Source organism: Salvelinus alpinus, chromosome 32, assembly GCF_045679555.1.
Source record: "Salvelinus alpinus chromosome 32, SLU_Salpinus.1, whole genome shotgun sequence".
Classification (NCBI taxonomy): Eukaryota; Metazoa; Chordata; class Actinopteri; order Salmoniformes; family Salmonidae; genus Salvelinus; species Salvelinus alpinus.
The window spans coordinates 9,713,718-9,785,806 of NC_092117.1; the positions used below are offsets into that span (position 1 = coordinate 9,713,718).

General features: G+C 43.7%; 1 protein-coding gene across 1 annotated transcript; it reads left to right on the forward strand.

Annotated features, from left to right (window-relative positions):
- Positions 1–8,129: 8,129 nt before the first annotated feature.
- LOC139562112 (suppressor of cytokine signaling 5-like) lies at positions 8,130–39,675 on the forward strand. The gene is made up of 2 exons (XM_071379464.1): positions 8,130–8,692; positions 33,790–39,675. Exon 2 carries the CDS (start codon positions 33,807–33,809, stop codon positions 35,490–35,492), a length of 1,686 nt encoding a protein of 561 aa, XP_071235565.1. The 5' UTR covers positions 8,130–8,692; positions 33,790–33,806; the 3' UTR covers positions 35,493–39,675.
- Positions 39,676–72,089: the final 32,414 nt, after the last annotated feature.

Genomic DNA, 72,089 nt, shown 5'->3' on the forward strand with positions numbered 1-72,089 from the left:
TGCGCTCGCGTAGTAGGCCTTGCGCGCAGACAGACGCTCCTAACTCGGAAAGCTCCAACTACAGAAAGGTGTAGAAAAAAATAAAGGCCTCCGAAATCTTTGTACAAGTAAAATAGAGACTGAGATCTAAAAATAATAGTTGTTATATACAGCATCCACCTTAACATAACATATTTGCTTCTGTAAACAGGATCAGGGTCATTAAAACATTAAAAACTCTGATCTCAAGGATCACACATACAAACGGACAGACTAAATGGCTACCATCTTGGATTTGGGGACCTTCAAATGCTGCAGAAATGTACCCATTGGATGTATCCATACCCATTGGATGCAGTGATCACAATATAGTGGCTCTATCCAGGAAAGCCAAAGTTCCAACAGCTGGGCCTAAAATAGTGTATTGGAGATCATACAAAAGATTTTGCTGTGACTTATGTGGCTGATGTAAAAAAAAAAAAAGAAATTTTGGTCTGATGTGATTAATGAGGAGCATCCAGATGCTGCACTTGATGAATTTATGAAATTGCTTCTTCAAATTATTGATAAACATGCACCTGTTAAGAAACTGACTGTTAGAACTGTTAAGGCTCCATGAATTGATGAGGAATTGAAAAACTGTATGGTTGAAAGAGATGGGGCAAACGGAGTGGCTAATAAGTCTGGCTGCACATCTGACTGGCTGACTTACTGCAAATTGAGAAATGATGTGACTAAACTCAACAAAAAGAATTAGAAACTGTATTATGAATCCAAGATCAATGATGGAAAAAAACTTTGTACTACTTTAAATGAAATGATGTGCAGAAAGACAAGTTCAACTCCATCTTTCATCAAATCAGATGGCTTATTCATCACAAAACCATTTGATGTTGCCAATTATTTTAATGATTACTTCATTGGCAAAGTGGGCAAACTTAGGCAGGAAATACCAACAAACAGTGAGCCATTGTATTCATGTATAAAAAAAACTAATAATGAAAGAAAAACATTGCAAGTTTGAATTTTGTAAAGTTATTTTGGGAGAGGTGGGAAAATTATTGTTATCGATCAATAATGACATTGGCATTGACAACTTAGATGGAAAGCTACTGAGGATGGTAGCTGACTCTATAGCCACTCCTATCTGTCATATTTTGAATCTGAGCCAAGAGGAAAGTCTTTGTCCTCAGGCCTGGAGGGAAGCCAAAGTAATTCCGCTACCCAAGAGTGGTAAAGCGTCCTTTACTGGTTCTAACAGCAGAGTTATAAGCTTGCTGCCAGCTCTAAGCAAACTGTTGGGGAAAAAATGTGTTTGACCAAGTACAATGCTATTTCTCTGTAAACAAATGAACAACAGACTTTCAGTATGCTTATAGAGAAGGTCACTCAACATGTACAGTACTGCACGGACACAAATGACTGATGATTGGTTGAAAGAAATTGATAATAAGAAGATTGTGGGAGCGGTACTGTTAGATTTCAGTGCAGCCTTTGACATTATTGACCATAACCTGTTGTTGAAAAAAAGTATGTGTTATGGCTTGTCAACCTCTACCATATCGTGGATTCAGAGCTATCTATCTAATAGAACTCAAAGGGTTTTCTTTAATGGAAGCTTCTCTAATGTCAAACATGTAAAGTGTGGTGTACCGCAGGGCTGCTCTCTAGGCCCTCTACTCTTTTCTATTTTTACCAATGACCTGCCACTGGCATTAAACAAAGCATGTGTGTCCATGTATGCTGATGATTCAACCATATACGCATCAGCAACCACAGCTAATGAAGTCACTGAAACCCTTAACAAAGAGTAGCAGTCTGTTTTGGAATGAGTGGCCAGTAATAAACTGGTCCTGAACATCTCTAAAACTAAGAGCATTGTATTTGGTACAAATCATTCCTTAAGTTCTAGACCTCAGCTGAATCTGGTAATGAATGGTGTGGCTTTTGAACAAGTTGATGAGACTAAATGATTGCCGTTACCTTACATTGTAAACTGTCATGGTCAAAACATATAGATTCAATGGTTGTAAAGATGATGGGGAGAGGTCTGTCTGTAATATGCTCTGCTTTTTTGACACCACACTCCAAAAAGCAAGTTCTGCAGGCTCTAGTTTTGTCTAATCTTGATTAGTGTCCAGTCATGTGGTCCAGTGCTGCAAGGAAATAACTAGTTAAGCTGCAGCTGGCCCAGAACAGAGCGGCAAGTTTTGCTCTTCATTGTAATCAGAGGGCTGTTATAAATACTATGCATGCCAGTCTCTCTTGGCTACAAGTTGAGGAGAGACTGACTGCATCACTTCTTCTTTTTCTAAGAAACATTGTGTTGGAAATCCCAAATTGTTTGCATAGTCAACTTACACACAGCTCTGACACACACACTTTCCCCACCAGACATGCCAACAGGGGTCTTTTCACAGCCCTAAATCCAGAACAAATTCAAGAAAGCGTACAGTATTATATAGAGCCCTTATTGCATGGAAATTCCTTCCATCTCATATTGCTCAAATAAACAGCAAACCTGGTTTCAAAAACAGATAAAGCAACACCTCACGGCACAACAACTCTCCCCTATTTGACCTAGATAGTTTGTGTGTATGCATTGATATGTAGGCTACGTGTCCCTTTAATTTGTTTTAATGTAGTTCTGTCCTTGAGCTGTTGTTGTCTATTGATGTTCTGTATTTTGTCATGTTTCCTGTTTTGTGTGGACCCCAGGAAGTGTAGCCGCTGCTTTTGCAACAGTTAATGGGAATCCTAATAATATACCAAATACCAAATACATCCACAGTGCGATTTCAATTGATTTGTCATTTTTTGTCAAATTAACGAATTATTGTATTTTGTTGAATTTATATAAAAACATTCCAAACAGGTTAAACATTATCTAGTCGAAATAGACCATGATTCCACTATTTGTATCCGTTTGCATCAGTTTTAATGACGGACTTTTATTTTGAAGTCGAACCGCAAATTCCACTATTGTGGCTAAACGTTATTGTGGCTAGCTTCACATAGGTTACTCTGGCAGTGCTTTTCTGTGTGGACGCATGCATCGAAAACTTGGATTAGCTTGCTGCTACAGGGGACACATATATAGGTGAATTAATATATTTGCTAGCTATTCATCTGATTGATAAATAAAATGCCATTAACTTGCCAGCTATCTTGAAAATGCTGGGTTAAAGCTAGCTAACTCCCACCATCAGAGTTCATTTTAGCTGGCTGTGAAAAATAAAAATAAATTCTCTTTAGCTGGCTAAATGGACTGTAGAAAAGAACTAGCTATATTTTAAAAAGATTAGCTAGTTACTTACCTTTCAACAGTTTTTGTCAAACTACTTTGTTCACCTGCCTGTTTGATGTATTGGTGACTGTAAATTGGCAAGAATAATGTCCCTCTCAATTTCACTGCAAATAGGCTGTTTTCATATAATTTGGCTCATTAGGCTTGTGCACATTTAGCTAGTTAGCTAAATTACTGACATGTTAGCTAATTCTTCATGTTTTTATTGCATTTCAGGTGGAGTGGCATTATTGACGAGCCAGAATGCTGACAGGCCAGGGCCCATATTCACAAAGAATTTCAGAGGAGAGCTGATTTAAGGATAAATTGTGCCTTCAAAATCAAATCAAATTGTATTCGTCACTGCGCAGAATACAACAGGTGTAGACCTTAGTGAAATGCTTACTTACGAGCCCCTAACCAACAGTGCAGTACAAATAAGAAATAAAAATAACAAGTAATACTGTGGCTTTCACACAGAGTACAATTGCATTGACAAGGGGGAGGTTATTCTAGATCAATATCCTTACTCTGAGACGCTTTGTAAATATGGGCCCTGGAAGAAAACTGTTGCCCAATACATCGCACAGCAGTCGCTTTACCCCTGTTCTAAGGTCCTGTGGTGGACAACCCTGTTCCTGGAGTCCCGCAGGATTTTGTTCCAACTGGGCTCTAAACCAGGGGGTGTTTTCAGTTCGCTTGAACATTTGCTACGTTGCGGAACGGGTTTGTATTGAACGACATGTTTTCCCAAAACGTTTTTGAACAGACAGATGTGTTTGCTCCGTTCAGTGGGTGCGCCAGGGTGTGGCTTGAAGCAACAAGTGGCGTATTTAAAGGGCAGCGGTGGATTTTAAACCCACAACCTAACCCTTACCCGTTTTTCAACAGGTTGTTTAGTACAGCACCATTTCCGTTCAATTTAACGTTCTATCACATTTTTATGTACTGAACGCAGCCCTGACCAACACCTAAATTCAACACACCTGGTCTTCCAGGTCGGTTAAATCAAAAACATGTCGTGCCTGGGGCCCTCAAAGACCAGGGATGCCTACCCCTGCCCTAGAGGTATTAGTCAATGCTTATGAACTGAATATTGTTTATGAATTTCCATATATCGATGACACTAACAAAAAAATAGTTGAATTGTTCAGCAACATGTGCAGTAAATGTTATCATGGCTTTGGTGATGAAAGGTACATAATACATTGTCATCTCATCAAGTTGCCTGACTGAATACTGTGGCTTTCAGTGGTACTGGAAGCAAGGGCCTTACCTGGGAGTAGAGCAAGTCTCTCTCTCTCTCTCTCTCGCAGCAATTCTGTCAACATGTCTTGTATGTAACCATTCAAATTCATACAAACTGCAACTGATGCAATCACTGACTTATATGAAATGTGCCCCATTCTTCAATGTTGTCTAGGATATATTTTAGTTGACACATAACATGAATAAAAATGTATTCACTATAGCCACAAGACTTGCATTGACTTTAGACCTTTTTAATCATAAGCTAAGTGTTGTCTTTGTGTTTAAGTTACTGTAAAATTTAGTGTGAAGACCAATGTGAAACATGCTATGAAAGTCTTTTTTTTGTAATTAACAAAATGAAAATGAGTTTATACAAAACTTTATTACATTTGGTCATCCCCAAAGGGGATTAGCAACGTGTTAATGTTTTGTACACTGTATATTATGGCACCATGTCTCATCTCACTAACAATTGTTAAGGTGAAAAGAAAATTCCACTATTGTGGCTAATCTGTATTGTGGCTAGCTTCACATAGGTGATTGATGTCAAGTCAGCTCATATCTTTTCTACCTTAGCGGTTGTGCTAGCTAACATGCTACTGAACAGTGACACTATCATATTATAAGACATCAACGTATTCACCTAAAAAATAGAAAGTGTTTAGGCAAATAATTAGTTAGATAGCTAGTTATCACATTAATTGTGCAAAAAATATGATAGCGCTAGCCAGTTAGTGGCATTGACCGATTTGAAACTGGTATCAACAAAATGTGTTTCACTCTATCCCATAAAACATGACATTGCTAACTAGGCATCAATTAGCAAACACAATTGTTTAGTTTATTAGGACATGTAATTAATAAATTAGACACCTGACAACTTTGGTAGGTAGCAAGCTAACTTAGATAGCTTGGTTTCCATTTTCCAACAGATTTTTCTAATCCCCCTGATTGGTCGTCAACGGTTACTGGTCTTGGAACTCATGTATTCACCAGAAACGGCTTCTGGTAAACTGTTTGCCACTAGTGGTAATAAATATTGTTGCCACAGATTCACCACTAGTGGCAAACATTTGCAAAGTTCTGGCAACATTTTGTGGCACACTATTAAATTTGCAGCTAATTTGCCATAAACTTGTGGGAAATTTGTGACAACAAATTCATTTTTGTAAGGGTCATGGTCTGGCTGTAAAACGTTAGCTACTGTAGCTAGCCAACTTGACTTTATCAGTTGTAGCCAAGCTAGCTTGCTTGATATTCACTCAACAACTTTAGCATACCGTGATTTTCTGGGCAATCCCGGTCAATTTATAAATTCAAATCTACTATATATGGCTGCAGTCCGGTGTCTTATTGTCAAAAGTAACCCACTCGTAACAGAGCCAAGCAGTTAATGGTTGTGTTCTAAAACTGTTCACCTGTTTCTACGTCAAGCAAGGACAATGTTCGATTTGTTATTTTTGTGCGTTTTAATTGTGTGTGTGCGGCACAGCAGCATATAAATTGATTTTATCTCCAATCCCCCCCAAAAAGGTTACATATCATATTGATACATAGCTATATGCGCTAAACATTATTGTTTGGGGGGGTGCTAATGTGAAACATGGCCTTAAACACCATTGTGTCATCCTGAACGCAGCCCAGGCAAATGCAATCGAGCAACATGCGGTGGCATTGGTCAACCAATGTTGCGTTAGATACCACCCATACGTTTGCTTGACACCCCTTCATTATCATGTTGGAGGAAGAAATACATATGTAAATATATAAATGAATAAAATGAAATAAGGTGGGACTAATTATGTATCTACTTATGTGGGCATTTATTTATATATATGTACATGTATTTATTTATTCATGTATTCATCTATTTATGTGTGCATTTATTAATTAATTAATTTCTAATTACGGCAGATTTGGTCCTCCATAAGGTATACACTATTTTCTAATTAATGAGAAGGTTTTTGGGAAAGCCTTTCTCCATTTACCAGAATACCGTTATCATTAGCATCCCTAATGCCTACAGTGACACACACACACACACAAAAAACAGGCATTGCAGTGTCGTTGCCTCTACAGAAACCTGCAGGAAATACGAATCACTGTCTTCTGTTCATGTCTTATTATGAATTTGGGCAAATTAATAGATTTTCTAATGGGTTCAATACATTTAATTGATTTCCTATGAAGTTTAATAGGCTACTACTACCCAGTGAGGCCTAGCACACTCGCAGTAGCCAATGTGCAGCTTCAAAGCCATATCAGATACACTATATGTATATATACAAAAGTATGTGGACACCCCTTCAAATTAGTGGATTCGGCTATCATCAGGAGCTTCATGAAATGGGTTTCCATGGCCGAGCTGCCACACACAAGCCTAAGATCACCATGCGCAATGACAAGCGTCGTTTGGAGTGGTGTAAAGCTCACCGCCATTGTACTCTGGAGCAGTGAAAACGCGTTGTCTGGAGTGATGAATCATGCTTCACCATCTGGCAGTACGACGGACGAATCTGGGTTTGGCGGATGCCAGGAGAACGCTACCTGCCCCAATGTATAGTGCCAACTATAAAGTTTGGTGGAGGAGGAATAATGTCTGGGGCTGTTTTTCATGGTTCGGGTTAGGCCCCTTAGTTCCAGTGAAGGAAAATCTTAATTCTACAACATACATAACATTCTAGACGATTCTGTGCTTCCAATTTTATGGCAACTGTTTGGGGAAGGCACTTTCCTGTTTCAGCATGACAATGCCCCCTGTGCAAAAAGCAAGGTCCATACAGAAATGGTTTGTCGAGATCGGTGTGGAAGAACTTGATGGCCTGCACAGAGCCCTGACCTCAACTCCATCAAACACCTTTAGAACGAATTGGAACACCGACTGCAAGCCAAGCCTAATCGGACAACATCAGTGCCTGACCTCCCTAATGCTCGTTCGTGGCTGAATGGAATCAAGTCCCTGCAACAATGTTCCAACATCTAGTGGAAAGCCTTTCCAGAAGAGTAGAGGCTGTTATAGCAGCAAAGGGGGGACCAACTCCATATTAATGCCCATGATTTTGGAATGAGATGTTCGATGAGCAGGTGTCCACATACACTACATGGCCAAAATTATTGATTGTAAAACAGTGTGAAACAGGCACAGCAGCTGGGCAGACACTTTCATTACAGGAATCATTAGGATAATGCACATTACTGTTTGAACAAACCATGGTTTTATCTGCCGACAAAATAGGATTTGATTGAGGTGAGTAGGTATAATGTACAGATCGTACCATTACACAGCCAAGTGAAAAGGGTCGAAAAATGGTCGCATGGTCGCAGACTGGAGCCCTGAATCAGTCAACTAAAGTCACCAGTAATATAGGATGTAAGAATATAGCATTTCTAGAGGCCTTCATCAATCAAATCAAAGTTAAATAGCATAGCCCATTGTTGAATGCATTGGTACAAAGTAAATTAAATAATTCAGGATTTGGCAGGTGGAACTATCCCAACATAATAACCTTTAAGGCAGAGAGCAGCCCAGTCTCTCATTAGCTGCTAAATTATCACGAGGAACTTCTTCGACCCAGGCCCCTCTAATATAACCTGCTGTTTGTCTCGAGCAAATTGACACGAATCAACCGAGACACCCGGGGCTCACAGCAGCCTCTCCACGTTTCCAAGTAAATGCCAACAGGCCACTACTTGATTTTCTACTCCGCTGTCATTGGCGAGATGCAGTGCCTGTCATGCTGGGCCACAGGCATGGACTTTCCCTGCAGTATCCACCATCAGAAGCTCGCTCTCGTCCTGCTTCCCCCATTGGAGTTCCATGTTGCCATTCTCTACCCGCCTGCAATCAACACTGAACGCCCCTTCTTTTCTCGGCTTTGCTTAGCGACGGCATTGGCTGTCAGGAACAGGAACGACCACCACGGCCGAAGAGAAGTGTCGGCCAAGAGACCGAACGGGATTTCTGACTTTTATGTATAATTTGAGTTTTTAATTAACATATACATTGTCTTATGTATTAGAAAGACCATTCAGAATGACATTGAAAAGCGCCCGCGTACGTTTTTGTGTTTCGTTCGACACCGTGGAGCTCAAGGGGGATATGTGCCTGACTTATCTTGATAGCCATTTTTTGCAGACAAAGAGAACTGTTGAGTAGTGTTTATAAAAGACAAAAGGGTAAGTTGAGAATATTAATAACCATGATTAATTACGGGATACATGTCATTTAGCTACTTTATGTCGCTAAATAACTGTACTGTATACGTCTGTCTGTGTAATTTGGTAACAGATTTGTTCATCCTGCTAGCTAATTAGCTAGCAGACCAACTCGATGTTGAAGCTCACGTTAGCATCCAGCTAGTTGACGTTAGCATCCAGCTAGTTGACGTTAGCTAGACACCGTTATTTGTGAAATGCAGCCATTTTTTTGGAGGAAGGTGGTGATCTGTCGGTGAAGTTTTTTTGTTGCATAATGTTAACATTGATCTACGGAGGTATATTATCACAACTCCTACATCATGTCTAAAACATATCGCATTAGACAGATCCTTACTTACAGCCAGGTCATGATGCAATGCCAACTATTGTCAACGTCCAGTGGTAGCAGTAGCTAACTAGCTACTGTAGATAGTTAAACAGTTAACCAGTGCTGTCTGACCGATGATAGGCCTCGATTTGGCACATCGGTTTAAATGGCCCTATCTCATCTATCTCGCATGCAATGCTAAACTATTAGTTTATGATTGCCTAAATATTAGCATGTCAAATACTAATCTCACAACCTAGAAAATATTCAACAATTATGATGTTGTAAATTAGGCTAACGTTAGGTTGTTACGCTATAGCCTACCTAACCTATGCAGTGAATGATCCAAATTATAATAACGTTATAGCTGATGTCGTTCTGTGCAAGCACCATATCCTAATTAATGCTATTATGAAGTATTTCACTTCATGTTTATGTCAGAATAATTAATCCAGGAAAGTAGCCTACTGTAGTTGTGTCCATATCTGTGTCCCAGTATGTCTTCCACCGTTGGCATTGTCATGCAGTAACCTGAAACGTCTGATTTATTGTAGGGCTAGCCTATCCCAAGGCTTTGTAGGCATATTATTTAAGATAAGAGAACTTGATTGTCAGTCAAGTTTGCACAGAATGGAAATGTGTCTTAGGCGATCTGGCTTACAGTAAAAGGGTAAAAGCAGACATTAAACATACACATTACACACACACTAAACATGTACATGTCAGTCCATCAGTCTAATTTAGGATTGTCACTACATTTGGAAGGATGTGTGCAGTGGGTGGGTGTTGTCGAAGACCTGGAGGGCTTTCCTTGTGATGTTCTGTGTACACTTCTTGGAGTTGTGGCTCTTTCCTGCCCACTGTTTTGCTGGCCTGATTGACAAATTGTGTTAGTTTACTCCTGTTCCTGACTGAGAAATTCCAATTCCAGGAAGAGATGTTGAAAATGAGAACACTATCAGGTGTACACCATGATCAGTGTGTGTTTGCTTGCATTAACTTATTAGCTTCCTAAGTAGGAAGATACACTGACTTGCCTTTTTGTTAATGAGGTAATTTAAAATGTGACTTGTTCCACATCCCAGCCTTTCCATGATGATGTGCTCAAAAGAGGGACTTGCGTTGTTCCCCAGCTTACCCTCCAAGCCACAGTTCTTTAGTCTTGGTGACATTGAGGTCAAGGAAGCTATTGTCAATCCCCTTCACAAGGCAGTCAATTAACTGGGAGTAGCTTGAGCTAGACTTGCCCTCCAAGCAAGCAACCAGAGCCATGTCGTCCGCATATTTGATGAGGTCGCTGTTGTTGCATGCCATTTCATTAGTGTATATGGAGAACAGGAGAGGTGACATGACACAACCTTGTGGGACGCCTGTGTTCAGGACAAGGTGGTCAGATAGGGTGCCTTTAAAAATGAAATAAAACATGTTTTATTGTCGTCTTTAAAGATCAGCTGCCACTAAAAAAACAAATTAGAAAACAGCCTGTGTGGCATCCAGGATGGGAAATTACCAGCCAAATGCTGGTAGATGTTGGCATTGGCTGTCAGAATGGCTATTCTTACCAGAGACATTGGCAGGTGGTCATCACAGAGCATTTGGGAGTAGTTTTTCCCCCCCAAATGTGTTTGTGTCAGCTCTGGAAGAGAGAATCTCAATGCTACAGTGGTGAAAGTGGGGTGGGGTACAGCATAGGTTCAAACAAGAGAGAAAGATGTAGACCTTGCCTGCTGGAACAGGTATAGAACACACTCTGATATTCACTGTCTGTCCATGTTCTGTGTTGTTCTTTGAAATCACTTTCAATCAATTTCAAAACCATTCAATAAATGTCCTGTATGGTCCGATTCCCGGAGCCACCAATACGCAAAAATATATGCATGCAGGACTGTAACTCGCTTTGGATAAAAGCATCTGCTAAATGGCATATATTATTGTTTTAACATTACAATGCGTGCATGTGTTTTCTGTCATTTTATCCTCATAGTTTTTATTTGCGAGGGGGCTGGTAAAACATTTTAGTGGCTGGTAAAATTTGGGCATCCACCAGCCACTGTGTTAAGTTCATTTCCCACCCTGGTTGCGTCGATATGAGTCAGAAACATTTATTCTACTGTCAAAATTGACCACTAAGTGGATAGGATAATTTTGGTCATAGTCAATCTCGTCCATAAGAGTTTTGTGATACTTGTGGTCGTGACTGCATCACAACTTAAATGAAGGTTAGGTTTGTTTCAATCCAGCCCACAACTGGCAGCACACACATATTTGTTACACGCTTCATAGACAACAGGTGTATACTAACAGTGAAATGCTTACTTACGGGTCCTTTTCCAACAATGCAGAGTTAAAGATAAAACAAAAAAATTATAGAAATAGTGACACGGGGAATAAAGAGTAGTGACACGGGGAATAAAGAGGAATAAAAACATGACTTTATATAGGGAGTAGAAAATGTCATGGCTATATACAGGGAGTACTAGTACGAATCGATGTGCAGGGGTAGCTATGTACTGTACATTTACAGTTCCTTTAGAAAGTATTCATACCCCTTGACTTATTCCACATGGTGTTGTTACAGCCTGAATTCAAAATGGATTAAATGTGTTTTTTTCTTACCCATCTACACACAATAGCCCATAATGACAAAGTGAAGACATGTTTAAATTCACACTCCTGTGTCAATACTTTGTAGAATAATCTTTGGCGGCGATTACGGCTGTGAGTCTTTCTGGATAAGTCTGTTAAGAGATTCCACACCTGGATTGTGCAATATTTTGCCCATTTTTATATATACGTTTTTGTGTATGTAAATATGGCTGTCCTTGTTTGCCATCGGACGTCATTCAGCGATGTTCCTGTTTGCGGATTCATTAGTAAATATACAAGCAGGTCACACATTTGTCCTGTCTATGAAAGACTACAACTAGTGTTGAGCGGTGCTTTGTGCTCTGGCCCCCATCTCTCCCCCAAGGCAGACTTTTTTTTCTTCTTAAATTATTATTTTTTTGATTATTATTATTATTATTTTTTTACAAAGGAGGTGGAAACTAACAACAATCCTTTGGGCAAAACTGAAAGAACTGACCAGACGTAATTGCTTCAAGTAATTCCTCTCATCAACACGAATTTGACGATGGAGCTTCTATTAGCTACATGGTGACATTCAACCATACATGTTTCAACCGGAATATAGCGAAGAGGATTCAAAGCTAAATCCAACTCTTTGTTAATGTTTGAAGCTCCTCTACAGCCGATGCTAGCACCAAGAAGGCAGATGACAAATGCGGTGCCCAGTTAAGTTATTTTTCCTTTAGTTTATCTAGTTACTCAACTTTAGTTTATCTACTTAAATCCATATTGTGTATTGCTGGCTAATATACTACTGTGTTACAGTGGGGGGAAATACAATTATTTGCTAACTTGGCTAGCTATCGAGGTAGCTAGCTAGCTAAGCTAGCTTGCTAAACAACTACCGGGATCCATATCTATGACAAAAAATAGAGGTTTTACAATCGGCGATCTTTTGTATCTCGATATGTAAAACCTCTTCTCCTTTTAGTCGTAGATATGGCTAGCTACATAAACAGCAAGCTATAACGTTACAACCAGCCACCTAAAGCTAGGTTTACCAGCAAACGTTAGCGCATGACTGGAGTTGACTAGCTAGTTAGCCACGCGCCTGCTAACTTGTTATGCGCCACGCCTCCCATTTGTAACTTGTTAACAAACGTGTAACATCAGCAACTGTAAATAAATGACTAGCTAGCTAATTAACATGATTGACGAGGGTTGACATTGGTTATGACCTTTGATGCATTTCAATCTCACAAAAAGATAGGCGTGACGTAAGATATCATTACAAACGGATGTAAATAAGTATTGCATATATCATACATTTACTACCAAACAGTGAGGAGAAACAATAATACAACAATTTACTGTTGTAAATTTCTGAAACTGAAGCTTGTTTTACTATAAAGATATTTGCCTAAGCATGCCTGATGGACATGGCTGTAGGTAGATACTGTCTACCTACCTACTTACCTACCTACCTAGGCTCATTTATACGGTCTGGTCACTGGGCAAAGTTTGAGGGTTATGCCATATTTATTTCTATTAGGCTAGATATTGTTGTACATGTAATCTTTATGCCTGTGCACATGTATGCATGTACAACTAGTCTACCCTAATGTTGATGTAATGCTGGCATGGTTCAACTGTTGTTCAAACTGTACAATATAATATAGTTGTTCTTGTTCTTTGTCCAACAGACAAAACAGTGTAGTGCCTGGGTTTCTTCCTGTAGTGGATTCCTTTGCCTGCGTGTGTCATTGTAGCAGAACTGTATCCCTGTTGAGGGATTAGACATTATGCTGGATTTCAAGCAGATTACTCATGAGGTGCTGAATGGCAATTTAATTATTACAACACTCCTCCCACAGCTTTACAAGTATTCCCTGAATTTACTGTATGTTTCTTTGGAATGGCAATTTCATCGGGGCAACCTCTCCCATCATCTGCTTAGCACCAGTTCTCTTAGCTACAGATTGTTACACCAGATAATGTGAATTAACCAAATATATTTTTGGTATCCGTTACTGGGAGTTACAAGATAGGTACTGTTTGGTGTAGCACAGTGAATTTGAGACCTACCTTAGCGATGCTGTCTTTGGCCTCGATTCGTGGAAACTGGTGTGTGGTAGGGACACCAGACAATAACGGATTACAAATGGAAAACCAGCCACATCGCGGACACCGACGGCTTGTTTCCGGACAAGCTAAACACCTCCTTCACCGCTTTGAGAATAACACAGTGCCGAGGACAGTGGGCTCTCGTTCTCCGTGGCCAACATGGGTAAGACATTTAAGCGTGTTAACCCTTGCAAGGCAGACGGCATCCCTAGCCGTGTCCTCAGAGCATGCACAGACCAGCTGGCTGGAGTGTTTACGGACATATTCAATCTCTCCCTATCCCAGTCTGCTGTCCCCACTTGCTTCAAGTTGTCCACCATTGTTCCTGTACCCGAGAAAGCAAAAGGTAACTGAACTAAATGACTATCGCCCCCGTAGCACTCACTTTTGTCATCACAAAGTGCTTTGAGAGGCTAGTTAAGGATCGTACCACCTCTACCTTACCTGCCACCCTAGACGCACTTCAATTTGGATACCGCCCCAATAGATCCACAGACGATGAAATCGCCATCACACTGCACACTGCCCTATCCCATCTGGGCAAGAGGAATACCTTTTGTAAGAATGCTGTTCATTGACTACAGCTCAGCCTTCAACACCATAGTACCCTCCAAGCTCGGGTCTGAACCCCGCCCTGTGCAACTGGGTCCTGGACTTCCTCTCCCTCAATGTCATCAAAACGAAGGAGCTGATTGTGGACTTCAGCAGACAGAGCACGCCCCCATACACGTTGACGGGGCCGCAGTGGAGGTGAAAAGCTTCAAGTTCCTCAGCGTACACATCACTGACAATCTGAAATGTTTCACCCAAACAGACAGTGTGGTGAAGGCGCAATAGCGCCTCTTCAACCTCAGGAGGCTAGGAGACCTCAGCATCACTCTCCTTGGTCAAATACCTCAGGATCACTCGCCAAGGAGACCTCTGGATCACTCTCCTTGGTCAAATAATCCTTACACAGCCTGGAGGTGTGTTGGGTCATTTGTCCTGTTGAAAAACAAATGATAGTCCCACTAAGCGCAAACCAGATGGGATGGCATATCGCTGCAGAATGCTGTGGTAGCCATGCTGGTTAAGTGTGCCTTGAATTCTAAATAAATCACTGACAGTGTCACCAGCAAAGCACCATCACACCTCCTCATTCATGCTTCACAGTGGGAACCACACATGCGGATATCACCTACTCTGCATCTCACAAAGACACGGACGGCGGTTAGAACCAAATATCAATCATTTGGACTAATCACAGCAAAGGACAGATTTCCACTGGTCTAATGTCCATTGCTTGTGTTTCTTGGCCCAAGCAAGTCTCTTCTTATTAGTGTCCTTTTAGTAGTGGTTTATTTGCAACAATTTGACCATGAAGGCCTGATTTCAGGCAGTCTCCTCTGAACAGTTGATGTTGAGATGTGTCTGTTACTTGTACTCTAAAGCATTTATTTGGACTGTGATCTGAGGTGCAGTTAACTCAAATGAACTTATACTCTGCAATTCCGGGTCTTCCTTTCCGGTGGCAGTCCTCATGAGAGCCAGTTTCAATTTAGCTCTTGATGGTTTTTGCGACTGCACTTGAAGAAACGTTCAAAGTTCTTGAAATTTTCCGCATTGACTGACCTTCATGTTTCAAAGTAATGATGGACTGTCGTTTCTCTTTGCTTATTTAAGCTGTTCTTGCTATAATATGGACTTGGTCTTTTACCAAATAGGGCTATCTTCTGTATATCACCCCTACCTTGTCACAACACAACTGATTGGCTCAAATGCATTAACTTCTTACGGCTGAAATCCCGCTAACGGGATCGATATGACAACAGCCAGTGGAAGTGCAGGGCGCCAAATTCAAACAACAGAAATCTCATAATTAAAATTCCTCAAACATACAAGTATTTTACACCATTTTAAAGATAAACTTGTTGTTAATCCCACCACAGTGTCCGATTTCAAAAAGGCTTTACGACGAAAGCACACCAAACGATTATGTTAGGTCAGCAACTAGTCACAGAAAAACAGGAGTCACAAAAAGCAGAAAGAGATAAAATTAATCACTAACCTTTGATGATCTTCATCAGATGACACTCATAGGACTTCATGTTACACAATACATGTATGTTGTGTTCGATAAAGTTCATATTTATATCCAAAAATCTCAGTTTACATTGGCGCGTTATGTTCAGTAATGTTTTGCTTCCAAAACATCCTGTGATTTTGCAGAGAGCCACATCAATTTACAGAAATACTCATCATAAATGTTGATGAAAATACAAGTGTTATACATGGGATTATAGATACACTTCTCCTTAACTTCTTTGGGGTAGGGGGCAGTATTTTCACGTCCGGATGAAAAGCATGCCCAGAGTAAACGGCCTGCTACAAAGCCATAAAAGCTAGAATATGCATATTATTAGTATAATTGGATAGGAAACACTCTGAAGTTTCTAAAACTGTTTGAATGATGTCTGTGAGTATAACAGAAATCATATGGCAGGCAAAAACCTGAGAAAAAATCCAACCAGGAAGTGGGAAATCTGAGGTTGGTCGATTTTCAACTCAGCTCCTATTGAAGATACAGTGGGATATTGGTAATGTTGCACTTCCTAAGGCTTCCACTAGATGTCAACAGTCTTTAGAACCTTGTCTGATGCCTCTACTGTGAAGTGGGGCCGAATGAGAGGGGATTGAGTAAGGTCTACTATGACCTGAACATGCGCGTTCATGTGAGAGCGAGCTCTGTTCCATCGCACTTCTGAAGACAAAGGAATTCTCCGGTTGGAACATTATTGAAGAATTATGTTAAACATCCTAAAGATTGATTCAATACTTCATTTGTCATGTTTTTACGGACTGTAATATAACTTTTTAAACGTTTCGTTCGTACTTTCCGCTGAACTTGAACGCGCGTCGTGACTTTGGAAAGTGTACTGAACGCTAGAACAACAAGGATTAATTTGGACATAAATGATGGACATTATCGAACAAAACAAACATTTATTGTGGAACTGGGATTCCTGGGAGTGCATTCTGATGAAGATCATCAAAGATAAGTGAATGTTTATAATGTTATTTCTGACTTCTGTTGACTGCACAATATGGTGGATATATTTGTGTCTTGATTGGGCTCTTAGCGCCGACCTCAGATTATTGCATGGTTTGCTTTTTCTGTAAAGCTTTTGATGGCGCAAAAGCCATGACAAGGAGACATAGTGGAGTGGTAACGCATGTGCAAGCAGTTGCTCCCGACGCCACTTGGGTACACTGCAGCATCCACCGAGAGGCTCTTGCTGTCAAGGGAATGCCTGACAGCTTGAAAGACATTTTGGACACTACAGTGAAAAATGGTTAGCGTTGTTAAAGCAGGGCCCCTGAATTCTGGTATTTTCTGCATTATGCAATGATATGGGCAGCGACCATGTAACGCTTTTAAAACATACAGAAGTGCGCTGGTTATCAAGGGGCAAAGTATTGACACGTTTTTTTTTTAAATTGAGAGACGAGCTTAAAGTTCTCTTTACAGACCATTTTCACTTGTCTGACCGTGGTTTGGCTAGCGCAGTTTCTATTGCGCACGTGATGTAGTTTTCGAAATGAATGGCAACTGGATTGACACAGATAATCATAATTCTGTCAGGTAGGCATAGTCTACTTTGTCGTTAACTTTTAATTGCCATTCCATATACCCAAAAACAGTTAGGCTGTCATTAGCATCGCTATGGCTACACAGTGGTAAAGAGAGAGGCCCTATGCACACCGCACACAGCAGGACTAGACATTCAGGTAAATTTGCCAGTGGCACACCAGGCCAGTGCCAAATGAAAGCTACAGGCCCAAATGGAGGGGGGGAATACTGCCCCGGGTCAAGATCTGACAGGAAAGCGAATGATGTGTGCAAAATTTCAATAGCAGGAAATGTTGTCTTTCATTTGCGGGCTGAGCAAGTAGCTTATACAGGGTTCATACAGACATTGGCAAGTCAAATTTCAGGAGTTTAACAAGCACTTGTAATTTTCAAGGACCTACATTTTATATTGAATTGTTGTAATAGCCTATAGAACCCCCCCAAATGCATGCAGAAAAGTATGCATTATCACTTTACGAATAATGATTTTTTTTTATAGGCCTATTCAATGGTATTATGTGTTGACATTCACAATATTTTTACATTCTAAAATGTGTCCGAATAATGTGGGCATTGCTTGATTCAATGGACGGCATGTTCCTCACACAAACACACTGATGAAGTCTGTCCATGTGGTAGCTAGTAGGCATCCAGATTTTCATATCGTCATACTGTCCTACTATCATCCTGGGATTTACGGGTTTTACCAGCATAGCTAGTTAGTTTTACCAGCATTGCTAAAAACTCAAGAAAAGCCCATTGTGTTACTAAATTGTCACAAACAAATAGTGAACACATAGACGCTGTTAGCTAAATGCTAACGAGCGAGAGCGAACATAAATATTATTTATTTATTATTATTAAACTTTATTTAACTAGGCAAGTCAGTTAAGAATAAATACTTTTTTACAGTGACGGCCTAGCCAAACCCTAACCCGGATGACGCTGAGCCAATTGTGCGCCACCCTATAGAACTCCCAATCACGGCCAGTTGTGATACAGCCTGGAATTGAACCTGGGTCTGTAGTGACGCCTCTAGCACTGAAATGCAGTGCCTTAGACCGCTGCGCCACTTGGGAGCAAAGTCTGGCAAATCGAGCTCGTGAAGTTATACAAGCATAGCTAGTACCTACCGAATGTCATTTTCGGTGAGTGTGGACATTTTATGAGCGAAAGTGAATGAGAGAAATGAACAAAGTTGTGATGCATGCTTTTCTGAAGGAAGCGCAGCATTTGTACATGGAGCAGAGGGGAGTAAACTCATGGAAAACAGACAGAAAAACGCTGCATACTGCCGCTCATGCTCCCAGGTGATATTTATTTAACGGTTCGACCCTTAGGTCTTCATCAGGCATCCGTATCCCAGGTGGGGGTGGAAGGTCCTATATATAGGGGCACTTCCTGAAACAGGAGGTAAAAAATGTATAACATAGTTTCACAGTATTAACATTCAATGTATCAAAATATATGATCATACACAGAGAATGTGATCAATATTTATAGTAATATACATACAATATTCAATTAGGATAAAAACACAATTCAGACTTGTATAAAAACAGTTTCAAGTCAAACTCCTCGTTAAGGCCAAGAGGAGTCGTTGTTCAGCCTGTGGATCCAGAAAGATTCTCTTTGAAGAAGTTTCCTCTCAATGTCCCCTCCCCTGCGTGACATCTTGACCATTTCTATTCCAATGTATCTCAGAGAACCAATAGGATGTCCAGCTTGTACAAAATGAGCAGCCACCAGATTTTTTTGTATCATCTGTTTTGTATTTTGCTGCGGTGCTCACTGATCTGTGTCTTAAGGCTTCTATGGGTTTCCCCTATGTAAGACAGACCACAAGGACATTTCAACATGTAAATAACATTGGTGGACATGCAAGTAATCAAGCCCTTGATCTTAAATCTTTGTCCTTTGGGGGGTGGGTAAATGAGTTACATTTGTACGTAAAGCTTAATTGAGCACATTGGCCACATTTTGTAATTACCCTCTGGAACCTTTTTCAGATTTAACCACAATATCTCTCACGTTTGGAGATATTGTAAAAACCATACGTGGGGGATATTGAAAAATGTGTTTCAATTGTGGGTCAGTATCAATAATATACCAGTGCTTCCTGATAATGTCCTTAAATGCCTTCCCCAATGGTGTGTATTGGGTAAAGCATGATGGGACATGTTCTGCTTTTACTTTTGGTTATAGGCTTTCCAACTGTGTTAGTCCTTCAAAACGATCATTGGCATGTTTTACACAATTGTCTTTGTACCCCCTTTCCTTAAACTTTTGTTTGAGGTCCGTTGTCTGTTTCAGATAAGCAGCATCAGAGCTGCATATTCTTCTGATACGACTGAATTGACTTATAGGGAGACTTTTAGTAAGTGGACATGGATGAAAGCTGTCACCTCTAAGGAGGGTATTTCTGTCCTTATGTTACAGATAACTCATCCAGGTCTCTTTGACTTCTGGCAGAAAGCCATTATAAGACGGCCGATGGCAAACATTTAGTAGTGAATTGCATACAAGTGTAACTTCATCACCTCATGTGTGCCGCACAACAGAGACTCGCCAAAATATATAGAACGTTATGGACTCACCAGTTCCTGCTTTCTCCCGTTGTGCTATTTACAAACAAACACGTGACTGGCTCGACTGTTCCAGGGAACTACAGTAAGCTTCATAATGTGAAATGAACGCAATCTGCTTAATCTCCTAACGTATTGCATAAGTTGACTGCAGTTATTAACTTAAGTAGCTACAAATATTCAAATGTATTGAAAAACTTCAGAAGTACACTACTGTTCAAAAGTTTGGGGGCACTTAGAAATGTCCTTGTTTTCCATGAAAACATACATGAAATTAGTTGCAAAATGAATAGGAAATATAGTCAAGACGTTGACAAGGTTCTAAAAAATGATTTTGAATTTAAATAATAATTGTATCCTTCAAACTTTGCTTTCGTCTAAGAATCCTCCCTTTTTACCCTGTACAAATCTCCCACTTTATCACCACCAAAGCACCCCCAGACCATCACATTGCCTCCACCATGCTTGACAGATGGTGTCAAGCACTCCTCCAGCATATTTAAATTTTTTCTGCGTCTCACAAATGTTCTTCTTTGTGATCCGAACACCTCAAACTTCGTTTGTCCATAACACTTTTTTCCAATCTTCCTCTGTCCAGTGTCTGTGTTCTTTTGCCCCTCTTAATCTTTTATTTTTATTGGCCAGTCTGAGATATGGCCTTTTCTTTGCAACTCTGCCTAGAACGCCAGCATCCCGAAGTCGCCTCTTCACCGTTGACGTTGAGACTTGTGTTTTGCGGGTACTATTTAATGAAGCTGCCAATTGAGGCGTCTGTTTCTCAAACGAGACACTCTAATGTACTTGTCCTCTTGCTCAGTTGTGCACCGAGGCCTCCCACTCTTCTTTCAATTCTGGTTAGAGCCAGTTTGCGCTGTTCTGTGAAGGGAGTAGTACACAGCATTGCACGAGATCTTCAGTTTCTTGGCAATTTCTCACATGGAATAGCCTTAATTTCTCAGAACAAGAATAGACTGACGAGTTTCAGAAGAAAGGTCTTTGTTTCTGGCCATTTTCAGCCTGTAATCTAACCCACAGTTGCTGATGCTCCAGATACTCAACTAGTCTAAAGGCCAGTTTTATTGCTTCTTTAATCAGAACAACAGTTTTTAGCTGTGCTAACATAATTGCAAAAGGGTTTTCTAATGATCAATTAGCCTTTTAAAATGATCAACTTGGATTAGCTAACACAACGTGCCATTGGGACACAGGAGTGAAGGTTGCTGATAATGGGCCTCTGTATGACTACGTAGATATTCCATAACAAGTCTGCCATTTCCAGCTACAATAGTCATTTACAACATTAACAATGTCTACACTGCATTTCTGATCAATTTGACGTTATTTTAATGGACAAAAAAAAAAGCTTTTCTTTCAAAAATGAGAACATTCCTAAGTGACCTCAACGTTTGAACGGTAGTGTAGTTTTTTTTTAAATGTATTTTATTTGAGCCCCTTTTTCGATCTTGTCTCATCGCTGCAACTTCCCAACGGGCTCGGGTGGCGAAGGTCGAGTCATGCATTGTCTGAAACATGACCCGTCAAACCGCGCTTCTTAACACCCGCCTAACCCGGAAGCCAGCCGCACCAATGGGGAGGCAACATCGTTCAACTGACGACCAAGGTCAGCCTGCAGGCCCGCCACAAGGAGTTGCTAGAACGCGATGAGCTTTGCAATCCCCCCGTGTAAGAGTAGAATACCCTGGTCTAGTCAATGTTAGCTAGCTGCGCTTATGATGCTATTGTTGTAGAAAGCCCTTGTTGATACTAGGCAGATGGCCACAGCTATATAACTAGCTAGCAAGATGATTTTAAAAAACTATGCTAAACAAAAGTATAAATGCAACATGAAACAATTTCAAAGATTTTACTGAGTTTCAGTTCATAGAAGGAAATCTGTCAATTTAAATAAATTCATTAGGCCCTAATCTATGGATTTCACATGACTGGGCAGCCATGGGTGAGTCTGGGAGGGCATAGGCCCACACACTTGGGAGCCAGGTTCACCCACTGGGGAGCCAGGCCTAGACAATCAGAATGAGTTTTCCCCCACAAAAAGGCTTTATTACAGACAGAAATGCTCCTCAGCACCCCCACTCCCCCCTCAGACAATCCCGCAGGTGAAGAAGCCGGATGTGGAGGTCCTGGGCTGGCGTGGTAACACGTGTTCTGCGGTTGGAAGGCTGGTTGGATGTACTGCCAAATTCTCTAACAACATTGCTTACCAGGCTTATGGTAGAGAAATTAACATTAATTTCTCTGGAAAAAACTGCCAGTTGCACGATCCCTCAACTTGAGACATATGTGACATGGTGTTGTGTGAAAAAACTGCACATTTTAGAGTGGCCTTTTTTGGTCCCCAGCAAAAGGTGCACCTGTGTAATGTCCATGCTGTTTAATCAGCTGCATGATATGCCACACTTGTCAGGTGGATGGATTATCTTGGCAAAGGAGAAATTATCACTAAGAGGGATGTAAACACATTTGTGCACAACATTTTAGAGAAAAGCTTTTTGTGCATATGGAAAATTTCTGGGATCTTTTATTTCAGCTCATGAAATATAGGACCAACACTTTACATGTTATATTTAATTCACTCTTAATAATCACATACAGCCCATAGATACATTTTTATCTAGCTGACTAACATTAGCTAAATGGTCAGCATGATTCGCTAGCTAGGTAAAGTAAAGACACTGCATTGACTCTCGACAGCCAGCTATAGGCAGCTGCTTCATGAAAACGGATCCATTGTGATTTAATAATTATGTTACTAGCTACAGTGGCCAGATAGCTAGCTTGGTAAAGCATTTAGTGTTGTGTGCATTGCTGCACTTACCACCCCATTCGTTTCATATGAATTTTCTGACTGCCTTGCTCAGTTAGCAAGCAAGTAAATGTTAGCTAGTGTTACAACTAGCTAGCTAGCAAGCTGAAATTACAAGTAGAAACGGCAGGCTCCTCCGTATGCTCCAGGTACATATTTTGTACTAGCAAGAGAAGGAATGGCCTCCTGTGATAGACTGCAGATAAGCACTTATCAGCAGCCGGTGTGTTTCATGCTTTTAGATCAACATCAAATAAATAAATAAAATACATCTGATATTAAGCCTTTCTCATAACTCTGGTTAAACAAGTAGGCCTAACTAACCTAAAAGTTCTGTTCTGTGAGTGCCTTGAACAGAACAGACCCGCCATGGCTTTTGGCCATCCCACAGGACTTTCTAAAAGCAACGCACCAAAAATATCTAATTTACTCTGGTCTGGGCAGAGAGAAGGCTTCCTCCCATAATCTTGTCCACTCTCGAACCCTCCCTTAGATCACTGGGATCCCCAGAGAATGGGTGTGTTAAGCAGAAGTAGCCCAGTTCTGTTTCATTGCAGCCAGGGTTTTCTATGGGTAAGAGTTGCACTTATTGTCAGTTTAGGCTAGTTGATTGTACGTGCAGTGAATAGTAACCAGATAAGCACAGTGCACCAGCATCTAGTAGGCCTCACTTGCTAGATGCACTTTTGACTGTTTTCGATAATCTTCCAGATTTGTTTATTTATTCGATAGCATGCCTACACTAATTGTAGCAAGGTCAAGATGGGTCAGACATCCCTAAAATATAGTTTTGGCACATTATTCATTGGGAAGTTCTGGTCGTGGCTGCTGTTTACTGCTGGTAATTTCTATGTGAAAGGACCAATGAGCACCAACATGTCTAGTTCATAGGAGCATGTCAAATGAAAGCTAAGAGTCCAATTTTTTTACAGCCATTTTCCATCCTAAAAATTAGGAATAAGCAAAGGCTGTGATTTCTGGTCAAACAGATGGGTCTTAGAAAACATCTACCAGAAAAAGTCTTAACAGGTATTAGAAATACATCAAAACACAATGTTGAAGTAATATCAACACTTATATTTAGTTTGAGAGATTGTTCTGCCTTCTGTAAATTTAAACACCCACACCAGTAGAAATCCACCTTTTCGAGCTGAAAGACAGTGGCTAGAGCTTACCCTTGATGTTGCACAATGATGTAAGTGAATAAGTCATCGTCTTAGTCAAAGTATGATGTATTTGGGCTTTAAGTGCCAAATCCAAATGTGTGACTTCGGATGTTTCCGTGAGTCTTTACGTGTCTTTTCCTATGAGATGACGTGCAAATTCTTTTCAGCCTACGTTTCGTTTCAGGGCTGGGTTTTATTTAACTCTTACCATCCACCAGCATGGCAATCTTTATTAATCAGAAACACCTGCTGTAAAGTTCTTCCTATCCGCGAGTTGTCCGAGAACCAAACAGCTTTTCTTTGTAGCCTACACTTGTGCTTCCACTAGATAAAACAGCCTCTGAGTCAAAATTGGCTATATCGTACAAATTCATGAAAACAAAACATTTTCTTTTTGATCCTAATTTAAGGTTCGGGTTAGGCTAAGGTGCATTCATCTTAAGATAGCTAGGTGGGACAACCACATATTACAGGCATAGAAATATATTTTTTTCTCAATAATGTAGCTGTCAGTAGAGTCAGAGCTAGAAGGGGGGGTGGGTGGGGGGGGGTTGGGTTTCAAGTGTAAGTGTGGGTTAAGGGGTTCTATTTTTTTATTTAATTGTATAAAAAAAATTGTATTACATTTTGGGGTTTGGGGGGGTCGAGGTGAGGAGGAAGAATTTTTTTAAGATACTGTTTGAAGAGGTAGGGTTTCAGATGGTTTTGGAAGATGAGCAGGGACTCTGCTGTCCTAGTTAATCGTGCCCAAGAAATGCTAACCCATGTGGTATTTTACACAGAAATTAATATTGTGATTGTGCAACTTTAACGGTGGTTATGTTGGGCTGGTAACAAATCAGAATTTTGGTATCTGCACGCACTGCCCGCCACAACCTTTAAAATCACAATCAAATGTAGGCAAAGTTTTTCAAAACATCAGAAGGACATTAGCCTGTCCATTCATCCAACATAGCAGAGGTGTAACATGTAATGAGGAGTGTTTCAGAACGATATGAAGGCGGTGGGAACTAGGAAATAGGATGAGGCCTCGGCTACATACACTGCCACCATAATGTAATGTGGTCGAATAGTTTTAAAGGCCTAAAGAGTAGTATGACCTTTATCTGCTTAATGCTCCTAAACAGGGTAGCCTATATGCTGCTGTCGTTAGGCTAACACGGAGCGAGTGACCAGGTAAAAATGACGAGTGCTGCCAGTGTTTGGTATGGGGTCAGTTAGCTAATCTGCATCCATCCTGTGTATAAAAAGATCCCTAGTGGTAGGTCTATATGCACACCTCCCTGTCTACCGTGCCTGTGCCGCATCTCAGTGCAAATCAACGCAAAGCTAACAAGATACAAGCCTAAGTTCCGCAAGAGAGAGATGAGAAGGGGAGAGAGGGTTGCAGAGAGCAACCTATTGAGAGAGGTGACGACAAAGCACAATCAACGCCACAACAATCCCCCTCTTAACACAACTAAAACTGCAGCCATCTGCAATTCCAGCTTTGCCAAATGACTGAGCAATCCAATTTCACATAATACACACCAATAACAGCCCACAGAGCACCATTATGGATGGGTCATGCTACTTCAGAGAGCAGGGCAATTCCACGGTAAACGGAATTGTGCTGAGACTCAGATTCTTCACTTAACATGTGTGCCAAAAACACCTGATTGATTTCAGTTTAACAAACCATACAACTCTATGCACAATGTCAACTTTAAACAATTTACACTGAAAAATGTACAAAAATACATTTACTTGGAAGAACTGTGCAGTTGCAAAGTTTGGTAACAGAATTTCTGTAAAATCTCCCTCAGTTTATGTGTCCACGTTTTCCAAAAACTCTTAAATAACTGCACCGAATTAAGATTCTATGATGTCTGCTGAAAGAATGGGGTATCAGCTATAACATGACCCATTCAAATTCCTGTTAACGGGATCTCAGCCGTAAGAAGTTAAGGTTCCACCTCGAAGACTGACGCAGGCTGCTAATACATACAGGAATTGGGGGTGGGAATGTTGTGGTGATTTTCACGTGTAGCAGGGAAATAACAACAATTATAAACACGGATGCGTCAATACCTTCAGGCTATGCTCAAACCCTACACCCCAATCTGAGCAGTCCTCAGGTCTCTTGGCCCTCCCACCCCTATGGGAGGGCAGCTCCTGCTCAGCCAAGTCCAAGCTCTTCTCTGTCCTAGCACCCCAATGGTGGAACCAGCTTAAAGCCCAAATACATCATACTTTGACTAAGACGATGACTTATTCACTTACATTGATTTGCACTCGTCAACTTTTTTTTATGTTGGAATGTAAATCCTCAAATGACTCTTGTCTTGTAAACTAACCTTTGTTTTTTCATGGACGTGATTAGACTTCGTAAGGATAAAATCTGCCAACCCACATGGAAAAACATGGCCCCCCTTAGAAAGTTTGGATGTTGCTTCACATTACCAACCAGTCCATTTGGAGGGAAAGACAAAAGGAAAAGGAGGGTGTGCCCCTTTCTCCTATTAAGTGCATTTGCTGAAAGCTGCATTGTCCAGTAGACTGGGCAGTTCTTTTTTTTACCACAACCTTGTTTGTTTGTGAAAGGCCTAACCGTTCCCAATCAGTCTGTGTATGGAATTGAACTAGGCCCACACATGCAAACCCAGTACTCTGCACAGATTAGCTCACACAAAAGGTTACACATGCACGTATGTTCTTAGTTAGTCTTGCTTTGAGTGGGATGATTCTTACCTTTTTTGTAGATTGCTTTGCGTTGGACTGTTATAATGGTAGTAATAGAGGCCATATCTCTGATATTACTATGTGAGGGAATTTCTGTGCATATCTGAACCTAGCGTGTAAGTGAATGGCTTTGCTGTTTGAATCTTAGACTAAGTCCTTATATCAAGTCTGTCAAAGCTGGATTGTTTTTTTTAATGAATTGTACACTATAGGCTAGTGAGTTTTTCAGTAAATCTTGTGAGAACCGATGATGGATAGGTTGCCGTAATTGCAAATGCCTGTTAACTTAAGCTTTTGACCACTAAGTTATGATAACATGGTTGAGGGTGAATGGGGCCTCAAGGTCCATGTCTTGAAGGAGGGAAGGGAGATGCCGTGTAAAGTCCGTAAGTTCTTGTGGAGAGAGCGGAAGTGGCACCACCCCTTGAGAGAATAGAGGGAACACCTCCAACCCAACACACAATACACCCCCACTCGCACTCTTATCCACGAATTAGTCGGGACGGGAGACTGACTGTAACACTAGATCAATTACAAAGAAAGAATGAGGGATGTCACACCCAGGCCCCCTGCTCCAATCTTGGCTGTTTACAGCTACAGTTCAAGGAGGAATGTCCTGTTTGAAACTCCCTCGTCCCTCCCTCCCCCTCACTATTTAGCCTGCCATGAGCAACCTTATGAGTTAGGCCTATGATCATTACACACTGTTCACTGTTGATTCTCTCCCCCCACGTAGTGACGGGTGTGTATTTGTGTGATCATTGTTAGTAGTAGGGATGGGCATGAGTAATGGAGTACTCGAACGGACGTCAAAGCTCGATCTTTAACCAGAGATCATATTTTTTTGAAATACTGTGAAACTATTTGATGGAATGTGTTTTGTGGCTGCCCGGCAAGTAAAATTTTATCTTGACGACCACTTTTAATATGCTTTGACTCGAGTGTTCCATTTCTACATGTGTATTTCCGGGGCACAACAGAAAATAAACCAAGCCAAGCATCACACTGTTCTACTCTCTAAGGTCCCTTTCCTCTCTGTGTCTCATTCACTCAATTGCGTTCCGTCCGCTCCCTCCACACACATGTGCTGAGTGCGCACAAAAGCACCCCTTAGGCCTACAGAAATAAATGCCTATAAAAACGTATCTACTGGCCCTGCCGAGTGGCGCAGCGTTCTTAGGCACTGCATCGCATTGCTAGAGGCGTTGGTACAGACCCAGGTTCATTCCCGGGCTGGGCCACAACCTGCCGTGGAAGGGAGTCCCATAGGTGGTGCCCAATTTGCCCAGCGTTGTCCGGGTTAGGGCAGGGTGTGGCCGGTGGGGCTTTACTTGGCTCATTGCGCTCTAACGACTCCTTGTGGCGGGCCGGGTGCCTGCAGGCTGACCTCGGTCGCCAGTTGAACTGTGTTTCCTCCGACACATTGGTGCGGCTGGCTTCCGGGTTAAGCTGTTGGTTGTCAAGGAGCGCGGATAGGCGGGTCATGTTTCAGAGGACGCATGACTCCACCTTTGCCTCTCCCGAGCCCGTTGGGGAGTTGCAGCAATGAGACGATCGACTACAGTTTTATCACAAATGATTGAAATAGGAAAATATGTGTTCCAACAACGAGCTGCAGTTTTGGAATAATTGAGTCCCGTCTATTTTCCACTTAAGCTACTTTGCGAACTGCTAGTGCCATTTAGAATTGGTTAGGAGGGCTGTCCCCGACCCAACAAAAATATTGGTTGACCGACAGTCGTCTGTTCTTTTGACCAATCAATTTGTCAATTTTAAATTGTGTATTTTTCCATATACAGTACCAGTCAAAAGTTTGGACACACCTACTCATTCAAGGGTTTTTCTTTATTTTTGACTATTTTCTACATTGTAGAATAATAGTGAAGACATAACTATGAAATAACACATATGGAATCATGTAGTAACCCAAATCAAAATATATTTTAAGTAACCACCCTTTGTCTTGATGACAGCTTTGCACACTCTTGGCATTCTTTCAACCAGCTTCATTAGGTAGTCACCTGGAATACATTTCAATTAACAGGTGTCCCTTCTTAAAAGTTAATTTGTGGAATTTCTTTCCTCAATGCGTTTGAGCCAATCAGTTGTGTTGTGACAAGGTAGGGGTGGTATACAGAAGATAGCCCTATTTGGTCAAAGACCAAATTCATATTCTGGCAAGAGCAGCTCAAATTAGCAAAGAGAAACAACATCATTACTTTAAGACATGAAGGTCAGTCAATCCGGAAAATTTCAAGAACTTTGAACCTTTCAAGTGCAGTCGCAAAAACCATCGAGCCCTATGATGAACCTCTCATGAGGACCGCCACAGGAAAGGAAGACCCAGAGTTACCTCTGCTGCAGAGGATAAGTTCATTAGAGTTACCAGCCTCAGAAATTGCAGCCCAAATAAATGCTTCAGAGTTCAAGTGTGTTTTTAATCAAATCAACTATATGTATTGAGCTTGTCGTGTGCTTTAAGGACACTGCTTGATTAAATAAGACACATATGACCCGAGGGAGCCAGAGATCAAACAACCAGAAGGGGAAGAAACGTAACCTGACCCAGCCATCGTCCCACTCCTGCTAGCTTTTGCAGATTCTGCCATTACTCTCCTGAAGTGGCCAGTAATAGGCTACACGAGGAGTCTGCAAACTTTTTCATGTGGAATGCCAATTTATCTTACCATTTCTACCGCTCTGCGTGCCAGTTATGATTTTCAAATGCACTTTTTCGTGGAACATTTTAATTACATTTATAATAACGTCTTCGTATCTCATTGTCATGTGGTTAAATCAAAATTCTATCCAAATCTTAATGAAAATGATATAAACCTAAAAAGTAACTTCCATTGCCTACTATGTAAAAATAGCCTACATAAAGCCAACAAATAAAAACATTGCAGCCTGCAGGTAGAAAATATCCTTATTTAAAAACAAAAATCCTATAAATCACATTGGCTACGCATGGCCTGTCTGCAACCAACTTGAAATATTGTATCAACTATTAACTTGGGTCTGAACTCCAAGTTTCCCGGGCCAGTGAGCTCTGGACAGAAACAATTGTAGGCTATTTGTGCAAGGGATAAGAAGTAAACGGGTAGGCATATTTTATGAAGTTTCCACTGGATCAGAGCATGACATTTTTCCCTTTCACGCTGAGTGGTTATCAAAAAGGAGAGGGCTGTAAAGATATTTAGAATATCTAAAATACTACTACTTCTAGCAAATGCATATATCACGAGAGTTATGTTTGCTGCGTCTTCTACCAAACATGACATACTAGTCATATCTCGTGCCTCTCTGTATTTTAGAATACATGACGCTATGCAGTCATTTTGTCATGACCACCTCTGACCACTTGACTTAGGACAATTGGACACATCATTCCCCTAATTGTGCTCCATCTTGGTCCAGTCATTATTGTAAAAGAGCGTCTGTTGTCAGTGATTTACCTGGTTAAATTAAGGCAACATTTTAAGAAGAAAAAAGTCCTTGGTAAAAATAGATTTAAAAGATAGCCTAATGTTAAGAGAAATCATCTGGTTTTAGTTCTGGATGTCATGAGTGGCATTAGCAACAGTCATAGGCTGCTCTAGGCCAGGGGGGATAGGCCTTGGTAAATCGACGTAATCAGTCATGTGCTGAGTCTGGGCCTGATTCCTCTGGCATCTTCATGCCGTTGCAGCTGACTGCAAAATCCCTGTATCTCTATTGAAACAGAGGTTTTACTCTGTCTATGTGTTTCACTGCTGTAGGCCTAGTTGGTGACGCTAGTGCAGACTGTAGAGCCTGCTCTGCTTGGCTCATCTAGGCTAACTGGGGCAACTATGTTATGTAACTGGGGCAATAATATATAATAATAACATTTGCCATTTAGCAGACACTTTTATCCAAAGCGACATAGTCATGCGTGCATACATTTTACGTTTAGGTGGTCCCGGGAATCGAACCCACTACCCTGGCGTCACAAGCACTATGCTCTACCAACAGAGCTACACAGGACCGCAATGGTATCTCTGCAAATGTGAGAGGGTGGGAGGGAAACTGGGAGTACATCATGGCAGTTTGGAGATCAGATGAGATCTCCCACTACTAGAGGTCCTTTTGTAGCTAAGTTAGTAGAGCCTGACACTTGTAACGCCAGAATAGTGGGTTCAATTCCCGGGACCACCCATACAAAAAATGTATGCACACATGACTAAGTTAGGATAAAAGCGTCAGCTAAATGGAGTATATTACAGTATTATCAAATTGTATTTGTCACATGCGCCGAATACAACAGGTAGACCTTACAGTGAAATGCTTACTTACAAGCCCTTAACCAACAATGCAGTTTTAAGAAAATACACCCCCAAAAAAGTAAGAGAAAGAATAACAAATAATTAAAGAGCAGCAGTAAATATCAATAGTGGGGCTATATACAGGGGGTACCGGTACAGTCTGAATGTGCGGGGGCACCAATGTCGAGGTAATTGAGGTAATACGTACATGTAGGTAGAGTTATTATTTATTTATTTTTCTTTCTTTATTTATTTTTTTTTAATTTTATCCCCTTTTTCTCCCCAATTTTCGTGGTATCCAATCGCTAGTAATTACTATCTTGTCTCATCGCTACAACTCCCGTACGGGCTCGGGAGAGACGAAGGTCGAAAGTCATGCGTCCTCCGAAGCACAACCCAACCAAGCCGCACTGCTTCTTAACACAGCGCGGCTCCAACCCGGAAGCCAGCCGCACCAATGTGTCGGAGGAAACACCGTGCACCCGCCCCCCTCGGTTAGCGCGCACTGCGCCCGGCCCGCCACAGGAGTCGCTGGAGCGCGATGAGACAAGGATATCCCTACCGGCCAAACCCTCCCTAACCCGGACGACGCTAAGCCAATTGTGCGTCGCCCCACGGACCTCCCGGTCGCGGCCGGCTGCGACAGAGCCTGGGCGCGAACCCAGACTCTGGTGGCGCAGCATAGCACTGCGATGCAGTGCTCTAGACCACTGCGCCACCCGGGAGGCCAGGTAGAGTTATTAAAGTGACTATGCATAGAGGATAACAGAGAGTAGCAGCAGTGTAGAAGAGGGGGGGCAATGCAAATAGTCTGGCTAGCCATTTGATTAGGTGTTCAGGAGTTTTATGGCTTGGGGCTAGAAGCTGTTTAGAAGCCTCTTTAACCTAGACTTGGCGCTCAGGTACCGCTTGCCGTGCGGTAGCAGAGAGAACAGTCTATGACTAGGGTGGCTGGAGTCTTTGACAATTTTTAGGGCCTTCCTCTGACACCGCCTGGTATAGAGGTCCTGGATGGCAGGAAGCTTGGCCCCGGTGATGTACTGGGCCGTACGCACTACCCTCTGTAGTGCCTTGCGGTCGGAGGCCGAGCAGTTGCCATACCAGGCAGTGATGCAACTAGTCAGGATGCTCTCGATGGTGCAGCTGTAAAACCTTGTGAGGATCTGAGGACCATGCCAAATCTGTTCAGTCTCCTGAGGGGAATAGGTTTTGTCTTGGTGTACTTGGACCATGTTAGTTTGTTGGTGATGTGGACGCCAAGGAACTTGAAGCTCTCAACCTGCTCCACTACAGCCCCGTCGATGAGAATGGGGGTGTGCTCGGTCCTCCTTTTCCTGTAGTCCACAATCATCTCCCTTGTGTTGATCACGTTGAGGGAGAGGTTGTTGTCCTGTCACCACACGGCCAGGTCTCTGACCTCCTTATTATATTACTAAAGGTTTAAAGTCAATAGTCAATGCGTTCAATTGGAAGGAAATGCGGTGTTAAAGAGATCCATTACCTTTGGTAAGGAGGGAAGAGAGCTGGCTGCCACAAGTAGATTTTATTAGCCTAAACATGATCTTGGAGAGGCAAACCATTTTGAAGGCAGTTTGGGGTCACTGCGCTCAAGAACCTAGTATTGTCCATGCACACTGATGAATTTAGTGTTTGTGTGCGTGTTTGTGCTGGCTATCTACACTGTTGTGAAAGGGAAAGTTCTTGGTCAGGTCCAGACGGACGTTGTAATACGGTACATACCAGCAGGTCAGCTGGGTGCAGGCAGATCCCTGTGTTAGTTTACAGCCGTGGCCTTGTGTCCCTGCACGTCTGCCTGGCAACTCCTCACTCACTTTACTGCTCCAACTAGCCCTCTTTCTCTCTCACACACAAGAAATCCCTGTGCAAAAATCCCATGTGCAAAGAATCACCCAATTTCCGCCACACCCAAATGTTGTCTCTAGGATCACTACCATTGAATTTGCAGAATTGCTACGGTAACCACGTTTCCATCCACAGTTTTTATTCAAGTAAAGACATATAGTATGAAAAATTATCGTGACAGAAACATTACGTTTCCATGTAATTTTATAAATACCGACATAGTTTATTCGTTCGACATGGTGGGATCTTTTTGTGTCTAAAATTAATTATGCGGGAAATTGAGGTAGAAACGCCTTTATGCTCAAATATTGATAGAATAACCATCATATCGAAGTCAATTTGGAGTCATGTGGTGATATGGTGTTTGGTCCTCCCACTACGACTCGGGAAAGCATGCAGTTTATTTGGCTACATATGAAATAAGTTATGATGAACTTGACAGGGTGGTGAAAGTGCACGTTGATGAGCTTGATGCTGCTTTCCAATATATATCCAGGGTCTTATCCATTATCCATAATAATCTCATCATGTAGACTAGACAACCCACACAGTTTACACGCACTGTATCTGTGAGCTGTTGGCTAGAGCGCAGGTGCCAAGACCAGAGTAGGCACATTTGCTATTTAACGCAAACATTTTTGTGACAAATATTATTAGAGTTTTTAAACCGATGGAAACCGATTTGAAACCGATGTTTTGGTACATGGAAACTTAAGCATAAAAAAATTGTGTGCACTACGTCATCACGCACTGATTTTTTATCTGCAACAAGTCAATTTGGTGAAAACACATCACTGGTGTGAAATTTGCATATTTTCTTAATGCGGATTCCAGAATATTCGCATGGAAATCTGTTGCCAATTGGATGGAAATTGTTTAGGCCTAACAAAAATGTACTTTTTTTAGGTTAAATTCCGCAATTGTATAGTAATGTAGGTCATGGATTGTGTGAGATTCCTGTACCCTACAACTGGTCTAATCTGATGTGTCCATCTGTCTGGCAGGTCTTGGTCTCCTATCCATGGAGAAAGTGGGCAAGATGTGGAGCAACCTGAGGATCCGATGCCAGACCCTCTTCCACAGCGACGGTGCGGGACCCAGTACAGAGAACAGCGTGGTGGAGGTGGACGGTATGCACTGTGTGGTGGACCTGGGACGGGGAGACAATTCAGGCGAGGCCCAGGCTTCTCGGGCCTCTAGCCTGTCCCGAAGCCTCTTGCCGCTCCCCATGGTTACTGGAGGACGACGTCACAACTGTGTGTCGGAAATCCCCCAGATAGTGGAGATCACCATAGACAGCAAAGACAGTGAGGATGCGAGGGGGGGTCGTGGAGGAGTCCCTGTGGCACGGAGAGACTCGTACTCACGCCATGCACCTTGGGGGGGCAAGAAAAAACACTCATGTTCCACAAAGACTCAGAGCTCCATGGATACAGACAGGCGGTCAGGGCGCGCGCGCGGGGCCGCTGGCCGGAGGGAGCGTCGTTACGGGGTCAGCTCTATCCAGGAAATGGGGGACTCTGGGGGCGGGGGTTGCAGTCTGAGCGCCCGTTCCCTGCGCCAGCGGCTTAGCGATACAGTGGGCCTGTGTCTCCCCCTGCCCCGCCGCCGCTCGCGCTCTTCCAAGACCCCCACCATCTCGAAGCGCAAGATCCACCTAACAGAGCTGATGCTGGAGACCTGTCCCTTCCCCCAGGGCTCGGACTTGGCCAACAAGTGGCACCTGATCAAGCAGCACACAGCGCCCGTCAGCCCGCATTCCTCCACGGCTCTGCTTGACGCCTTCGACACCGCCCACCCCTCCCCCGAGGACGAGGAGGAGCGTCTGCGCGAACGCCGCAGGCTCAGCATTGAAGAGGGAGTGGACCCCCCACCCAACGCCCAGATCCACACCCTTGAGGCCTTGGCGCAGGGCTCCTCTCTGTACAAACTGGGACCAAAGATGGCCCCCGGCATTGCAGAGGCCTCTGGGGAGGCCCGGGGCGCCGCGGCCTGCTGCTCAGGAGGGGGGGTATCGGTGCAGGTGCTCGGGGGGGCTACAGCCCAGTTGGCTGACTGTGACTCGGAGGAGGACTCAACTACACTATGCCTGCAGGCCCTGAGGCCCAAGCAGCGGCACGCGTCCGGGGATGGCAATCTGAGCCGGAACCAGCCTGGGCCATGGAAGGTGCACACCCAGATCGACTATATCCATTGCCTGGTACCGGACCTGCTGCAGATCACTGCACTGCCCTGCTACTGGGGCGTGATGGACCGCTATGAGGCGGAGGCGCTGCTGGATGGACGCCCCGAGGGCACCTTCCTGCTGCGCGACTCGGCCCAGGAGGACTACCTGTTCTCGGTCAGCTTTCGCCGCTACAACCGCTCGCTGCATGCCCGCATCGAGCAGTGGAACCACAACTTCAGCTTCGACGCCCACGACCCCTGCGTGTTCCACTCATCCACCGTCACAGGCCTACTGGAGCACTACAAGGACCCCAGCGCCTGCATGTTCTTTGAGCCGCTGCTCACGGCGCCACTCCACCGGGCCTTCCCTTTCGGCTTGCAGCACCTGGCACGCGCCACCATCTGCCCCCGGACCACGTACGACGGCATCGGCGGCCTGCCACTGCCCCCGGCCCTGCAGGACTTCCTCAAGGAGTATCACTACAAACAGAAAGTGCGTGTGCGCTGGCTGGAGAGGGAGCCGCCACTCAAGATCAAATAGTGGCGGGGCTCTGGCGGCCTGTGCATGCAGCCGCGGGCTTAGTCAAAACAGGAAAAACTCCCATCCAATCAGGAGAGGTAATACTGAACATGGCACTTTTCAGTCAAGCGGGGAGGGGTAACTGGAGGGGAGGAGTTGGGTAAAGTGATCGATCCAAGATTCATTCTAATCTCTTTGTTTTACTTATTACTACTTACATCACATGGAATACATATCTATTATATTCAGTATAATGCTGTCTGGCAAGCACATTTTTACTATTGAATAGATTCTGAAAGGGAGAGCACAAGCCTTCATGCTTGGTCTCCCTCTCTCCTCTTTCATTCTGTCAAGTGTCTGCCTGATCCCACAGCATGAGCTGCCTGCATGGCCCCCCTCCCCCAGTCTCTATCTAGGCCCACATGGTTAGCTAGCTATGTTGTACAGTCACTCATACTTTCTATCCTTCCTTTTTTTTTCCTGTTGCTTGATTAAGCAACTAGAAGAATGCCTGGCGGGCATCGTGAGGCTTGAGGTGTGGAGTTGACAGTGGCTTTACTGGAGAGAGAGGGGGGTGGGGGGGGGGGGGGTTGCTGCAACTAAAACTCCTAGTGCAGTTCGTTAGGGCCCGCTTGGTGGACAGTGTCGTACAGACACACACCCAGCCATCATCAAGCATCTTTGAGTAGGCCTATGTCTGAAATAAAGTGCTGTTTAAGGGTGCTGTCCAGTAGGTCTTCGCCTCAAGGGCAATGTGGAACGCGGCCAGGTCCAAAGGTGCTGCTACAGCGTACTGCCTCCGTACACCTGTAGGGAGCGAGTGGCTCAAACTGGCTACAGAACAGGCACTTTAACTGTGCGTGCAGTTTTTGAAGACACACACACTGGTTATTGTCTCAGGGTCTGGTTTGTTTCTGGACCTGTGTCCTGCCTTCATGGTGTCCCTTATCTCTCTCTGTGGCATCCTCCATGCTGCTCAGGGTTAATATAATTCATGTCTGCACCCTCCATAGACCATTTACCTTTTACAGTTAACCTGACTCCGCTTTACACATTACAGCCACAGTCCCGCTTTATAGTATTAGTACCCGAAGGAGCTGCATTTGATATGCGCATTGTCACTGCTGCTAGCCATGCCCGTAATAACCCAGCATATTGTGAAAGCTTGCATCAGGAAGACGAATACAACAAAGCGTAACCTATGTGCCTTTCATAGAGCCTCCTGATCTACTTTAAACTCTTGAGCCTGGTGCATAGAATACTCCAGCAGCACTTCCCACTCATGTAGCCCTTAAATGGAGGATGAGGAGGAGGAGGAAAAGGAATGATGAGGAGCAGGGGATGAAGAGCTCTCTGTTCATTGGTGCACATTCAATATTTTTTATATATATATTTACATTTTTCACATTTCTATTTCATCAAGAAAATATTGTCAATGTTAGCTAGCTAGCTAGAAGTGAATACACTACTCCATTGTCTAGCTGTGGAGGCTGGTGGGAGGAGCTATAGGAGGACGGGTTCATTGTAATGGCTGGAATGGAGTCAGACATGGTTCCCGTATCGTTGAGGTGTTTGATACCGTTCCATTTATTCCATTCCAGCAATAACAATGAGCCCGTCCTCCTATAGCTCCTCCCAACAGCCGCCACTGCTGTCTAGAATCATTTATTGGCTTCACTTCCAAAAGTCATTGGGTTTTATTGGTGGCTGGATAGGTTGGGCAAGGCAGCGTCAGGTCCTGGAGGGAATCTACACTGGACATGTTTTAGAACGGCACACCTATAGCGACACATAGGCACGAGTCTGTAAAATCTATGGAACGCTCTGAAAAAGATAAGAAATGAGGAGTACCTGTATATGGAAATACTATCTGCAAATGTATACAAATATAATTCTTACAAATTATCGGTGTGATATCAGTGATTTTTATCCTGGTTGGATAGGTAACTCGAATCCCGTCTCTCTGAATGGCAGGGAAGATGTTTATTTTAACTACCCAACACGCTGTGTGTGTGTGTTTGTGTGTGTGTGTGTGTGTGTTATCAGAGGGGGAGGATCATGAATGAAAATGCAATGAATGCATATGATTAGCTTATTCATGACCATCTCTGAGTGTCTGTGACCAAAGCTCTGTTATTCAACGGTGGTGCACACAACCTGTATTGTTTTTAGTAGTATTGCTCACCACTTTGTCTCTATGGCTCTTTAAAATTACCATACTGAATTTGATTTCAACTGAACAGACATTTTAAGCCTACAGGTTAGGCGATGTTACCAGGTAGAAACAGAGACAAGCCCCCATCACCTTACACCTCAGTCTTGCAACTGCTCTGGCCTCTTCCAAGCCCTTTTGTGCTACTATCACAGTGTGCTAATGAAAGGCAGAAAGTGTGTCGTTGTCAAGGGTCAATGGTGTAATTGAGGCGTGTGGGTGATAGTTAAATCAACTAAATGCTCTTTTTCATATCCGACCCTCCCTCTCTCTTCTGTGTCCTTAACCCAATCAGACAGAACTTACTTTGTTTTCAGAAAGCTTGGAGATTGCATGTGAAAATCACCCATTTGTATGATCTATGAAGGGCTGTGGAGAACTTTTTGAAGAATGAAAAAAATAGGTTTGACATATAAGTCACTTGCATGTGCACTTGTATGTTCTATATCCGCATCCATATCTATCACCCTGACATCTTGTATGGGATAGCTGTTACAAATTCACTCTCCTGCGCACACACACAGGCTCTTACCCTCGCGCGCACACACACCTACTATTTGCCACCTGTTTATCATGCTATGGCCTACTGGCACTAATCGCTGGCTAAATGTACCTCGCCAGGATCTACATTTACCGTGCGCTAAAAGGGCCACTGTGTTTCCTAATGGGTGCCCCTCTCTTTCTCTGACCACATCCTCAACATGACCCTGCTGATGCTGCTGGGATATGTGGAGGAGACTTAGGGGCTATTGTTTGTGCTGGTGGCTGCTTCCCCCTCCACGTTCTGCGGCCGCCCCAGCCCTGTTTGGGAGCTAGGCTAAAGTTAGCATTAAAAGAGAGTAGCGCCTTAGTCACACAATGTACCATTGAAGGCCCGGTTTCCTGCTGTTGGAATGGGGTGCGGGGGGGATTGGGGTCTAGGGATTTGTTGAAGTAATGGCACTTTAATTGTCTGTGCGTGTGTTTGTTTATTTGTTCAAGGTGGAGATGTGGGTGTGAGTATGGAGTATTTCATTTGTGTTCATACATCACAAGCAATGTTGGAGGACAGATTTATGTTCTGTTGAGTTGCAGACGTGTGTTTGTGTGTGTGTGTGTGTGTGTGTGTGTATGGACCACATAGAGGGGGTCTGGTGGAGGGGATGTGGAGTCTGCTGTGAGGGGTACCCCCCCCCCCTATGAACAATGCCTCTTGTCCACCTATTCTCAGGCAGGCCCAATGTTAGGCGAGTTCCAGGATCTCTTCTCAACTTACTTGTTATAAATCTGAGACAGGCAGGTCATATCACCAGCCAACCCTGTTTGACCACATCACGACCCCTGGCCTGGATCAAGGTTTCAGCTCTTAGAGGAAAAATACAAGTTTTATTCTCATCTTTCCCCTATTTTTTGGGAAAGCTGGGTAAAAATGCTATATGCAAACGAGGGGGGGAAAATGAAAAGATGTATGACTAAAGAATTATTATTTTTCATTCTTCTTCTCCCTTATATGCAATGGAGTGTACTGTAACAATGGTCACAATCCTCTGTCACTTTAATGCTGTATGTGCACATTGGTTGCTGTGTGGATGTGGGTGCCGTGGCAACAGGACTTGACAATGATGGGGACTAATGGTTGTCATTCTACAGCACCATTGTGTTCCCAGACTGCCTTATTCATTCTGACCAATCACAAGAGCCCTTTCAAATCTGGGGCCGCAGGCACTGCCACAGACTTTAAAAACAAAAAACTCTGGTCAGACGAATATCGCCGTCCCATTATTATTAAACCATTTTTTTTACTGTTGTCAGGAAGGATTTGGAGAGTGTAAATGTTCACATTTCAGTGTCTTTGTTATTCTGTGTATCTGCTTCACCATTCAGACAGTTGTTTCTTTCCATTATAACCTGTTCATTTTAAAGAGCCGTTGATGCGACACTTGTAGCTGTCACTCTTGGTGCTTGGCTTATGCTTCATTGTCTTAATATTCCAAATAAAACTGTTAAGCGTAATCTACATTGGGCCGTGTTTGATTTCAGATCTCTCATTCTTCTCTCTTTCTCACTGTGCCGTATTTTCTTACCTTTCATCGTTCTCTCTACCATAAATGAAAGGGATAATTCACAAAAATTACAAAATGTGTTTTGTTTCCTAACCTTTTTAAAGTAGTTTAGTCAAGTTGACCTTCAAACTTAAATGAGGGTGACCACCCAGGCAGGATTTGGTTTGTGGAGTCGGTTGGATATGAGTTAGCCTAGTGACCTGGGGACAAAGTGATCAGTAGGAGTATCTGGAGACAGCCCACTTACTTAATACTGCATGTATTGCCCCCCTCTCTGCATTCTATCCTTGGTCCCACCCCTTCCTCCCAGCTCAGGTCTGGCTGCTGCTCTTGTCTGTTCCGGCCCACCTAGGGCAAGCCTCCCCACTCCTCATCCTCCCTTTCCCATCAGGGCCTACCAGTAGCTGACTGGAGACGCGAGCACGACCCTAGAGTTTAGTATTTGCTCCTTGAAATGAAGTATAAATAGCATGTGGGTTATCGGTTTCAAGTTAGCTAGCCGAGACGTATAAATAATTGAAGCTCGCCCAGAGGGAGAGAGGGGGACAAGCAAGCGCAGGATGTAGGCTTGCAGGGTTTGACTCAAAAGCTTGAACCTGTTGAAAAACCTCAGAGCTCAATACATAATAAATACCTGAACATGCACAAAGCTCACAATCCCTCTCAACACTCAGCATGTTTGAGGAGATGAGCCTGAGCAAGGTGCTACACAGATTTGCTCAGCTTGATCACATAATGAGTGGTTATTTGGCATGTAAGGTGAATTTTAGATCAGTGATTCTGAGCAGCACCTTTTTGCAGGCAGATCCCCAACAAATGTGCTGCACTACCAATGCCAACACTACCAATGCCAACATCAAGTTCACTTGTAACCCCGCCTCAGTCCCTTAAAAGCTTCAGCCTTCAGCCACAAATACCCCAAGGCGTTCAGGGAATTTCCAATAAGTTGTGGAATCCTGAGCTGGACCAAGACACCACTGGAACGAGGTGGGGATTCTAGCGGTGAGCTCTGGGCCAAACCCACAAGACCTGCTGGGCTCTGACTCGGTTCAACCCAAAACACCTCATCAGTAGAGAGTCTTAGTGTTAGCCTCCACAATATGCACACATATCTCTTGAGCACATTGAGCTGGAATAAGCAGTTATTGTTGGAAGCACCATCAATGAAAAGGTGCCTCGGTTCCAAAACACACGTTTTCTGGAGACTTGTGGGAGGAGTGCTGATGACGTCGCCCACTGTATGCACTTTTGGTAGCCTGATTGCGTCCAGACTGAGGAGAAATCCGCACACAATGCATCCCTGACCACCACCTGAAGTGGTCAGACAGATCTGAACACAATCAGACCACAAAGCAACTTTTGTGCGTCTAGACCCGTCCAGCTTCGCACAGGGCATTCGGAAAGTATTCAGACCCCTTGACTTTTTCAAAATGTTACATTACAGCCTTATTCTAAAATTGATTGAATTGTTTTTATCCCTCGTCAATCTACACACAATACCCCATAATGATAGATATATATATATATTTTTTTTTTTGCAAATGTATAAAAATAACTCACATTTACATAAGTATTCAGACACTTTACTCAGTACTTTGTCGAGGAACCTTTGGCAGCAATTACAGCCTTCTTGGGTATTACGCTACAAGCTTGGCACACCTGTATTTGGGGAGTTTCTCCCATTCTTCTCTGCAGATCCTCTTAAGCTCTGTCAGGTTGGATGGGGAGTGTCGCTGCACAGCTATCTTCAGGTCTCCAGAGATTTTCAATCGTAAGAGACCTGACTGGTCTCCAAGCCCTTGCCGCTGAAAAACATCCCCACAGCATGATGCTGCCACCACCATGCTTCACCAAAGAGCTGGTGCCAGGTTTCCTCCAGAAGTGACACTTGGTATTCAGGCCAAAGAGTTCTATCTTGGTTTCATCAGACCAGAGAAACTTGTTTTTCATGGTCTGGGAGTCCTTTAGGTGCCTTTTGGCAAACTCCAAGCGGTCTGTCATGCCTTTTAATGAGGAGTGGCTTCCGTCTGACCACTCTACCATAAAGGCCTGATTGTTGGAGTGCTGCAGAGATGGTTGTCCTTCTGGAAGGTTCTCTCATCACCACAGAGGAAGCTCTGTCAGAGTGACCATCGGGCTCTTGGTCAACTCCCTGACCAAGGACCTTCTCCCCCAATTACTCAGTTTGGCCGGGCGGCGAGCTCTAGGAAGAGTCTTTTTATTTAATTTTTATTTTTATTTTAGGGGGTGGATCAGCAACATTGTTGCTTCCGTCCATGTAATTGTCTGCATCATTTCCAATCCCCCATATTTTCGGGGTAAATATATACATACACATACCCACATATATACAGTTGAAGTTAACATGCACCTCCGAAAAATACATTTAAACTCAGTTTTTCACAAATCCTGACATTTAATTCTTGTAAAAATTCCCTGTCTTAGGTCAGTTAGGATCACCACTTTATTTTAAGAATGAAATGTCAGAATAATAGTAGAGAGGATGATTTATTTCAGCTTTTATTTCTTTCATCACATTCCCAGTGGGTCAGAAGTTTACATACACTCAATTAGTATTTGGTAGCATTGCCTTTAAATTGTTTAACTTGGGTCAAATGTTTCGGGTAGCCTTCCACAAGCTTCCCACAATAAGTTGGGTGAATGTTGGCCCATTCCTCCTGACAGAGCTGGTGTAACTGAGTCAGGTTTGTCGGCCTCCTTGCTCACACACGCTTTTTCAGTTCTGCCCACAACTTTTCTATGGGATTAAGTTCAGGGCTTCGTGATGGCCACTCCAATACCTTGACTTTGTTGTCCTTAAGCCATTTTGCCACAACTTTGGAAGTATACTTGGGGTGGGTCATTGTCCATTTGGAAGACCCATTTGCGACCAAGCTTTAACTTCCTGACCGATATCTTGAGATGTTGCTTCAAAATATCCAGATAATTTTCTTCCTTCATGATGCCATCTATTTTGTGAAGTGCACCAGTCCCTCCTGCAGCAAAGCACCCCCACAACATGATGCTGCCACCCCCGTGCTTCACGGTTGCGAGGGTGTTCTTCGGCTTGCAAGCCTCCCCCTTTTTCCTCCAAACATAACGATGGTCATTTTGGCCAAACAGTTCTATTTTTGTTTCATCAGACTAGAGGACATTTCTCCAAAAAGTACGATCTTTGTCCCCATGTGTAGTTGCAAACCGTAGTCTGGCTTTTTTATGGCAGTTTTGTAGCAATGGCTTCTTCCTTGCTGAGCGGCCTTTCAGGTTATGTCGATAAATAAGACATGGTGTTTATACTTGCGTATTATTGTTTGTACAGATAAACGTGGTACCTTCAGGCGTTTGGAAATTGCTCCCAAGGATGAACCAGACTTGTGGAGGTTTACACATTTTTTTCTGAGGTCTTGGCTGATTTCTTTTGATTTCCCCATGATGTCAAGCAAAGAGGCACTGCGTTTGAAGGTAGGCCTTGAAATGGACAAAAAAATTGCTTTTCTTTCAGAAACAAGGACATTTCTAAGTGACCCCAAACTTTTGAACGGTAGTGTGTATATATATAAACATTCATACATATATACACATCAATTTTTTTTTTTTTGAATATACCTTCCTGTATTATTCCCCAAACCCTACCACCGCTCCCTCAATTGGAGTAAACTAATAAACAATAACACTTAGGCTTCTACTTCCGGCTTATACATACTACACACATTTTAAAGACACAATCTATTTTACAGTAGTTATATTTTGTTTGTTTTTAGTGCTGGCCTTCCTTTATTTCTGATTTCCATCCAGTTTGATTTCTATTTGCCATATATTTGTAACGGTTCTATTTCATAAAAGTTCTGAATCTATGTACATTTTACAGACCCTGTATGTTTTACATTGGTTGTCTTGTTATTAGTCCCATCCTTCCCTTTCTTAACACCATCCATATTGGATTTCTATTTGCCATATATTTTTCAACTGTGCTGTGATGCTTCACAAAAGTACTGAACCTTTCTAGTCTCATAGTTTCTACAGATTGTAAATTAAAGATAAACATTTTTGCTAAAATAATTATTATATTATTGATGGATTGACTATGACTTTTCAAATCACCCAGTATTGCTATTTGCAGCGTTAGTTCTAGGTAAATGTTGCAATTCTTCAGCCATTCCTGGACCTGTGACCAAAAACAAGCTACCAACTTTGGTCTTTAATGCAGGGTCGACAGAAAATTTCCTTACATTTTCCCCCTTTCACTTGCCTCTTCCATTTTTGTGGTAGTACTGCAATTTAGTTGGTTGTAATTTTGGTTAGAGCAGACATTTCCATATGTCTGTGTTAGCTGCATGTGTGACAACTCCACCAGTCCTATTTATGATATAATTTACGAAGATTATATATTTATTTAATGTTATAAAAGAATTACGTTTTTTTTAATCAATTATTATATTTGAGTTTAACCACAATATTTGTTGTATTATTTGTTCTGTCTTTTCAGGTGGATTAAACTGAAATTGCAACCAACTTTCTATGGCTTGTTTAAAAAATAACGATATTTTGGAGATTTTGTCTGGCTTGCCATTCCATCTGGCTTGCCATTGACATATTTTTAATTTTGTCTGGCTTGCCATTCCAAATAAAATTGAATATTTTTTGCTCATATAATTTAAAAAGCAGGTCGCTATGTGTAGGCAAAACCATAAGCAAATAGGTCAACTGTGATATGACTAAAGAGTTAATCAGGGTGATTTTTCCACAAATTGACAGGTTTTTTCCTTTCCATGGTAGCAATATCTTATCTATTTTTGCTAACTTTCTATTAACATTTATTGGAGTGAGATCATTTCTTTCTTTCGGGATATGTATACCGAGTATGTCCACATACCCGTCAGACCATTTTATTGGTAAACTACATGGTAACGTAAAAGTATAATTTTTTTGTGATCCAATAGGTATTATAGTACATTTATCATAATTTGGTTTTAATCCAGAGAGGTTAGAAAAAGTATCTAGATCCTCCATAAGGCTGTGGAGGGATTCTAATTGTGGATTTAAAAGTAAACATGAATCATCAGCGTACAATGACACCTTTTGTTTTTAAGCCATGGATTTATAATCCCTTAATATGATTGTTGGATCTAATTTTAACAGCTAACATTTCGATGGCAATAATAAATAGATATGTTGATAGTGGACAACCTTGTTTTACTCCTCTTAACAGTTTAAAACTTTGAGATGTAGCCATTATTTGGTTACTATACATAACTTTAATCCATTTTATAAGAGATTCTCCAAAATTGAAATATGAGGCATTTATATATAAACTCCAGTCGTACTTTATTAAAAGCCTTTTCAAAGTCAGCTGTGAAAAACAGGCCTGGTTTCCCAGATATTTAAGAGTGTTATATTGTTTGCAGTACTTGTCTTATTATCTCCAATGTATCGTCCATGTAAAAAAAAACTGTCTGATTAGCATTAATAATATCTGACAAAACCTTTTTAATTCTATGCGCTAAGCATTTAGCTAGAATTTTTGCATGACAACACTGAAGTGTATGAGGCCTCCAATTTTTTTAAATGGACTGGATCTTTATATCACTTGGATCCTGTTTCAGTAATAATGAAATCAGACCTTCTTGTTGAGTGTCTGATAATCTACCATTTAATAGGAGTGGTTAAAACATGCTAATAATGTTCCTCTGAGTATATCCCAAAAAGTTTGGTATACCTCCACTGGTATGCCATCCAGCCCTGGAGTTTTCCCGGACTTAAAGGCTTTATTTGTATCAAGAAGTTCCTCCTCTGTAATTTGGCCTTCACGTGAGTCTTTCTGTACAGATGTTGATTTTACTTTATTAATAGGGGAAAAAATCCACACAATTAGCTTCGGTTAGTGGAGATGGAGGAGACTGAAACGAAAACATATGCTTAAAGTACTTCCTCTTTCAAAATATTGTTCGGTGAATCATGAGAGACTCCATCATTTGTAACAAGCTTCAGTAAAAAATGTTTGGTAGCATTTCTATATTGAAGATTGAAAAATAATTTGCTGCATTTTTCCCAATATTCCATCCAGTTCACTTTATTTTGATTATATATTACACTGGATCTTTCTTGAATAAGTTCCTACATTTCTTTTTGTTTTTCCTCTAACTTACCTCTACTTAGCCTCTATGGCACAGTTTCTATTGCTATCTATCTGTACTGTTAGTCCTTCAATTTCCTTGGTTAATATCGACTATTTTGACCTAAATTGCTTTTGCTTTATAGATGAGTACTGAATTGCACGGCCTCCTAAAGGCACATTTAAAGTGTCCCATACAATAAGGGAATCTGCTGTACCTATGTTATGTCGGAAAAAGTCAGTTATAAATTCTTCTGTTCTAGTTAAAAACAAGTTATCATCCAATAGGCTTTGATTAAATTTCCAATATCCTCGCCCACGTGGAAATTCTGTAAGAGTAATATATATGCCAATTATGTGATGGTCCGACCGCATTCTATCCCCTATCAACACTTTTTAAACTTTTGGTGCCAGAGATAGTGACAAAAGAAAGTAATCAAGACGACTAGCTTGATTAAGCCTCTGCCATGTACAGTATATCTCACTAGGTCAGAGTATTTAAGCCTCCATATATCCACTAATACCAATATATCCATGACATTCCTGATTTCCTTCAGTGCCTGAGGGTGATAGTTTGTAGTGTGATTTCCTTTACGGTCCATAGAGGTATTTAAAACCGTTATATAATCTCCCACCATAATAATATAGTCTTATGTTGCTTGTAGGGTTGATAGATTATTATATATATTTTCAAAGAAGTGTGGCTCATCATTATTTGGACCGTATAGGTTAATAAGCCATATTTGTTTATTGTCCAATAACATATTTCAAATAATCCACTTACCTTGATGATCTGTTTGGACAATTTGCACATTTGGATCAAAATTACCGTTAATTAATATCATCACCCCTTTTGAATTTCTTTGCTCATGGGAGAAATATATTTTGCCCCCCCCCCGTCCTTCTTCCACAAAACCTCAACAATTTTAGATGAATGAGTTTCCTGTAAACAGTAGATATTATATTCCTTCTCTTTTAGCCAGGTAAATACTGATCGTATTTTCTTATCTGCTAAGCCATTACAATTATAACTGGCTAAACTTATTTCACCACTTACCATAATGAGACACAAGTTTCAATTATATTTATCATAATATATGTTTGTGAACGTACCATAAAAAAATAACATGATGATTGAGTGTCTATATTGCTGTACCATGATATTTGCATTGCTACTAAGTAAACCTCCAATTGGTCCCCAATCTCCACCTGCTAAAACCCTTCCTCATCCTGAGTTGGGTTGTCACGCCAATGACCGGCAGACCACCCCCGAACCCACCGTATCCCATGGCGCCGGAGAGACCGGGACCCACCCTTCGAAAAGAACACACAGTGCCACCCACAGAACAGAAGCAGATCACCCGTCAAAAGCATTTCCATCGCCCTAACCTCGATTTGTATTATATATATAGCTATTAAAATATATATATATTTTTTAAATCCTGTTTGTCTTAATTTCCAGAATTAGCTATTCATATTTGTAGTAATGTAGGCAGTTTATGCAAAGGAGTTACCTCTTACCAGTATTGCCATTACAAAAATTACATTTTGGCAAGCAATTATTATTTTAGCAAACAATTATTGTCCCTAACATCTTTTACTCCCTCGCAACACACACACACACACACAGACACACACACACAAACACTCATATACTAATACACACTCAACCCTTTTCACCCACAAACAACCATACACTCAGATGCTCAACATTTGCACCATCCCAGAGCCCAACTCAAGAAAGGTCTTGATATACGAATGCATATACTGTTGCAGCTGTATGAGAAGGCCTGCATGGGGAGATTTGATTAACCATTGTCACATCCTAGCTGATGGAGATAAGATATACCCCCTTCCCCTGAAACACCCACACGTGGTCCCCTGTTGTGACCTTATTCCCAAGCATCTCCGTGCAGTCAGACATTTGATGAGACATTTGATGATTTTGTGCCACCAGGGCCACATTAATATGCCCCCTCTCTGAATATCCGAGTGTGACCCCCCCCCCATGGGTTACTGCAGCTAGTGTTGCCAGAACTACCACTGCCTGGGTGGGGGCACCCCAATGGAATCCCCACCGACTAGGTACAAGGTCATCAAGGTTCTCATTAGCAGCTTTGAGAGTTTCCTTGTGTATTATGTTCTCCCATCAGAGGACTTTGGCTCTGCAGGACCAACCCTGCCAGGCAGGCTCAGAATCTTTAGGGGGCGGTGCTTCTCTAGTAGGTCTCTGACCACATATAGGCAGCTTACAGCAGGCCATTAAAACAGATAGGGACTTCTCTTTAGTATCTGGGTTGTTCAGGTGGGTGTATAGGGTTGTGGACCGTTCCATCAAGATAGGACCATAAATAAACAAGATTTATAATTTATTTTAAAATGCAGTTCCACCATGATAGGAAAATAAATAAGTTAGATGTAAAATTCATTATAAAGTGTATATCCCTCATCTGCACAAATTTTAAAGCTCCCTCACAACCCCTGCTCACAGACATACGTTGGTTCTGGGATATGCAACCATTTCCTTCCTCACTCACTTAACGTCAAACTTTCCCAAACACCAAAAACACACCATCCATCACAATTCATCCACACATACCCACATACTGTGCCTTCTGTCTGCTGTGTTTTTATCTCTTTGCTTGGACTTCAGTGGCATTATGTTATAGTATGAAGAATACAATTGAGCATAGCAGAATAAAATATAAAGGATGTTTTCTCCAAACGATGTGGCTATTCTGTGTTGAGCTGTTAACAAAGAAACAGGTCCTCCTATATGCTTCATTTTGTAACGGCTGTCAATGTCGTTCTCCTCCTCAGACGAGGAGGAGCATGGATCGGACCAAGATGCGGAGTAGGAGGTATTCATGATTTTAATGACAAACCAACAAACACTAACAAATTAACAAAACAACAAACGTGACTAACCTGCAACAGTCCTGTGTGGCCCAAACGCTGACACAGGAACAAACACCAGTGAAACCCTGGCTGCCTTAGTATGACTCTCAATCAGAGACAAACGATACACACCTGTCTCTAATTGAGAATCATACCAGGCCGAACACAAAACCCAACATAGAAATAGAAAACATAGACTGCCCACCCAACACTCACGCCCTGACCAATAAAGACATACAAAACAAGAGAAAACAGGTCAGGAACGTGACATAACCCCCCCCTTAAGGTGCGAACTCCGGGCGCACCAGCACAAAGTCTAGGGGAGGGTCTGGGTGGGCATCTGACCACGGTGGTGGCTCAGGCTCTGGGCGAGGTCCCCACCCCACCATAGTCACTCCCCGCTTCCGTATCACCCTCCCAATGACCACCCTCCAACTCAACCCACCTAAATGAAGGGGCAGCATCGGGATAAGGGCCAGCACCGGGATAAGGGGCAGCAGCTCCGGGATAAGGGGCAGCAGCTCCGGGATAAGGGGCAGCAGCTCCGGGATAAGGGGCAGCAGCTCCGGGATAAGGGGCAGCAGCTCATGACTGGGTGGCAGCTCATGACTGTAGGGCAGCTCATGACTGGAGGGCAGCTCACGACTGGAGGGCAGCTCACGACTGGAGGGCAGCTCACGACTGGAGGGCAGCTCACGACCGGAGGGCAGCTCACGACCGGAGGGCAGCTCACGACCGGAGGGCAGCTCACGACCGGAGGGCAGCTCACGACCGGAGGGCAGCTCACGACCGGAGGGCAGCTCACGACCGGAGGGCAGCTCCTGACCGGAGGGCAGCTCCTGACTGGCTGGCGTCTCTGGCAGCTCCTGACTGGCTGGCGTCTCTGGCAGCTCCTGACTGGCTGGCGTCTCTGGCAGCTCCTGACTGGCTGGCGGCTCTGGCAGCTCCTGACTGACGGACGGCTCTAGCGGCTCCTGACTGACGGACGGCTCTAACGCCTCGGGACAGACGGGTGGCTCTAATGGCTCGTGGCAGACGGATGGCTCAGACGGCGCTGGGCAGACGGATGGCTCAGACGGCGCTGGGCAGACGGATGGCTCAGACGGCGCTGGGCAGACGGATGGCTCAGACGGCGCTGGGCAGACGGATGGCTCAGACGGCGCTGGGCAGACGGATGGCTCAGACGGCGCTGGGCAGACGGATGGCTCAGACGGCGCTGGGCAGACGGATGGCTCAGACGGCGCTGGGCAGACGGATGGCTCAGACGGCGCTGGGCAGACGGATGGCTCAGACGGCGCTGGGCAGACGGATGGCTCAGACGGCGCTGGGCAGACGGATGGCTCAGACGGCGTTGGGCAGACGGATGGCTCAGACGGCGTTGGGCAGACGGATGGCTCAGACGCCGCTGGGCAGACAGATGGCTCAGACGGCGTTGGGCAGCCGGGCAGTTCAGGCACCGCTGGGCAGACGGGCAGTTCAGGCACCGCTGGGCAGACGGCAGACTCTGGCCGGCTGAGACGCACAATAGGCCTGATGCGTGGTGCCGGAACTGGAGGTACCGGGCTGAGGGCACGCACCTCAGGGCGAGTGCGGGGAGGAGGAACAGGGCTCTGGAGATGCACTGGAAGCCTGGTGCGTGGTGTAGGCACTGGTGGTACTGGGCTGGGGCGGGAAGGTGGCGCCGGATATGCCGGACCGTGAAGGAGGACACGCGCTCTTGAGCACCGAGCCTCTCCAACCTTACCAGGTTGAATGGTCCCCGTAGCCCTGCCAGTGCGGCGAGGTGGAATAGCCCGCACTGGGCTATGCAGGCGAACCGGGGACACCACCTGTAAGGCTGGTGCCATGTACGCCGGCCCGAGGAGACGTACTGGAGGCCAGATACGTTGGGCCGGCTTCATGACATCCGGCTCGATGCCCAACCTAGCCCTCCCAGTGCAGCAAGGTGGAATAGCCCGCACTGGGCTAAGCACGCGTACTGGGGACACCGTGCGCTTTACCGCATAACACGGTGTCTGACCAGTACGACGCCCTCTCACTCCACGGTAAGCCCGGGGAGTTGGCTCAGGTATCCAACCCGGCTTCGCCACACTCCCCTTTAACCCCCCCCCCAATAAATTTTTGGGTGAGCCTCTCGGGTTTCCAGCCACTCTGCCTTGCAAGCGCCTCATAATGCCGCCTCTCCGCTTTCGCTGCCTCCAGCTCCGCTTTGGGGCGGCGACACTCCACTGGCTGTGCCCAGGGTCCTTTACCGTCTAGGATCTCCTCCCAAGTCCATTCCTCTTCTCTCCATTGCTTTGGTTCTTGCCGTCCTTCTCCAATCCGCTTGGTCCTGGTTTGGTGGGTGTTTCTGTAACGGCTGTCAATGTCGTTCTCCTCCTCAGACGAGGAGGATCGGACCAAGATGCGGAGTAGGAGGTATTCATGATTTTAATGACAAACCAACAAACACTAACAAATTAACAAATTAACAAAACAACAAAACAACAAAACAACAAAACAACAAAACAACAAACGTGACTAACCTGCAACAGTCCTGTGTGGCCCAAACGCTGACACAGGAACAAACACCCACAAAACACCAGTGAACCCTGGCTGCCTTAGTATGACTCTCAATCAGAGACAAACGATACACACCTGTCTCTAATTGAGAATCATACCAGGCCGAACACAAAACCCAACATAGAAATAGAAAACATAGACTGCCCACCCAACACTCACGCCCTGACCAATAAAGACATACAAAACAAGAGAAAACAGGTCAGGAACGTGACACATTTAGAGTTATTTATGTAACTTTAGTTGTGATACAAACGTTTGGCTATATGTTTTGATTTTTAATACATTCTAAGGCTGCATGATGCGACTCTAATGATGATTTGAAGTAACATGAAAGGCATGAGCTCTGCTTTTTTTCTTGCACAGGCTGCACACACTTCATCAGTCTCTCATTCACAATTTGACAAGCACTTGATAATACCTCAAATTTCCCGGCGGTATCCCCCTAGTGTGGCTGTAATGCCCCTTAAAAAAATCCACACCTTTTGCGGCCAGTGGCCCTTGTGCTCTTTGGGCTAAATATAATAATTATAATTCCCTTCTCCTGGCTGCGTGTTCCGATGCACCTCTCACTCACATGGCTCTCTCAGATATTTAAATTCTTGTTAGCCAATGCTCGTCACGTGATCTGGTTCTTCTCACAGACATCTATCTCAGTTCCGAAGTCGGCTACAAATGAAGACAGACACATCGGGGACGGAACTGCGCTCAACCTTCTTATCAAATTCCAATTTGAAGATGTTAGAAGAACTGGGGTGGCAGGTAGCCTAGCGGTTAGAGCGTTGGGCCAGTAATCAAAAGGTCGCTGGTTCAAATCCCCAAGCCGACTAGGTGAAGAATCTGCTGATGTGCCCTTGGGCAAGGCGCTTACCCCGAATTGCTCCTGGAAGTCGTTCTGGATAAGAGCGTCTGCTAAATGACAAAAAAATGTAACTGTCAGCCAACAAGATGAGTAGGCATAATGTAGGCATAACGAACAGCAAAAGCACTAGCCTATGTCAATCTACTATCCCCCATAGTACAAAAGTTGACCTATTCTATTGGTCACCTTGTCCTTCTGTGCGAGAAGTAAATATTCCAAACAGTCTGGGACAGTTGTGGGATGCGATAGATCCCAACTGAATACCACTACTCGCATCAACATTTTTTGAGGCTGATACAACAGATCAGAACGTTTATCTTAAAATATTGATAAACTATTAGGCTATTTCTTCAAATAAGCGCAGCAATGTGCACACGGCTATAGGCTATAAGTGCGAATGTTCCAAAATTCTATCAATTAGCTTGAAAACACCATTCTCAAAAGTGACCACATATGCGATTATGCATGTAATGCTTTATTATAAAGGTTCATTTTTATGGTGAAAATGATCTTCCCCAAACTTGAAACTCAAGCACTGCCTATGTATGCCAGTTATGTTCTACACCGGTTGTAAAGCAGATTCATGTGCTTAATCTTAAATGATTTGGCCACTTTAGTTGTGATGCAAAACTTATCAAAACATATAGGCCTATGAGGTGAGGGACTATGATTTGAAAAAGTAGCAAAAACAAATGAATGAGCTGTTTCTTGCCTTTCTACACACAAGCTGGGCATCATTCACAAGTGGTAATACATCATTCATAAGTGATAATATATCATGCACAAGTGATATGCTAATATTGTTACCCATCAGATTATTCTTGATTTAATCTTGCCTTTGCATACACTAAATAATATATGTGTGAAATTAGTTTTGATTTAGAATGGACCATTATCATTTACATTTAACATTTACATTTAAGTCATTTAGCAGACGCTCTTATCCAGAGCGACTTACAAATTGGAAAGTTCATACATATTCATCCTGGTCCCCCCGTGGGGAATGAACCCACAACCCTGGCGTTGCAAACGCCATTACATTTACATTTTACATTTAAGTCATTTAGCAGACGCTCTTATCCAGAGCGACTTACAAATTGGTGCATTCACCTTATGATATCCAGTGGAACAACCACTTTACAATAGTGCATCTAACTATTTTAAGGGGGGGGGGGGGGGTTAGAAGGATTACTTTATCCTATCCTAGGTATTCCTTAAAGAGGTGGGGTTTCAGGTGTCTCCGGAGGGTGGTGATTGACTCCGCTGACCTGGCGTCGTGAGGGAGTTTGTTCCACCATTGGGGTGCCAGAGCAGCGAACAGTTTTGACTGGGCTGAGCGGGAACTGTACTTCCTCAGAGGTAGGGAGGCGAGCAGGCCAGAGGTGGATGAACGCAGTGCCCTTGTTTGGGTGTAGGGCCTGATCAGAGCCTGAAGGTACGGAGGTGCCGTTCCCCTCACAGCTCCATCACAGCCATGCTCTACCAACTGAGCCACACGGGACCACGTCATGCACCTGTCTCGGAACAGGAGCAGGGGGGAAAAATACATGTAATCTATGCACTTAAATAGTGAAAGGAGGACGCTTTTCCCTGTGGTAAATTTTCATGCCAGCCAGGTAGGCTATACTGTTGTAAAGCGAAGCAACGTGCTTAATATTAGGAAAGTTGAGAGATAAATATAGTAGGCCTAGCCTATAGAAAGCTGATGGGATCATCCTATTTTTAATAGAGGCCATTAAAACTCTGTTTTCTCACGCAATTGCGTAGCCTATAGAATTGTTGCACAACATGAGCTCATGGGCTCTCATGAAGTGTTTGATTAGATTTTCCATCACATTTGCATTGATGTCAGAGTGATTAGAGGGACAATAGAGTGCTGAGTACCCGGCAGTTAGCAAGTTTGGTAGGCTACAAATGACCATTAGCAGCATCAGAGCTTGGAGAAGCCTAGTTACCGTGACTAAACTCAGGACTCATGACTGCCGGTGTGGCGGTTATACGGTCTCCGTAACAACCCTAGCAGTGGTAAGGATTCAATCCATGGTGCTGAAAGGAAAGCTCCGCTGTTGAGACAGCTTTATGTAGGCCCTAACAGTTTGTTGGCAAAGTTATAGTACAATTTGTGTATTGTTTAGTGTTGCCCCACCACTGCAGCCACCCAAGCCATAGACTTTTCTCTCTGCTATTGCATGGCAAGCGGTACCAGTACACCAAGTCTAGAACCAACAAAACCCTGAGCAGCTTCTACCCCCAAGCCATAAGACTGCTTAACAAGACTGCTAAATAGCTAATCAAATTGATACCTGGACTATCTGCATTGACCCTTTTTTGCACTAATTCTCTTGCACTGACTCTATGCACACACACTGGACTCTACACACACACTCACACATACTGACATTGACACCCCAACCAACAAACAAACACACACTTCATACGCCCACACACACATAATATGTGCACACATGCCTACTGTTGCCAAATAAACTCACAAACACACACTCACCCCATATGCTGCTGCTACTGTCTATCTATCCTGTTGCCTAGTCACTTTACCCCTACCTACAGTGCCTTCAGAAAATATTCATACCCCTTGACTTATTCCACATTTTATTACAGCCTGAATGCAAAATGGATTTCAAATATTTATTTATTTACACACAATACCCAACGATGACAAAGTGAAAACATGTTTTTAGAAATGTTAGCGCATTTATTGAAAATGAAAATCAATAAATATCTCATTTACATAAGTATTCACATAACACCCCTGAGTCAATACATGCTAGAGTTGCCTTTGGCAGCGATTACAGCTGTAAGTCTCTAAGAGCATTGCACACCTGGATTGTACAATATTTGCACATTATTCTTAAAAAAATTATTCGAGCTCTGTCAAGTCAGTTGTTGATCATTGATAGACATCGATGTTCAAGTCTTGCCAAAGATTTGCAAGCCAATTTAAGTCAAAACTGTAACTGTAACTTGGTCACAAATTAACTTTTTACAAGGCACATCTGTTAATTGAAATGCATTCCAGGTGACTACCCAATGAAGCTGGTTGAGATAATGCCAAGAGTGTGCTAAGCAAAGGGTGGCTACTTTGAAGAATCTCAAATAAAACATATATTTTGATTTGTATCCCACTGTTTTGGTTACTACATGATTCCATATGTGTTATTTCATAGCTTTCTTGTCTTCACTATTATTCTACAATGTAGAAAATAAAGAAAAACCTTTGAATAAGTAGGTGTGTCCAAACTGGTACTGTATATATCAAAAAATATATATTTTTAACTCTGAATTGTTGGAAAAAAGACCCATAAGTTTTTGTTAGAAAAGAACCCATAAGTTTTTACGTAGCATATGACTTGTAGGTTTTTACTCTCAATTTACAGGAGGGTAGCTCTCCAGAAAACAGTGTTAAAAGAGCCATGCTCTAGTGCCTTTCTAAGTACACATTCCTATCAACGTTGTAGAATGGCACTGAGACATCTGATTCTGAGAGATGAACTGTGCTTCCATTAATGCCAAACAGATGTCATAATCAAACGCCTGCTTGTTGATCTGACTCCTCCCTCGCTCCTGAACCACTTCCGTTTTAAAATGTATTTCACTTGTCAAGCTCACAGCTCCACATTTCTTCACAAGTCCAGCACTCAACAGAGATACACACCACGTGGCTCTCACATGTCATCTGCACGCAGGCGGGCCTACAGTACTAGGAAGGAAAGAACAGTAGGGAAGAGGGAGAAAGCTGCTGCGTGCCTGTCTCCATTGTTGGACTGCCGCCAAGTCTGTGGCGGTAAAGTGAGCTGTGACCTCCCGCTGACTTCATCCAGCCGCACACACACACATGCACATAGGCTCCCATCCATATTTCATACCAGAAATAAATCCCCAGACAGTATTTTAGACCTCCTCCAGAGATGATCACCTCCCAGTGGCTGGGCTGAGGGGGCAGGGCCAGAAGCTGTGCCTCTCCTCTCTGAGCCAACCTAAAGCCCTGTGGCCTGAGCCAAGAACAACAGACCTATTGAATCGGCACTGTCATCTGGAGAAAGAAGACTGTGCAGGGACTACAGGGATAGTAGCCTACACATCCAAATGTAATTCGAAAAGTGTTAGTGGTGAAAGATATTCAACAACTTTGTCTTTTTTTGGTACTTAGATTTGAGTACTATCTTGATTTTCCCGTAATTGAATCCTAATGCTCTTTATCTTTTTAACCATTCTTTAGTAAATCGGGCTACTGTATGTACTAACTTCGCTTAGTGATCACTAGCCTATTCAAAGACGCTAGCTATTCACAGGGGGGTTTGTTAAGAGCCCTGACGCTCGGTCTGAACATTTTAACACATCGCTTGCAGTACAGTTTTGGAAACGTAAGGACCTTAGCTTTCGTATCATCGAGAAATTATTTTCAAAAAACAAAAGGTTCAATTACTACACACATCATTATAAGGTTAGGGTTAGGGTTCCCACACGGCCATACAGTATTTCCATGTTCCAGCGCTTGTTTACAGAAGACAGGCTGCAGACAGAGGCGACCACCTTTGCTAATTAGCTATGTAGCGCACTCCGAACAACCATGTGTACCGGATGAAATTACTCTTATAATCTCCACCTGGCACAGCCAGAAGAGGACTGGCCACTCCTCAAAGCATGGTTCTTCTCTAGGTTTCTTCCTAGGTTCCTGCCTTTCTAGGGAGTTTTTCATAGCCGCCATGCTTCTACATCTGCATTGCTTTCTCCTTGGGGTTTTAGGCTGGGTTTCTACATCTGCTGATGTATAAAGGGCATTATAAATACATTTGATTGATTGATGCCATAAAAGTGTTGTAAAAGGGTTTTAAAACAGTGTACAGTAAGTGTATATATTGCATTTGTGGAATTATTTTTATGCGATGTGAAAGTAGAATGCTATATGTTTCCAAAACCGTATCGCAAGCAAGCATTATTAACGTTTCTAATCGTTAAAACCGAGCATCAAGGTTATAGTTCACATGGTCCCAGCTGTGGGTGATACTTATGGCTGAAGACCCTAGGGATAAGGCAGAATGCCACCTTGGGTTCTTGAGAGCAAAGTGATCCCCAACCTCCTCACACCCGCCCCAGTTAAAAAGTTCCACCTGTCCAATATCTGGAAACCAAAATCTGATTATCTCCCCCTCGCTCACCCTGCCAAGTCAGTGAGTGAACACCCAGCTAGCTCCTTCCTCACCTCTTTCCCACATTTCCCCCTTCCATCTTCATCACCAACACCCCTCCCCCTCTCCCTCCCCTGTCTTCCCAAGAAAAGACAGACCACATGTTAACAGTGAGCATCTGGATTGACCTCCCCTTCTGGCAGATACACTGGAAAATGTTAGTGGGCATGTCCTTCTGTTAATTCCTCGGGGTAGGCCGTCATTGTAAAATAAGAATTTGTTCTTAACTGACTTGCCTAGTTAAATAAAAGTTAGATAAAATCATGCGACTGTCCTGCTAGCTAACGTTCAATCGCTGGAAAATAAATGGGACGAACTGAAAGCACGTATATCCTACCGGGACATTAAAAACGGGAATATCTTATGTTTCACAGAGTCGTGGCTGAATGACGACATTAAGAACATACAGCTGGCAGGTTATACACTCCATCGGCATGACAGAACAGCAGCCTCTGGTAAGACACGGGGTGGGGGCCTATGCATATATGTAAACAACAGCTGGTGCACGACATCTAAGGAAGTCTCAAGGTTTTCCTCACCTGAGATAGTGTGGTCTACAGCTTATCATGAGATACTCTATCTACCTAGAGGGTTTTCATCTGTGTTTTCCGTAGCCGTCTACATACCACCACCGGCTACAGACCACCTTTACTCCACACACAGAGATGCGTACAAAGCTCTCCCTCGCCCTCCATTTGGCAAATCTGACCATAATTCTATCCTGCTGATTCCTGCTTACAGGCAAAAATTAAAGCAGGAAGCACCAGTGACTCGGTCAATAAAAAAGTGGTCAGATGAAGCAGATGCTAAGCTACCTAACTGTTTTGCTAGCACAGACTGGAATATGTTCCAGGATTCTTCCGATGGCATTGAGGAGTACACCACATCACTCACTGGCTTGATCAATAAGTGCATCGAGGACGTCGTCCCCAAAGTGACTGTACGTACATACCCCGAGCAGAAGCCATGGATTGCAGGCAATTCGCACTGAGCTAAAGGGTAGAGCTGCCGCTTTCAAGGAGTGGGACTCTAACCCAGAAGCTTACAATAAATCCCGCTATGCCCTCCGACGAACCATCAAACAGGCAAAGCGTCAATACAGGACTAAGATCGAATCGTACTACACCGGCTCCGACGCTCGTCGGATGTGGCAGGGCTTGCAAACTGTTGCAGACTACAAGGGGAGGCAGCTGCCCAGTGACCAGACGAGCTAAATTACTTCTATGCTCGCTTTGAGGCAAGTAGCACTGAACCATGCATGAGAGCATCGGCTGTTCCGGACGACTGTGTGATCACGCTCTCCGCAGCCGATGTGAGTAAGACCTACAAACAGGTCAACATTCACAAGGCCGTAGGGCCAGACGGATTACCAAGAAGTGTACTCTGAGCATGTGCTGACCAAATGGTAAGTGTCTTCATTGACATTTTCAACCTCTCCCTGTATGAGTCTAATACCAACATGTTTCAAGCAGACCACCATAGTCCCTGTGCCCAAGAATACTAAGGTAACCTGCCTAAATGACTACCGACCCATAGCACTCACTTCTGTAGTCAGGCTGGTCATGGCTCACATCAACACCATTATCCCAGAAACCCTAGACCCACTCCAATTTGCATACTGCACCAACAGATCCACAGATGATGCAATCTCTATTGCACTCCACACTGCCCTTTCACACATGGAGAAAAGGAACACCTACAGTGAGGGAAAAAAGTATTTGATCCCCTGCTGATTTTGTTCGTTTGCCCACTGACATTGAAATGGTCAGTCTGTAATTTTAATGGTAGGTTTATTTGAACAGTGAGAGACAGAATATCAACAAAAAAATCCAGAAAAACGCATGTCAAAAATTTTATAAATTGATTTGCATTTTAATGAGGGAAATAAGTATTTGACCCCTCTGCAAAACATGACTTAGTACTTGGTGGCAAAACCCTTGTTGGCAATCACAGAGGTCCGATGCTTCTTGTAGTTGGCCACCAGGTTTGCACACATCTCAGGAGGGATTTTGTCCCACTCCTCTTTGCAGATCTTCTTCAAGTCATTAAGGTTTCGAGGCTGACGTTTGGCAACTCGAACCTTCAGCTCCCTCCACAGATTTTCTATGGGATTAAGGTCTGGAGACTGGCTAGGCCACTCCAGGACCTTAATGTGCTTTTTCTTGAGCCACTCCTTTGTTGCCTTGGCCGTGTGTTTTGGGTCATTGTCATGCTGGAATACCCATCCACGACCCATTTTCAATACCCTGGCTGAGGGAAGGAGGTTTTCACCCAAGATTTGACGGTACATGGCCCCGTCCATCGTCCCGTTGATGCGGTGAAGTTGTCCTGTCCCCTTAGCAGAAAAACACCCCCAAAGCATAATGTTTCCACCTCCATGTTTGATGGTGGGGATGGTTTCTTGGGGTCATAGGCAGCATTCCTCCTCCTCCAAACACGGCAAGTTGGGTTGATGCCAAAGAACTCCATTTTGGTCTCATCTGACCACAACACGTTCACCCAGTTGTCCTCTGAATCATTCAGATGTTCATTGGCAAACTTCAGACGGGCATGTATATGTGCTTTCTTGAGCAGGGGGACCTTGCGGGCGCTGCAGGATTTCAGTCCTTCACGGCGTAGTGTGTTACCAATTGTTTTCTTGGTGACTATGGTCCCAGCTGCCTTGAGATCATTGACAAGATCCTCCTGTGTAGTTCTGGGCTGATTCCTCACCATTCTCATGATCATTGCAACTCCACGAGGTGAGATCTTGCATGGAGCCCCAGGCCAAGGGAGTTTGACAGTTCTTTTGTGTTTCTTCCATTTGCGAATAATCGCACTAACTGTTGTCACCTTCTCACCAAGCTGCTTGGCAATGGTCTTGTAGCCCATTCCAGCCTTGTGTAGATCTACAATCTTGTCCCTGACATCCTTGGAGAGCTCTTTGGTCTTGGCCATGGTGGAGAGTTTGGAATCTGATTGATTGATTGCTTCTGTGGACAGGTGTCTTTTATACAGGTAACAAACTGAGATTAGGAGCACTCCCTTTAAGAGTGTGCTCCTAATCTCAGCTCGTTACCTGTATGAAAGACACCTGGGAGCCAGAAATCTTTCTGATTGAGAGGGGGTCAAATACTTATTTCCCTCATTAAAATGCAAATCAACTTATAACATTTTTGACATGCGTTTTTCTGGATATTTTTGTTGTTATTCTGTCTCTCACTGTTCAAATAAACCTACCATTAAAATTATAGACTGATCATTTCTTTGTCAGTGGGCAAACGTACAAAATCAGCAGGGGATCAAATACTTTTTTCCCTCACTGTATGTGAGAATGCTATTCATTGACTACAGCTCAGCATTCAACACCATAGTGCCCTGGGACTAAACACCTCCCTCTGCAACTGGATCCTGGACTAACTGAAGGGTTGTCCCCAGGTGGTAAGGGTAGGTAACAACACATCCGCCACGCTGATCCTCAACACGGGGGCCCCTCAGGGGCGCATTCTCAATCCCCTCCTGTACTCCCTGTTCACTCATGACTGCACGGCCAGGCACAATTCCAACACCATCATTAAGTTTGCTGATGACACAACAGTGGTAGGCCTGATCACCGACAACGATGAGACAGCCTATAGGGAGGAGGTCAGAGACCTGGCCGTGTGGTTCCAGGACAACAACCTTTCCCTCGACGTGATCAAGACAAAGGAGATGACTGAGGACTACAGGAAAATGAGGACTGAGCACGCTCCCATTCTCATCAACGGGGCTGTAGTGGAGCAGGTTGAGAGCTTCAAGTTCCTTGGCGTCCACATCACCAACAAACTAACATGGTCCAAGCGCACCAAGACAGTCGTGAAGAGGGCACGACAAAATCTATTCCCCCTCAGGAGACTGAAAATATGTGGCATGGGTCCTCAGATCCTCAAAAGGTTTTACAGCTGTACCATCAAGAGCAATCTGACGGGTTGCATCACTGCCTGGTATGGCAACTGCTTGGCCTTCGACCGAAAGGCACTACAGAGGGTAGTGCGTACGGCCCAGTACATCACTGGGGCCAAGCTTCCTGCCATCCAGGACCTCTATACCATGCGGTGTCAGAGGAAGGCCCTAAAAATTGTCAAAGACTCCAGCCACCCTAGTCATAGACTGTTCTCTCTGCTGCCGCACAGCAAGCGTTACCTGAGCGCCAAGTCTAGGTCCAAGAGGCTCCTAAATAGCTTCTACCCCCAAGCCATAAGACTCCTGAACAGATAATCAAATGGCTACCCAGACTATTTGCATTGTCCCCCCCCCCCCCCCCCCCTTCTGGAACACTGCTGCTACTCTCTGTTATTATGTATGCATAGTCACTGTTATAACTCTACCTACATGTACATATTACCTCACTTACCTCGACACCGGTGCCCTCTGTATATGGCCCGCTATTGTTATTTACTGCTGCTCTTTAATTATTTGTTATTCTTATCTCTTACATTTAAATTTTTTTATTTAAATTTTTGGGTGTTTTCTTAACTGCATTGTTGGTGAAGGGCTTGTAAGTAAGCGTTTCATTGTAAGGTGTACACCTGTTGTATTTGGCGCATGTGACAAATAACGATTTGATTTGATTTCAAATGCATACTAATTGCAGGGTTCAGTTGCCCCACCACAAAATGCAACTCTCCAGCTCTCTTTTTTTGTTTTGTTGTCTCTCTCACCGTCTTTTTTTTCTGCCTCTCCCTCTCTCCAAGTGTAGCCTAATGTATCATTTTTGCTTGGCTGGCCTTCCTGTAAACTCTAAGCCCAGGAGCTCTGCTAACTCTCACCTCAAGCTTCCCTGCCTCTTGAAGGCCCCGGTGTGTTCTCACTTAGAATACTGGTATCAGGATCTCACTCTATACATGTGTTTATGGACTTCAGACAAATTCGATCCTCCTCGTTCCCTCTCTTGTGTTGCAGACATACCACCATTATATTTCATCTCTCTTTCCTGAGAAAGCTCAGGCCCTGCGGTGGAGCAGTGTGGGCCCTGAGCTGGAGCTAAATGGGCTTTGTGGTGGAGCAGTGGGTTGTGTGGTGGAACTACCACATGGGCTATGTGGTGGAGCTGCATGCGCTGTGTGGTGGAGATGCCCAGATTTGTGGATGATTGGCTGTGTGAACACTCAAACAAGACATTTCATTCTACAAACTCAAAAGAATAACGGAAACCATAAGATGAAGCCAGGGGGTGTAGTTTCCTGCATTCACTGCAGGCAGACAGGGATGGCAGGTAGAGTCTGAATGAGACGAAGGAGAGAGAGAAAAGGCTCTCTGCAGTTTCCTTTCCCACAGCCTGTTCCCAGAAGGATGAATCAGAGAGGGAAACCACAGAGTGGCCATGAGCCTTTCCATCCTCTGTTCTCCAGCCCAGTGCAGTGAGGGGGGCCGGGGCCTGACCACAGCGTCTCTCCTCCTCTCCCCAGGGGACTCCTGTGACTCACGCAGCTGTCATTACAGGACTTGCCACCATTTCAACACTTTTCATGGGAGTTTAAGCTCCGATCAAATGTGTTGGTTTGAGTATGAACCCCTTAAGAGGTCCACCAGTAAATAAGGACATAAAAACACATTCATAAGCAAAGCAGAACACACCCTAAACCACTTAAACATCCATTAAGTCGTCATGCCCCATGTCACCTTGGCTTGTCGACATAACCTTATATTAGGCTCCATGCTTGTTTGTCTAGTACTAAATAAGCTGTTCCAAAACGCTAGTAAATGTGTTGTGCTGTTGTTATTTAGGGCCACAATGTTCATGTTGCCCAATGATTTATCACACAGGGAGTTGGGCTTATATCTTTACATGGAACAGAGCCAGAAGTTGAGGAATTGCTCTGTCCGTAAAGATTCCTCTGTTACTGGAATTGGGAAAGAAGAGCCAGAAAATGAGAAGAGACAGAAAGAAGAGACACATTCCCTGTGCTTGAACCAATGATGGATCATTGCTAATAAAATTTAATGTGATAGGTGGTGTCGTGCTAATGTTTTCCTGGTGAAATATGGTGTTTTGGTGGTTAGAGAGTTGGGCCAGTAACCGAAAGGTTGCTGGTTTGAATACCCGAGCCGACAAGGTGAAAAATGTGTTGATGTAGCCCTTGAGCAAGGCATTTAACCCTAATTTGCTCCAGGGGCGCTGTACTGCTATGGCTGACCCGGTAACACAACACGTTTCACTACACCTATCCAGTGTATGTGACAATACAAAAAAATGTGTTTAACACATAATGTTTGATGTCGAGAATGGTGTTAGCGTCAAAGCCTCAGCTCAGAGGCTGTGTGTATACTTGTGGGCTGAACCAAGTGTGCAAGGGCCTGAACCTCAAACAGGAAATGACAGAAGTCTGTGCACAAGCTAAAAATAATGCCCGAGAATAGGACTGGGGAGGCTGCGGAGTACAGCAAATATTATTGCAATTGAACCACACACCCCCCACTGGCCTTATTTCAGAGAAAAGCCTGGCCAGGAGGTTGGTGAAAAGGGAGAGAGGTGAGAAGGAAGCCTTCACGTAGAACAGCTGGATTGCATACAAAGAAAACCAGAGTGTGGGGAATATTGTCGTGAGGAATCCCATTAAAGGAAGCCATGGTGCTACCAATCACCTTATCTCCAAAACCCAGAACTAAAATCGAACATAATTGCGTCAGATGCTCGATTCAATTCTGGGGGAGACGCGTACGAAAAGATTCTGGTCGTGTTCCACTGCTTAGATGTTACATGCATCAACCAATGGGTGTGTTTCACGTCATCAACTGTGTCATCGACTGACAGATTGCTATAACATATGATGTGCTAAACTGATGGGTAAAATACCCATCGATGTTTTGTAAGATCTGGCAACGTGTCACGGCTGTTTAAAGAAGAGGACCAAGGTGGAGCGTGGTCAGCGTACATTTTCTCTTTATTTGGGAAAAAGACACCGAACAAAACAACAAACACTACAAAAACAAACCGTGAAGCTAAAGGCTATGTGCCCTAAACAAAGTCAACTTTCCACCAAGACAGGTGGAAAAAAGGGATACCTAAGTATGGTTCTCAATCAGAGACAACGATAGACAGCTGCCTCTGATTGAGAACCACACCCGGCCAAACACAAAGAAATAGAAAACATAGAAATAAAGAAACTAGAATGCCCACCCTAGTCACACCCTGGTCTAACCGAAATAGAGAATAAAAGCCTCTCTATGGCCAGGGCGTGACACAGCGTCTAAGCAGTGGAACGTGACCTCTCGAAAGAGGAGCAGAAGCAGGGCGGTAGCTCCACTCCCTCTCTTTGTAAATTACGAGTAAATCTAGGGGCCAAATTTCCCCTTCCAAAATTCGAAAGATGCGAACCCCTGCAAAATCGTGATTCGTCCAAGTGATCAGTGGCGAAAAGTCTGGGCACCGGGAAAAAAACATTGTTGTTAGCTGTGGCATCCCACAGTCTACGATACCATTTATGATGTGTGTGTCTGTCCACGAGAGATTACCAATCCTCTGGCAGGGGAAATAAAATACTTAATCCGTCTGTTATTGTGACTGGCTTTATGTGTTTTCTTTTTCTCAATGGTTCAGCAAGTGTTCTCTCTGACTTCAATATTGTTGAGAAGAAAATAAATTAAACAAATCCTTCAGAAATGTAATGTTGGCACATATCCCATCCCACTCCTCCTCCCCTTGCCCCTTAGCAAGCCAAGGCACCCTGGCACTCAACGGCATGGAGCTAAGAACGGCGCACTCCTCCAGGCTCACGCAATGTGGTGTGCTGAAATTTCCTGCAATAAAAACCTGATTGGGAAGATATCCATTAAAAAGAGTGAGGAAAGAGCTGCGAGCATGCCAGCCAACTGCTCTGAGAGAGAGAGAGAGAGAGAGAGAGAGAGAGAGAGAGAGAGAGAGAGAGAGAGAGAGAGAGAGAGAGAGAGAGAGAGAGAGAGAGAGAGAGAGAGAGAGAGAGAGAGATGCGGGGTGGTTGATGATGAAGGGGCATTGAGAAGTTAAAGAAAAGAGGAAGGAAATGGATGGATATTTTCCCAGTTGACCATGACACAGGGTGATAGGCTTTCCTCTTCAAAAAAATAAAACATCTAGTCCCCACAAGAGATTTTTTCCCCTAGTACTGTTTTCATTTAGCATATGGCAAAGCTCGCTCTCTTGCTGAGTTTCCCAAACCAAAAGCTATTTACTGATTCACTCTCTCATATAATTATTCCACTGGACTGCTTTTTTTTACATAGCTTTTCCAGCGCTGCCTGTTCTCCATTTGGGGTGACATCATGGCCTCAGTGGGGCCCAGGTCCACGGCGGCCTGGCACCAGACCTGCAGGTCCAGGGTCACCTGGGAGTCAGGGGCGGACAGAGAGAAAGTCACGGATAGAGAGAGGAGAGGGACTGAGTCACATAGAGAGAGGAGAGGGACTGAGAGTCAGGGAGAGAAGGAAAGACAGAGAAAGAGAGGGGGGAATAGGAATCAGGGGGAGAGGGACTGGGACTGGGAGTCAGGTGGAGACAGAGAGAGTCATGGGAGAGAGAGGAGAGAGACTGGGGGTCAGCGGGAGACAGAGAGGAGAGAGACTGGGGGTCAGGGGGAGACAGAGAGTCAGGGGAGAGAGAGGAGAGAGACTGGGGGTCAGCGGGAGACAGAGAGTCAGGGGAGAGAGAGGAGAGAGACTGGGGGTCAGGGGGGAGAGATAGAGAGTCAGGAGAGAGAGAGGAGAGAGACTGGGGGCAGGGGGAGAGAGAGAAAGAGTTGGAGACAAAGAGAGAGGAGAGGAACTGGTTGCCGACAACTCAAATGGAACTCTTCCCTGCTCTATCGTTCGCTACACAGGGCGTGGCATGGCGTTTGGCCGGGTTCAATGTGGTTGGGTAGCCAGGCAAGGAGTCAGGGGGAGACAGCAAGAGAAAGAGCGAGAGGAGGGGGACTAAGAGACTGAGACTGAGCCAGATAGAATGAGAGAGACGAGAAGGTAATTAACTCCGTGGAGGACACACATCCCAGGCAGCTCTGAGAGAAGTCTGCTCTGGCAACACCTAATGTGAACATTTTTAAATATTACGAAAAAGGAAAAAGCTCATAGTATGAAATATGGACATGTACACTCTGAGCTCTCTGGTCATCTGTGTACACTATTAGAAAAAAGGGTTCCAAAAGAGTTCTTTGGCTGTCCCCGTAGGATAACTGTTTTTGGTTCCAGGTAGAACTCGTTGGGGTTCCATGTAGAACCCTCTGTGGAAATTGTTCTATATGGAACTCAAAAGGGTTCTACTTGGAACCTAAAGGGTTCTACCTGGAACCAAAAATGTTTATTCAAAGGGTTCTCCTTTTAAGTTCTAGATAGCACTTTTTTTTAAATAAAAGTGTATGACAGGGCGGCTGCTTCTCTGGGCTCAAGTGGGTCACATGGCTGATATATTAACAGTCCTTGTTACAGATGGTTGCATACAGTCTATAAATGGCTGCAATGTTCCCATTCACATACAGTACAGCTTTTTTACCATAACCCCTCTGAATACCCATAACATGCCCACAAATTTCCTGTCAAACTCAATACAATACTCGCCACTCCAGGGCATGAACTGTAGGCCTATACATTTTTCATTTTCATTATTTTTTTCTTTTTTTTATGTTCCCTGGTCTCTATGTTTTGTCTGATTTTAAGCTGTGTTGACACATTACTCTTCCCCTCCCAGCTGTGAGTTATTGTCCCCAGTCCAGCTGTTAGGGTGTGGGGGTTGGCATGGTGGGAAATCTCCACAAACTCTGCTACAGGTAACTGCCAAAATAAAGGAAACACCACCATAAAGTTCTACAAGTGTCTTGAACTATTTTCTTGAACTCATTCTTGCACAAGAAATTCCATCAGTTGGTGTTTTGTTGATGGTGTTGGAAAATGCTGTCTCAGGCGCCGCTCCAGAATCTCCCATAAGTGTTCAATTGGGTTGAGATCTGGTGACTGAGACACACACACACACACTTTAACCTGTTCTCCTTTTGAGACCCCTCTTTCAAAGTCACTGAGATCTATTCTTCTTGCCATGGTAGCCAAAATAGTGGGCAACTGGGTATTTTTCTACATAACTCTAAGCATGATGGGATGTTAATTGCTTAATTAACTCTTGAACCACACCTGTGTGGAAGCACCTGCTTTTAATATACTTTGTTTCCCTCATTCACTCAAGTGTTTCCTTTATTTTGTCAGTTACCTGTAGCTTTTGCCCATTAATCGACTGACTGACACGAGGCCACGAGAGGAGAGTCTGGCTCCAGATGGACTCACGTGCACGCATGCGAGCATACGCATGCACGCTGACATACACATACACACACGTGCACACACACACACATTCTCTCACCCTCCCCCGCCCTCCTTTCGGAAAAGCTGACCACGACTCCATTTTGTTGATTCCAGCCTACAAACAGAAATTAAAACTACAAGCTCCCGCGCTCAGGTCTGTTCAACGCTGGTCCGACCAATCTGAATCCACGCTTCAAGACTGCTTTGATCACGCGGATTGGAATATGTTCCGCACGGCGTCCAACAACAACAATGATGAATATGCAGATTCGGTGAGCGAGTTCATTAGGAAGTGCATTGACGATGTCGTACCCAGAGCAACGATTAAAACATTCCCAAACCAGAAACCGTGGATTAACGGCAGCATTCGCGTGAAACTGAAAGCGCGAACCACTGCTTTTAACCAGGGCAAGGTGACCGGAAACATGACCGAATACACACAGTGTAGCTATTCTCTCCGCAAGGCTATCAAACAGGCTAAGTCCCAGTACAGAGACAAAATTGAATCGCAATTCAACAGCTCAGACACAAGGGGTATGTGGCAGGGTCTACAGTCTATCACGGATTACAAAAAGAAAAGCAGCCCCGTCGCGGATCAGGATGTCTTGCTCCCAGACAGGCTAAATACCTTTTTTGCCCGCTTTGAGGATAATACAGTGCCACTGACACGGCCCACTACCAAAACCTGCGGGCTCTCCTTCACTGCAGCCGAGGTGAGTATAACATTTAAACGTGTTAACCCTCGCAAGGCTGCAGGCCCAGACGGCATTCCCAGCCGCGTCCTCAGAGCATGCGCAGACCAGCTGGCTGGTGTGTTTACGGACATATTCAATCAATCCTTAGCCCAGTCTGCTGTTCCCACATGCTTCAAGAGGGCCACCATTGTTCCTGTTCCCAAGAAAGCTAAGGTAACTGAGCTAAACGACTACCGCCCCGTAGCACTCACTTCCGTCATCATGAAGTGCTTTGAGAGACTAGTCAAGGACCATATCACCTCCACCCTACCGGACACCCTAGACCCACTCCAATTTGCTTACCGACCCAATAGGTCCACAGACGACGCAATCGCAACCACACTGCACACTGCCCTAACCCATCTGGATAAGAGGAATACCTATGTGAGAATGCTGTTCATCGACTACAACTCAGCATTTAACACCATAGTACCCTCCAAACTCGTCATCAAGCTCGAGACCCTGGGCCTCGACCCCGCCCTGTGCAACTGGGTCCTGGACTTCCTGACGGGCCGCCCCCAGGTGGTGAGGGTAGGTAACAACATCTCCACCCCGCTGATCCTCAACACTGGGGCCCCACAAGGGTGCGTTCTGAGCCCTCTCCTGTACTCCCTGTTCACCCACGACTGCGTGGCCATGCACGCCTCCAACTCAATCATCAAGTTTGCGGACGACACTACAGTGGTAGGCTTGATTACCAACAACGACGAGACGGCCTACAGGGAGGAGGTGAGGGCCCTCGGAGTGTGGTGTCAGGAAAATAACCTCACACTCAACGTCAACAAAACAAAGGAGATGATTGTGGACTTCAGGAAACAGCAGAGGGAGCTCCCCCCTATCCACATCGACGGGTCAGTAGTGGAGAAGGTGGAAAGTTTTAAGTTCCTCGGTGTACACATCACGGACAAACTGAATTGGTCCACCCACACAGACAGCGTTGTGAAGAAGGCGCAGCAGCGCCTCTTCAACCTCAGGAGGCTGAAGAAATTCGGCTTGTCACCAAAAGCACTCACAAACTTCTACAGATGCACAATCGAGAGCATCCTGTCGGGCTGTATCACCGCCTGGTACGGCAACTGCTCCGCACACAACCGTAAGGCTCTCCAGAGGGTAGTGAGGTCGGCAGAACGCATCACCCGGGGCAAACTACCTGCCCTCCAGGACACCTACACCACCCGATGTCACAGGAAGGCCATAAAGATCATCAAGGACAACAACCACCCAAGCCACTACCTGTTCACCCCGCTATCATCCAGAAGGCGAGGTCAGTACAGGTGCATCCAAGCAGGGACCGAGAGACTGAAAAACAGCTTCTATCTCAAGGCCATCAGACTGTTAAACAGCCACCACTAACATTTAGCGGCCGCTGCCAACAAACTGACTCAGCTCCAGCCACCTTAAAAATGGGAATTGATGGAAATTATGTAAAAATGTACCACCAGCCACTTTAAACAATGCCACCTAATATAATGTTTACATACCCTACATTACACATCTCTTATGTATATGTATATACTGTACTCTATATCATCTACTGCATCTTGCCATCTTATGTAATACATGGACCACTAGCCACTTTAAACTATGCCACTTTATGTTTACATACCCTACAGTACTCATCTCATAGGTATATACCGTACTCTATACCATCTACTGCACCTTGCCTATGTCGTCTGTACCATCAATTGTTAGGTTAGATTACTTGTTGTTATTACTGCATTGTCGGAACTAGAAGCACAAGCATTTCGCTACACTCGCATTAACATCTGCTAACCATGTGTATGTGACTAATAAATTTGATTTGATATAGGAGGTTTGCTTGTCAGTTAAAATAGTTAAACACTTGTGATATAATGCACAGCCGGAATAGGCAATTTATCCTCATGGTGAGATATCGGCATTTTCTAAAATGTATGACTGTCTCTGCCCCTCCTTCAAACAACTCACAGCGAGATAAAGCATTGCACAACATCATATTATATACGGTATCTAACATGATATAGTCAATGTTATGTGTGATGTGTTACTCTGCCTGTGTGGTGGGAGGAGTAGCATGCATGCTTAAGGCTACATTCTGAAAGTAATAACTTAGTTATAGATCCCAATGCGTCAGCTATTAAGGAATAGACATTGCCCATTCTTGTCAAATGACTTTGTTCAAACCCAACAAACCTACCCAGATATCTTCACAATTCAGGACAGAACCATGTTTAGACAGTCCATAGAGTACAGGCTTGATTCGTGTGAAACATTTGTGTCCGTGTTGAGGGAATAAAACATCTGGATGAAGAGAAACACTATAGAAGGCAAACGGTATAATCTGCATTGTAATGGTTGTGAAATAGAATATGAGTGGTCATGCATGCTTGCAGATACATGTGCAAATGTGTGCTTATGTGAATGACTGTACATGTGTGCTCCATCTCGATTGTCAATGTAAAATGGGGGTCTTGTCACATAGGCCATTGGGTCATACCATGGTGGGAGATTTGGATAAAGCATCAATACTCTGGATGCTTGGTGGCCATTGGATGACTGGGCATGGTATGGAGAACGGGAGACAGGAAAAGGGAAAGCTGCTCTAAACTGTTTCCGTTAGAACAGGCTTCTGTAACCATGGCTACCGGCGCTGAGGTGTTGAGACAGACCACCTCTGAGCTGTTAAAATAACTACTTAGAATCTCGTTCTCGTTATTTTCAATGAGAATTAGCTGGATAGTGTTAGTGAGGAATGGAGGTAAATGAGAAAAAGATGGAGAACAAAAAAAAGGGGAAGAAAATGAAAGGCGCTACGGGAGAGTGGCGTGTGGCGGCCTGCCGGTGCTGGGGTTTTGAGGCTCAGCTGTTGGCAGGACAGGGCTACAGGGCTGTTGTCTGGATACGTCTCCTGTCCAGACTCCCCTGGTGGTGTCCTCTTTCCTGCAGCCTGGTTTATTGGCTCCCAGGGCCACCTGCATTCCTCCCAGTCACTCACTGAAGGCACTCTGATACCCCTCTCTGAGGGAGACAGGCCCCAGCCAGAAACAACCCCTATAGGCTCCTCACCTTAAGCACTTGTGTAGTTCTGAAACGATTGGATAGGAATAGGCAATATGGTTGTAGGTCCACCTTACCTGGCTTCTGAGATTAATTTAAATTGTTTCCATAGGCTATTGCATAGACATATCCAATAATTGCATATCTATACATGAAGTTCCTCGGCAGTATGGGATATGGGATGTTTCTGAACCAGACCATAGTGTAGAGCTCTGTCTGTCTATCTGCCTGCCTGCCTGTCTGTCTGTCTGTCTGTACACATGGCCCTTACTGTCCCCAGTTAAAAGTTATGTGCGTGTAATACACCAGTACACCAGACAGCCCAATAATAGTCATATGTTCTCTACTGGGGGGTCATTTTCACTGGGCCATGCCACACAGTATATCAAATGTTTATGCAAACTTAAAGGGGAAGTTCACCCAAAAACACTTCTGGGCCCTTTATAACACTTTCCTGGTCGTTTGTCAGCACCCCAGGCAGTTTTTAGGTCCATTGCTTGAGTATTTAGACATAGGTAATATGCTGATTCTACCCCCGCCTTCCTCATAGAAACGCCATGCACCGTTAAAGTCCATCATAAATACCTCCCAAACACAGCTCTCTGACCTCCCATGACCGCAATAGTCCTTCTAATGACTTTCTCTGCACAATTTTTCAGCTAACTTATTTCAGTA

What these genes read in the sequence shown, in the direction of transcription:
- LOC139562112 (XM_071379464.1), top strand. Translation starts at nt 33,807, where the DNA reads ATGGAGAAAGTGGGCAAGATGTGGAGCAACCTGAGGATCCGATGCCAG.